Genomic DNA, 72,089 nt, shown 5'->3' with positions numbered 1-72,089 from the left:
TTTTTCATATCACATTAAAATTATTTGAAAACTTGCTGCCATAAAATTTATTTAGAATTAAATAAATATTCAAAGTCTACGGTCCTAATTATTTGCTTTCAAAAAAAAAAATTCGTTTTTATTAGTCTTCTGTAGATCACGTTTAAAGTACACTATTTAAATCATTGAAACTCTAATATATGCGTGCTTATAAAATAAAAACAAGGAAATTTCTTCTCTACATAAAAATGAAGGAAGAAAATATTTCAACTTTTTTTTTATATTCTATACAACTAAAAATACACACATCCTGCATTTAAGTTTTACAGCATTACAAACAAAAATCATCAAATAAAAGAACTTGGGAACCCTCCACTTACTACTGATATTTATGCATATATTTAATATGCATAATGACTCTCTATGTTACAAATTGTAACAGTGAATAAAAACAACAATAAAATACAACAAAAAGGAAGAAAATGCAAAAATAACTACAGGACGCGAAAATTATTATTAAAAGAGCATACTATCCGGAGGAGCTTTTAAAGCACCCACAAAAATACTAATATTCGTATTAGAGACAGAGACAAGCACATAAAAATTCATATTTGCCTAAAAGTATGTAATATGCTTGTATGTTTATAGGTGTTCCGATTCAAAAAAATAAATATTCGTGTATGTATGAATTGTATTATTTTTTTCTTCGTACATAATTTTGTACATTTGAATACAGTAACGGTATTTACGAATATGATATCGAATATAGAATTCCGAAGCCGTATATATCAATTTAAGAAAGAAAGAAACTAAAAAAAAAAATTGTTTTCTTGTTCTTACTTTATTTCTATTCCATGCATCTCATTTTCAATTCTCAATTTCTCTTCGCCGTCATTTCTCCATGGTATTTATTCGGTTTTCGTTGTAAAATTACTGTTTTATGTTTTTTCTTCTCTTTTTATTGTTTTTCTTTATCCTTGTTTTGTTTTTAAAGTTGTTTGTTGGTTCAATTTTGTTGTTTTGTTTATGTTTTGAATTTTTTTTTCTTTGCTTTCATGTCTTCATTTTTTAATTTTTTTTTTTTTGATTTTTCTTGTTTTATTTTCATTGTAGTGCAATAATATTGGCTTAAAAAAGAAACTGGCTGACTACAAATTTATTCATGTTCTTTTTTTTTTGTTAAGCTCAAAAATTTTGTTTGTGATTGCAATATAAAACGGGTTGTTTACAGTTATTTCAGATAATCATACAGCTGATAGTTTGCAATTTTTAAGAGCTGAAAACATAACGATCTCATTTCCTCGGATGAAAACATCCAAGGAAAGAAGGGAAGTAGGACAAAAAACCAAAACTTTAACAATTTAAAAATAAATATTTTTTACAAAGCCAGTCTTTAATAGAAATTATATTGACAAGTCCAGTTATTGCATACTAACAGGAGTTGATTTATTTTATGGATTTTTCTGTTGCAAAGGATCAAAGCGTTGCGACTTGTGTATCAAGTAAAATGTATAACGTAGGACGAGAACAGGGTAAACATCTGATGACCGGATAAATTTCAAACTCCCGTTTGTAGCTCGTCTATAGATAACAAGAAAAAAATTAAAAAATTAAAAATTTAACAAGAAATAAATTTCTAAAATACATAAATTTTCTATGCAAAATTTTAATAAAATTGTCACTAATCACCCTGTGAATGATATTACATTAAAATTGAATAAATCATTTTATATTAAATATTCACATATATATAGCTATATATGTCTCTTTCTAACATCCTATAAAAAGTTAAAAGGTAAAGTTAGTTATGAACACAAAGCACAACACAAAAACAACACATAGGGAACAAAAGAAACCGGAAGAAAACATTGAAAATTTCTTTTTAAAGATTGTTGTTTTACGTGGTTTTTGTATCCCCGTCTCAACATTATCATTACACATTTTTACAAAACCTTTTCAAATTCCATGATCTTAAGGGAAGATTTTTTTTCCTTTTCCGTTTTTTGTTGATTTTGTTTTTAGGTCTTCTTTATTGATATTATTGTTTTTAGATTTTTTTTATAAAATAGAATTTTCATTTCATTCTTTACTATGGTTTTTTAACATTTTCCATCTCTTTCGTTTATGCTTCTGTTTAACTGTCAATCAGTTATAATTCAACTTCTATATGTCTTCATATATGTAGTACTCGTAATGCAAGTGTATAGTAATAAAATATTTTAGAATTAGGAAAAATTTCCCGAAAAATATATAGGGCACCATTGGAAATTATGAAACAGGAAAATGCGAGTATATTTATTTATTTTCAATTTTTCTTTAGAGTATCAGGTGAAATTTAATACGAAAAGAATTTTTAAAGTATAATAAAGGGAAAAATATTATGATTTCCTAGGTATATAAAATAAAAAGTAGAAAGCTTTAAATATAGGAAATTGAAGATAGAAAATTGTACATCACATTTTATTTTAATAGAAACTTTTGAAAAAAATATTTTTTTTTTATTTTACTTTCCCTACTTAAGTTTGAATTTATGTTCATGGATTTTAAATGAATATGATATTTTTCTTTGTTTTGGAAAAACTTAATGAAGTGGTTTAGAATGACAAGAGAAAAAATATAATATTAGAAAATTATTGTAACTATTTTGTAAATAATTACTATTTTAAGACAAAAATATAATGAACCTGAAATTATAAACTGTTTGACATATTTTTTTTATAAAAAGTGTTAACATTCTTCCACAAATTTAGGGTGAAAACTTTCGATTTCCGGTTTTTGAAATATTATTTCAAAAAATACCGAGGGATATTTAGAAATATCTTGGATATTTTCGATAAATTCGATTTAATTATGTTAGTGTATTTGTCTAATTGAGCGCTCTACTATCCCGCTCGACAATAAGTTGAAACTTTTAGGGAATTATACTTAGTTGAAATTGTTCAAACGTGCTCTTCTTTTTATGCTCCTTGTAGGCCGGATCTATTAAAATAGACATAAATTAAAATCGAATTTTATTGCTGTTCTATTTAAGGTGATACATACGTATACATATTTGTTGGTTAGTTGTTCATCTTACAGCTAAAACTTTACAACTCACAATTCGTTTTGCATGCATTTCTAATAGAAAAGTGCGTATAATTGGAAATCAATTAAACTTTTGGAAGTACATGTGACTAATGGTCAGATAGTATAATTTGTTGCTGTTAACACAATAGTTTCCACAAAACTTCATAAATTAATTGAACATAACTTTAGATTTCTTCAAGCTACAATGCTAAATTTCATGCAAAAGAATTATTCTATATTCTTGATTTGAATGGATTCTTTCAATAACCGTTTATCACACAATTCTTGAAAACATCCGTTATACATATGTATGTTATGTACATAAGTAAAAAAGACATACTTACCTACTTAAGTATATGTATGAACATATGTACATATTATTGTTTTTTAATTTATAATTTACACTATGGCAAATGTGTACTCACGATAAATATGTATGTACATTTTAAAATAAGTGAAAACATTTTTGTCATCTTCATAAATGGTTAAATTTAAGTTTTCCCATCCTCAGATTATTTGTTGCTATTAAATGTGCCTACTTCATTTTAAAATTTATAACTTCACCTCAGACATATTATAATCCACTAATTTATTTATGTAATTTTGTGAAAAGAAAATAAAAATTGAATTTTTTATTTAGTTTTTTAAATATTTTCCTCTCGTATTTTAAAAAGTTTCGAATATTAAAATCAAAAATGATGAAAAATAATTCTAAAATTTCATTCATTATTGACAGTTGTCATAATCATCATTATTAATGCAACACAACACAGCGCAGTAGGGAATCGTCGTCACATATGGTTCTCTCTATTATTCAACAAAAAATACTGGCCGTCTGTAAATGATTAAAAATTGGTTTTTTCCGTTTTCTTTTGATTTTGTTTGTTTTTTCCATTTTGTATAATAAATTACAATATAATTAAGTGATGTATCTTATTTCAGTCTCTAAAAACAAATTGTTCGTTTATTCAAAAGTTAAAATCTTAAAAAATTTAAAAAAAAATAGGATTGTAAAGCAACACCTGGCTATGTACAAAAGCATGTATTTAATTTATGTTTTATAGTTACTAAATTTAGCACGATTTGTTTTAAAAATATTGTCTATTTATTGAACGCCACACATGAAACAAATATTCGTAAATTTCAACCTGGCAATGACACAAAATTTGAAGCTGCTATCACATATCACTGTTTAAATTTAAAGCAGAACAAGACTGATTTTTCCCTGGAGTAATGTCACAGTTCACGCATAGTTCCGCTGGCGCTTTTGTTTTTGACAGTATCTGTTTTCATATGTGTTTCGCATTGTATGTAAAATACTGAACAAAATATTTTTCCGTTCTCCTGTTGTTTCCGCTTTAAGGTTTATCGGCAAGAGGAATGAAACGTATGTCATTGTTAATGTAAAAGTCGTTGTTAAAGAAACTTGACATAACAAAAATATCATTTAGTATTTCTGTTAGACATCATATTTAGTCGCACTTACGAGTTTTTTGTTGCTTATTATTTATTATGTGTTAGAATTATTGTGCTCTTGGCAGCTGATCAAGTTAACCTACTTTTCAATATTTTACCACTTTTTCGAGATATTTATTTTTGATATTCTGTATCTGTACCTATTATATTTACAATGATAAAAATTATATTTTATTTTAAATTTAAACATATCGAATATGAATTTACCTTAATTTTTTTTGAAAAATTTATTCCAATATTTCAAAAGTACTTATCCAAATGACTTATGTTCATACATACATATGTACATATAGATATAAAAGGAATATCTTAAAATATGAAAAATTAAAAATTTAAAATACGTCAAAAATAAATTTTTTATAAAATTTTAATACTCTTCCAGAAAACCAAAAAAAACAAAAAATACTTCATCAGTGTCAAATTTTTAGTACTTAAATTTTGATGCATTTAAAACGCGTGATGACAATTTATTAAATTTCAAAAAAGAAAACGTATTTAAGAAAAAATACCTATACATTTTTATAATATTTTGTGTTCAATATCCCCGTTTCTTCATTCAAATTTCCATATAAACAACGAAATTCGATAGTTTCGTTGAATCCGTTTTCTTTTTTTATTTTTTTTTTATTTTGTCATTTGTGTCTTTAAAAATTACTCTTTTACCCTTCAATTGTTTTGACTGATAGACAGATAAATACAAAAAAATTTCTCCAATAAGACAAGAGAATTTACGAATTTTTTTTTATTTATTTTTTGGTTTATCTTTGAAAATTTATAAGGTATCATAATCATCGTCATAATCATTTTGAAACTTCACACTCTTACAATCACAAATAGAGTTGCTAGGGAAGAGAAAATAGATCCAAATTAGGAAAAATGACAAGCTGCTATAAAGACAATATTTCAATAGATTCTTATATGGTCACGGCAAAGCGTACTTCTTGGTTTAATGAAAAGTAACAACACTTTTTTTTGTTGTGAAATGAGTAAAAAGAAGTTATCTAAAAATTTCAGTATCAAGAATTTTTAATTTACGAAAATGTTACCAAATCAAATTAGAAGTTACCAAACAAAAATTTGCTTCACGTTTGCTAGAAAATTATCAAAATGGCAACCCTCGGAAATGATCGCAATTCGCAAATTATGTTTGACTTTGACACCTTGACGTAATTTGCAATTATGTTTTTGAAATTTCAATATTTCTAAAAAGAGAACTTCATTTTCGATTTCGTGAAATTTAAACTTGAAGGGTAACACTTTGAAGTACCTAAAATAAGATAGAAAGCCACGATATAAAGCCTTCAAGTATAACAATTTTGTACTGATATTTCTTCAATCTACATAATAAATGCTGTTGCAGAATCGAAGGAAACCGATAGAAATCAGCATCGGAGAGTAACTCTAATTAACTGGTTTAATTCCAAAAAACAATTTGATTAGAAAGACTAGAGAAATGGAAGGACTATTTTTGCTAATAGATCACAAGTTGAAGAACATTTGAACATTTAAAAAAATTCGACATGGTGTTTTAAAAGATTTGAAGTTATAATTTCAACCCTATCTGGAAAGCGCAGTATTATTAAAATGTATTCGAATATTTCTCAACAGAGCAAAATAATTCTTCTGATTCGAACAAATCCAGAATGCTGATTAATTGTACAGACACTGCGATGAAAAACTAAGAGGCAAAATTTCATATAAGGAATCAGACCACGATTATATTTTGATAAGTAATTACAAGTTTGTGGTCGCTGCTTTTAGGTATGTATTAAGGTTTTGTGTTGTTATATTTATAGTAGGTATTAATAAGAAAACAGTTTTAGAAAGTACTAAAGGTTTAAGAAATCGAATTTTGAACCGATCGCATTATAATACGTTCGTTATATAAATTTTTTTTTTTTTTAATCCAGTAGGTATTTAGAATTTTGCCACGAAATATCCATTTTTTACATACATATCACATTTTAACGTATCTAATCTAATATATACATCTAATATTGCAATACCAGATATAAACTATTATAGAAAAATATAAGGGCTAAAGTAATTGTTATTATTTTTATGCTATTATTCTTATTTTCTACATAGAATTGGTAACCTGTTGTTTTATGAGTTGATTATAATGTCGCCTCTTCATTATATTTCAAAACATTTAGCATTGAAATGATGACACCAACATTGTTTGTGGTCTTCGGAAATATTTAAAACTAAATTTTAAAAACAATTTACTTAGATATTTTTTTATTGTGTATTTCTCAAAGATCTTTGAAATCTAATATTAAGTGTGTTTGGTTCTTTTCTTGTAAAGGAGGGAATATTATAAATTATAATGGAAAATATAACAATGAAAAAATATTTTAAATGAATTTTTTTTAAAAAATATTCTGATTTAGATTTTTCTTTTTTCAAATGGAATACAAGAGTGAATAAGAAAAATGGAGGAACATTTTTTGTGTGTATTTTTTGTTGCTTTTACTTAGAATTTTTTATGATAATGAAAAATTGAGTAATTTTTCAACTATAAGTTTTGAATGAACTATTGTACTTGACCTAAATAAAGGTGATGCTATACTGCATTAATTAAGGATTTCTAACAAAAGAATATAATATTGTGGAGGAGGTAGAAAAATTTTTATGGTAAAATTATGAATTGGTATGCGGATGTTGGTTAAAATCAAAATATTTGAAATAATATTTGGTTTTTCATTTTTTATTTCAACTTGTTAGGTAGTAGAAATTGTAAAACTAAAAATATTGTTCATGTTACAATAAAAATTATGACCTTGTAATAATAAATTGATATTGTTTAGGGCTACGATAATGAAAGAGGATTCCGTATAAATTTGAAATTTCTTAAACGAAATTATTATTATGATTATTGTCATGAAAGAGCCCTTTTAATTTTTTTAATATTTTTTTAATAATTGTGACCATGTACATCTCATAATAAGCCCATTGATTAAATTCATTTGACTTATAATTGCGTCCAAGGAATTTTTACAAAATAAGCTTTTATACTAATCTTAATAATTTTATATATGTGTAGTAATTTGGAAGATTTTTTTTAGATAGATTACTTCACTAGGGATATATACATACTTTCTTCGTAACTTTTTGCTCTTGTTACCATAAGTAAAGATTTTGCACAGTTGACGTCATCTTTTGCTTAACACCAAAAATCTAAGTTTTTTCAACAGTCTCCACTGTAAATTTTTTTTAGAGGTAATAATTGTTAATGCTATACGAACATTTATTTCTAGTAAAGATCGAGGCTTAACTTAATTTTTTTTAAATTAATTATTAATAAGTTTTAAACAAGTTTCATTAATAGCATTTTATTATACACATTCTTAAAAGTTTTATTAAATATTATCTTGGTTTTTTTAATATTAATTACAAATGTTTACACATTTGAATTAAAAATCTAAACGATAATAATGATCTTACAATATATTGTGTATTAATAATTAAATATGTGTAATTTAATGGTAAATGATTTCATTCTTATATTGAAATATTTGTCTAACCTAATTTTTTAATTAATTAGATAATATTACCTTTTTAATGTACAATAATAATGATGATATCAAAATATTTAAATATATACCCAGAACAACAATCTCATTAATATGTTAACCCTTATAGTATTTAGTACAATAAAAGATAGAATGATAAACAACTCAATTTATTTCGATGCCTGTAGAACAACAACAATATGAACCAAAGGAATATAGCAAAAATCCCTAAAAGTGGAAAATAAATATTATATATGGTATTCAAGGATCTTTTATAATACAGAAAATAACAATGATACACAAGCTTCTCTTATTTGCTCCTCTTGTAAAAACCTCTTCTATAACCACACAATAACCTCTTAGGTACTTAAATTCTATATTATATTCAGGCATCAATTTTCTAATAAATATATACATAATGTAAATAGCATAAAATTTCAACTGATTAAAACACCTGTGAGAACAAATCAATAAAATGTTCGTGTGAACATAACTATGTATGTATATACATGTATGACATTTAAACAAATATAATATTATTTGTTTTTGTCTACCTACATAAATATATAGGTTACAATAAAATATAAGTAAAAGGTTCATAAGTACATAGGTACCTGATTTGAATACAATTTAAATAAGAAGGAAAGAAAAATGTTGCAGAAATAAGGGAAAATCGCATACCGTCAAGTAAAATTTGTCACATTCTTACTAGTCTTTTTAACAAATTTTTTTACTCTTTTTATACCTGTATCTCTGAGATCTATTTCCCTTACATACAATCGAATTTTTCGCATTAAATTTGGTATGTATATAAAAATTTTCCATATTACTTAGGTGCCTAAACACGAAAATTTTGTCATAATGTAAGAAAAAATCTCTTAAATTACAATTTTTTTTTATTTTTCACCTGTGCCAAAGAATCATCATTTAGTATATTTGAATAGCTTGCAATTTTTAAAGCTCTTATAGATGCGTACGGAATTTTTAATATGATAGATAAAAAAATTTAGAAAAGAAAGAGGTGTAAATTCTATTACTATGTAAACTGGTTATGTAGAATGGTGTGTATGTGCTTGTATATTGAAATGATTTAAGTATAATATTAGTTCGAAAATTTCGCTATCGCACAACATCATATCGATGTATGTGTATCTTTTAGGTACATATATTGTTCTATATCCAAAGCTGTTAATAGAATAAATTCTGCAGAATTTATAAAAAATAAAAGAACAATGTTTTGTTATATACATACAACGATAGTATTAAATTATTTACTTAAAAATGTTGAGGGTTTTTAATGAAATGAGTCTGTGCAAGAGCAATTGGGTGTATTAAAAACAAATTAAAGTTTATAAGAGAAAATTGTTTAAAAAATATTAAACTCGAACATATAATTGAAAAATCCGTTTACAAAGCTCAAAGGACAACACCTAAATTGTATTTGAAATCAATTTTTTTTAAGGAATCTTCCTATGGTCATCTTGCAATCACATAAATACTCATTATGCCCAAGTAAGGGTAGCTTGTTTCCCTGGGATAGAAATATTGATTCTTCTTTCTTTTGCTTACCGCCTGGGTTGAAAAATAATCGCAGCCTAAGCTCATTCAGAGTCAGCGGTTCATGAAAAATGCTCTCAAATTAGCTATGTAGTATTAAATGAGCATAATATGCAATTGATTGTCTTCTTAGCCGCCCGTTACTAGTACTTATAGGTTAATTGCCGAGCTTAAGACTCTTTAACTGGAACTCACTTTATAAATTATTGCGGCTGTTTTGCGTTTATTCAATAAGAGAGATATTGTTTCTATTCACCACATACTACAAATATAGAAATGTAGCAGCCTTATCCTTTTTCTCTGTGAATCTATTTAACTTTGAAAGTATCCTCAGAAAAAAAAATAGTTAGCAATTCGTTTACATGATGCGCCCAATAAAATTTTATTTTTTGCTGCCTATTTTATTTTTGTTTTTTAAGACGTTGTTTATATTTTTCTTAAGTATGTTTGGTATAAAAGTTAAAAAAAAAACAACTTAGTATTTCTTGAATATCAGAACGTTTATTGAATATTAAAGAATTCATTTGGAAATTCTTAATGAGAATATTTACTTAGACAAAAGAAATTTATTATTCTGCCCTGACATTCCATATAATATTAAATTTCTCTATGTTATACTAATCTTTAACTGTATAACATGAAAGTTAATTATATAATTAAATAAATTAATCTTATAATAAGAAATTGTGTTTTTTCTACAAATCTTATTCACCTGTCGTAATTTATTGTACAAAATAATGTTGAGCAATTCAGAAAAAGAGGGAGAGATTAAACATATGTACTTGGAAAAGTTCGTATATTAAAGTTTAAACTCCGGTTGGTTATCCTTTAAAAATTAATTATAAATTAAAGATTTATGGCATTATCGTATTTCATATATTAATTTCAAATCATTTGAAACAATTTATTCCCTTTGAAATTTGAATTCAATTTATATTTTATTATTGTATGAGCGTTAATAAAAAGAATTTTACAATTCATTTGTTGTTAAATTTTAAGTGTATAAAATTACATAAAGTTAAAAAGAAATATAATGATTAAAATAAATTACATGAATTGTTTGTTCTTTTTTCATACAATAATACTATTGTGTCTCGTCATTTGAACACGGACACGTTGCCTTATAGTCTGTTTAATTATTATGACAATTTTCGGTTTTGATTGGTTATACTTTTCATTTCAAGAAATTAAGAAATGATAAAATTTTACGTTTAAAATTTACAATTGAACTGATTTAAATCCAAATTAAATTTTTATTTTTTTAATCCAATTAAATTGAATTACAATCTTTTCAATTAAATTTGTACATACGCACAATTACAACAGTTAGAGTGTTTCGAAAATTATTTATATTTATAAAATATCAACAAATTTTCTTAAAATTTTACAAATGCGGGCTGTTTTTGTCAATATGACCAAAACTATCAAGATAATTTCTTAAAATTTTCAAATTTCCTTTCTAATTGTCGACAGTATCATTTTTTGGGACGTTCTATTTAAATTCAGCTAGAATTTAAAATAGTCGTTCAAAAAAGACTGTCAACTAAAATTGAAATTGAAATTATAATGCAAAAACAAAAGGGAAATGCGGTCGGTTATGGGCTGACATTATCATTTTTCTTTCTTTGTTCTTGAAACATTTTTGTTTCAAGAACAAAAAAAAAATTTCAAAAAAAAAACGAATTTTAATCAATTATATGATTGAAATTATATGAAAAATAAATTAAAGCAAAATATGTTTATGATATGGTTTTTACCGTAAAAACTAAAACTCTTACTTACACAATATCATTTTCTTTCATTATCTATAGATTTTAGAAAAGAAAACTGTTATCTAAGTTTGATTTTATACTTTCATTTATAAAAAAAAAATTATACAGATAATTATTAGTATAACAAAAAATGCAAAGAAAACGCATATTTAGCATTTCAATTAAAAAATTTGTAGCTTAAAAAATGCTGACTTACATTGCTTTACGGACTACGTTAAGTATGTAAAAAGATACGAAAATAAATCATATGCATATTTTTTAATTGTTCTGACTACCATTGAGATCTCTTAATTACATTTCTAATTATATTTTTTTTAAATATATTTTGTTTAAATTTTTTTTTTCAAAAATAGAGATTTGAAAACAAAAGTAGAGATTTGAAAACAATAGAAATTTGAACAAAATAGATTCGAAACCAAAATTTGCTATTAATTTAGCTCTAAGGTTTTTAAAAATTAGTTGCAAGATAATATAGTTAAATTATTGAATAAAAATAAATATTGATGTGCATATGTATATATTGTGTGTACATGTATATTAAACACATACGGGTTTAAGTGGTTATAAGTAAATTCAAAATTAAGATATTACAACCGGCGACTAAAATAATGTATAAAATCTTTTTTTTTTGTGTGTTTATTTTTAACAAATTTATTTTGATTTCTTTTAAACAAGTGTCAGAATGTTTATACGTAATAAGTTTACAATTTAACTATTAATTTCTTAAAAATTATTTACCCAATCAGCAAAACATAAGAATTTGAACAGTTCTGACAAATTTTTATTTTGAATTTTTATGAAATATTTCTGTAACCATGAAATTGACACTGAAATAATGTGCACATGAAAAGAAAACAACTACATATATTGACATTCAGTAATGTTAAATTATTACACGTAATATTCATTATAATTTTTGTCTTAATTTTTATATAAATTCAATATTAAACTATTAAAACATTAGTTTAAGTTTGTATATCAAAAATATACAACATGAAAATAACGATATTATTATTTTTGTTATCCATTTTGACAACCTGTCTATCTGGACCGCTAGACATAACAAGATATAAAAAACAAATTACACCAATTCCTTGTTCACCGCAACCTGTTCCACCGGTAATAACACCACCATGCTGTAATGATTTGGATTTAAAAGCTTTAGTGTGGCAACAAATTTACGAACTAAGAAAAATTGAAAGTGCCATAACTAATAAGCCACCATGTGTTTTACCTTGCCCACCACCACCAGTTGAGCCAGCAACTCCCGAACCAACAACACCAACAACTCCAGAGTGTCCGCCAACAACACCAACAACTCCTGAACCAACCCCACCAACCACACCCGAACCAACAACTCCTGAGCCAACCACACCAGCAACGCCGGCATGTCCGCCAACAACGCCTGAACCAACTACACCAACAACACCAACAACTCCCGAGCCAACCACACCAGCAACGCCGGCATGTCCGCCAACAACGCCTGAACCAACTACACCAACAACACCAACTACGCCCGAACCCACAACACCAACAACTCCTGAACCAGCCACACCAACAACTCCACAATGCCCGCCAACAACGCCAGCTACCCCTGAACCATCAACTCCGGAGCCAACCACACCAACTACACCCGAACCAACAACGCCAGAGCCAACCACACCAACAACGCCGGCAACGCCCGAACCAGCTACACCAGCAACGCCAACAACTCCTGAACCAACCACACCCGAACCAACAACGCCAGAGCCAACCACACCAACAACGCCCGAACCAGCTACACCAACAACTCCTGAACCAACCACACCAACAACTCCTGAACCAACCACACCAACAACTCCTGAACCAACCACACCCGAACCAACAACTCCTGAACCAACCACACCAACTACACCCGAACCAACAACTCCTGAGCCAACAACACCAACTACACCCGAACCAACAACTCCTGAACCAACCACACCAACTACACCCGAACCAACAACTCCTGAGCCAACAACACCAACTACACCCGAACCAGCAACACCTGAACCAACCACACCAACTCCCGAACCAACAACACCAACTACACCCGAACCGACACCCCCAACTACACCCGAGCCAACAACTCCAGAACCAACGACACCAACTACACCGGAACCAACAACTCCAGTATGTCCGCCAACAACACCCGAGCCGACAACACCAACTCCTGAACCAACAACACCAACTACCCCCGAACCAACACCGCCAACTACACCCGAACCAACAACTCCAGAACCAACCACACCAACTACACCGCAACCAACAACTCCAGTGTGTCCGCCAACAACCCCCGAGCCCACAACACCAACTCCCGAACCAACAACACCAACTACACCCGAACCAACAACTCCAGAACCAACCACACCAACTACACCAGAACCAACAACTCCAGTGTGTCCGCCAACAACACCCGAGCCGACAACACCAACTCCTGAACCAACAACACCAACTACCCCCGAACCAACACCGCCAACTACACCAGAACCAACAACTCCAGAACCAACTACACCGGAACCAACAACTCCAGTGTGTCCGCCAACCACACCCGAGCCGACAACACCAACTCCTGAACCAACAACACCAACTACGCCCGAACCAACCACACCAACTACACCGGAACCAACAACACCAACTCCCGAACCAACAACACCAACTACACCCGAACCAACCACACCAACTACACCGGAACCAACAACTCCAGTGTGTCCGCCAACAACACCCGAGCCCACAACACCAACTCCCGAACCAACAACACCAACTACACCCGAACCGACACCGCCAACTACACCCGAACCAACAACTCCAGAGCCAACCACACCAACTACACCGGAACCAACAACTCCAGTGTGTCCGCCAACAACACCCGAGCCTACAACACCTACCCCCGAACCAACAACACCAACTACACCCGAACCAACACCGCCAACTACACCCGAACCAACAACTCCAGAACCAACCACACCAACTACACCGGAACCAACAACTCCAGTGTGTCCGCCAACCACACCCGAGCCCACAACACCAACTCCTGAACCAACAACTCCAACTACCCCCGAGCCAACACCACCAACTACTCCAGAACCAACCACACCAACTACACCGGAACCAACAACTCCAGTGTGTCCGCCAACCACACCCGAGCCCACAACACCAACCCCCGAACCAACTACACCCGAACCAACAACTCCTGAACCAACCACACCCACTACACCGGAACCAACAACTCCAGTGTGTCCGCCAACCACACCCGAGCCGACAACACCAACTCCTGAACCAACAACACCAACTCCCGAACCAACAACTCCAGAACCAACCACACCGGAACCAACAACTCCAGTGTGTCCGCCAACAACACCCGAGCCCACAACACCAACTCCCGAACCAACAACACCAACTCCCGAACCAACAACACCAACTACACCCGAACCAACACCGCCAACTACACCCGAACCAACAACTCCAGAACCAACCACACCAACTACACCGGAACCAACAACTCCAGTGTGTCCGCCAACAACACCCGAGCCCACAACACCAACTCCCGAACCAACAACACCAACTACACCCGAACCAACACCACCAACTACACCCGAACCAACAACTCCAGAACCAACCACACCAACTACACCAGAACCAACAACTCCAGTGTGTCCGCCAACCACACCCGAGCCGACAACACCAACTCCTGAACCAACAACACCAACTACCCCCGAACCAACACCGCCAACTACACCAGAACCTACCACACCAACTACACCGGAACCAACAACCCCAGTGTGTCCGCCAACAACACCCGAGCCCACAACACCAACTCCCGAACCAACAACACCAACTCCCGAACCAACAACACCAACTCCCGAACCAACAACACCAACTACACCCGAACCAACAACTCCAGTGTGTCCGCCAACAACACCCGAGCCCACAACACCAACTCCCGAACCAACAACACCAACTACACCCGAACCAACACCGCCAACTACACCCGAACCAACTACACCAACTACGCCGGAACCAACAACTCCAGTGTGTCCGCCAACAACACCCGAGCCCACATCACCAACTCCCGAACCAACAACACCAACTCCCGAACCAACAACACCAACTACACCCGAACCAACCACACCAACAACTCCAGTGTGTCCGCCAGCAACCCCCGAACCAACTACGCCAACAACTCCTGAACCACCAACACCGACAACTCCCGAACCAACTGCACCAACAACGCCTGAGCCAACTCCAGATTGTCCTCCAACAACGCCGGCAACGCCAGAACCAACGCCAACAACGCCAGAACCAACGCCAACAACGCCGACAACACCAACAACACCAACTACTCCTACACCTCCAGGATGCTAATTCTTTGGTTGAATTGAAACATAAAATTTTGAACGCATTTAAAATTATTTTAAAATATTTTTTTTATTATATTGATAAGGTTGTGGGCAAAGAGAATCTAAGTTACAAAAAATTTTCTAGCCATTTAGGTTTTGTTATTAGCTCTATTTATTTAATTGTTGAATTTGGTTTTATGAAATCTCATAGATAAGTTATTTTTTGTTCATTTCTGGTGCATTGTTTGTTGAAATTTCATTATATCTTTTATCATTAACATTTAACTACATATTATATTACATACGAGTATAAGAACATAAACTTGGTTATAATTTCTTTATTAAAGATTGTTAACATAGCATTAAGTTTATTTTAAGCCCTTTCGTTTTATAATATTAAAGTTAATATCACACATAGACTTTATTTAAATAATTTTAAAGCATTTTTGAATTTGTAAGTATTTTAGCAAAACTAAGAATTTTGGAAGAAAGTATCGAACAGTATATAGTATACCTTCAGTAGAAAATTTCAATTATATATATTTTATATTTTAACAAGTAAAAACGTTTCAGTCGGTAAAAACCGATTGAATTATACCCTACACCTTTCGTTATTGTATAACAATTACTCGTACCTGCGAAACCATTTTATAGAAAGTTCACAGATATATCTCAAACTTCACGGAGAACCCGAATCTGTGAAGCAATTCCACTAAAACTTCACAAATTTATCTGATAAATAATTGTATACAACTGCCAAGTTTCATGAATCTGACTTTATTATTTTTCCAAATATTTAAAATAAGCTTTTGGACTTGTATGGGCGCTACTCGAGTCTGTCAAGCAATTCCACCAAAACTTCAGAAATATGTCTAACCTATAATTGGACACATGACTGCCAAGTTGCATGAATCTAACTTTGTTATTTTTGTGAATATAAAAAATTTTCTTTAGGAGTTGTATGGCAGCCACCCGAACAGGTGCAACTATCTCATTATAATTTTTAGAGCATGTGTAGAATATAATTGGACACATGTATACAAAATTTTATATTTACACCTTTATTAGTTTTTGAAATATTTAAAATAAACTCTTTGAGTTGCATGACATAAGTATGGGATACCCGATATGGAAAAGCGGGTGGTCGGAGGAACTATTAATTAAATAAAACACACTATTTTACTTTCGACAACTACCCTAAGATTTGTAAATGATATTAAACGTAATAATATATTAAAAACAATTTTTTTCTTATTTGTAGACATTCAATATGTCAATGGAAGGGAAGTCCCATTTCTCGAAGACGAGATTTCAGAAAACACAAATGCAAAGATCATCAGAAAAGCATCAGAGTCATGTGATATTTAGATGGCGGATATAAGATTCTCCACTGTACCAATCATTTTGCGAGTTCTATGCGCTAAAATTTATAAAACATGTTTTTGTTTTGCTTACTGGTAAAAAGGTTGAGATGTACAAAAAAATTTTTTTAGATGTAGTTAAAAATAAATTTAAAATGTGATGGAAGTCGGATTATATTAGTCAATTTCGAGAGCAACAACATTAAAATGTTGCTCGCATTGCTGCCTCTATTCCTTGTTCTTTTAAGTCCGTATATATAATTACAAAATAGTTTTCATTGTATACATAATTGTAAGGTTTGAAGATATAATTGCAAATATATATATACATATGGATATTATGCATATATTTTTTATAATGTAAACTCGTTCTTTTTTTATGCTTTTTCTTTCTTTTGTATAAGTAATCTTTTTTACTTTCTTCATTATTTAAATTATTATTAATATTGGAACTGCAAAATTATATTTTAAATATCTATTTAAGTTAGTATTTAAAATGTTACTTAAATAATACCGTTTAAATTTTTATGAACTTCGACAATTAATTTCACAAACCGATACTCCAGCTCCACCTGGTCTTTCTGAGGAAGATGAAAATAATCTGATCTATATACTGATACCTCGCTAGGCTACATTATTTCTTTTAAAGTAACATTTTTACAAAAATTCATAAATTTGAATTTACATTTTTCAACCAGCTTTTAATTGAAGATATAAGACATTTTTTGTTTAAATATTACCCATCAAAATAATCCAAAGATAACACTGAAATTAAATGTAAAAACAAATTAGAAAATATATCAGCGTTTCAAGAATAACGTTTCTGGTTTCTTTTTGAAACATTTTACAAGAAATATTCATAACATAACAAAAAGGTTAATAATTACAAAATCTAGTACTAGTAGCATAACCTAAGGAAACCACACTATTTTTAAAATCACAATATTTAAAACTCAATTTTATTTACTAATATCTCAGTTTTGTTTACTATAGAATATAGAAATATGAGAACGTCCTGTTAAACGTGTTGCAGACTAAGTTTCATAAATTTTGAACAAAAGTAAAAAATTTATTTTTTAACAATAAATTCGAAAGTTGGAATTTTTTTTCTAGAATTTCTTACGAGACTTAAAACTACATATGTATTTATATTTATAGTTTTAAGTCTTAAGTTACAAAAAGAGAGAATTTATTAATTTATTATGATTGAGTCGAAAATCAAACAAACCTGTTCAATTACATACTCCAATATAATCAAACTATTATGATTTTTCAAGTGAATTTATTTGGTATATTTGAGAACTCAATATATTAAAATAAAGTATCAAAAATATTATCATTGAGTTTTTGTAATCGAATGAATCTGTAGTTAATTACTAATTAGCAAGACAAAAAAAAATGTGTTTAAAACAGAAACAAAAAATATTACAAGCAAATATACTTTTAAAAGCTTATATAAAAATAATAATGCTATATGAACTCCAAATCCCTCACGTTTTATTAAAATTTATAACAACCTTATTATGGGACTCAATTTAAAATTCTGTTTTTTAGTTATCACGTAATAAGACCTATGCTATGTCAGTCACATCGTTATTGTCAAGTCTCCCCCTCTATATTGATACACACATTAAAACTTCATTAATATATATATATGAATACTATATTTTGTATGTAATGCATGTATGTATATATGAATCTGTGTTGTAAAAATACTTGTGTAAATGTTCCTGTAGTATGCACTAAGTGCCTGACCTATTTAATAACTTGTGAAATGCTTTTGAAAAATTTTAACGATTCATTCGATATTTTTTCTTTGCAATTTTGTTTTTTTTTTTCCTTTGTTATCTTTATTTAAAAAAATAAGAATAATAAAAACAATAAAAAAAATTAAAACCTGCAAAGACAATGAGAAAAAGCTTCAAACAATTTTTAATTTTTTTTTTAATTTTTTTCATTTTCATATCATTTCACTTCATATCATTCGCATTTTAAAAGGAAGCATATAGGTGTGCCAGGAGACTTAATATATAAAATAAGTGGCAGGCTTGTTATCAGTTGAAAATTTATTTTTATATTTTGTTTTTAATAGCATGAGCTTTTTCTATATATGCAAATCTAGTTAGTGGGCCAATCCATTTAGTGAATGCAATTAAAGATAGTCATTAAAAGTGCCTTGCAGACTTAAGTCTTATGATTAATCAAAAACCTTTGAAGAATAGAATTTTTTATTGTAATTTTACAGTTTTATAATTATGAGTTTTATAATGCATATTACTAAGCTTAGCTAGCATATTGTGCAATGTGTAAAACACTTGAAAATTAGTGTTTTACTACATATTTCTCTTTTATATTTTTGTTATTCAGACAATGGTTCATTTGACATTCACGACATTAATCTATTCTACTAAGTGTAACGTTTTGTGACCAAATGAGGATATAAAAATATTTCAATTAACTAAAATAATTAATTTTTTTCATTAGTTTGTAATGTAATATGTATGTATATAAAAGCAAAACGACAAAAACATACGAAATTACTGCATACTCTAGAATTGCCTGAAGTGTTTGATTACAGGGATTTATTTTCAATAAATTAATATACGAAATATTTTTGAATTAAAGATTTTTTTTTGCAAAATCACATGAATGTCTATTTTGGATTGTCCTTTTTTATATGAAATGTATTGACATGTATGAATATTTGTATAAATCAAATAAAATCAAATATACACACGTATCCATAATCTATTCTTATACTACAAAACTTACTTTTAAAAATACATACATATATAGGCGATTGTAGATGCACTTATAAAATAAAAAAAGAATAAAGAAATTCATAAAGTGTTAAGTGTGTAGGTTATGTGCAAAATTATAAAAAAAAAATATATATATAGAAAATAAAAATTAAAAGTGGAAGAATTTTACATTCCCCATTCTGATAATTCAAAATATTAAAGTAGGTTCTCCATTAATGGGAAATGATAATAATGAAAAAACAACGATAAAAAGAGAATAACAGTTACACTTTATTTTTTTTTATTATATTAACGTATTTCATATAAATACATATGTACATACATATATAGTGGATAATACCTATAGCTCCATTGTTAAAGATACATATTATAAAAGTGCTGAATATGCGAAATATTTATTTAGTGTTCTGCTATAAATATATACGTATAATGTATATGTCCATGGATATGTACATACAATAAATTTCTTAATAAAAATTCAGATAATATTAAAATTACGGGGTATAATCTAAAATTTCTAATTATGTAGGTATTCAAACAAATTTGACTCTGAATGCAAGTCAGGTAAACTTAACAGCATTCAATTAAGTATTAAAATATTTAACAATAAATCAAAAACAATTCGCTGACGTTTCAAGAGTGCCTTCTTTGCTTTAAATTTTTCAAGGCACTTCTTCTTTGTTTGAAAATATTTAAATCAAGATTACAACACATTGTAATCTTGAATTAAATATATTAAGTCAGATGACAACTATAATTCATTTTTCTAAATTTTGAATTTACCCTATACTAACATAAAAAAAAGCGAATAAAATCAAAAATTATTGAAAATTAGAAAAAATGTACTCATGTAACTAGCAACAAAATTTTAACTACGGGCAAAATAAAGGCCTGATCCGACCCTGTGACTAACACTAACTTAATTTTAAAGTATTTGATTTAGAAATATTTTAAGTTTTATTCTACAACGAAAATAATATTACTTGATCATACTTGATAATTGTATTTAAAATATTGTTTTTAAACTTATAGAACTTGAAAAGCTCTGTATTTAATTTGTGTACATAAGCTTTTAAAGAATTTAAAAAAAAAATCAACGGTTTTATTAAAAACTAAACTTTGAAAATAAGCTTAAATGTACGTTTAAGCTTATAGTACGTTTGTTTATTTTATTATTAATTAAAATTATTTTATTAAAGTGTATTTTAATAAAAAATAGCATGTACGCATGTAGAAATGAATTTTTACTTTAATATGAATAATATTGCATACTTTTAGGATGAAAACAATACTTTTGTCAGTACAAACATGTTGTAATAATTAAAATCACAGTTTTTTACAATTATTTTTTTTTTATGTTTATTTTCTCTAATTCAAATGGAGTAGAACATCCATGTGCTAATACCTAAATGAGATGCTCTTGTCAATATTATTTTATCATAGGTACAATCTATAAATATTATGTGTTCATATGTTCATATTACATTGTATGTAACTATATGTAGATGGCAATATATCATTATTAAGTGCGTACATTTTTATATTAGAAAATATAAGAAAATAAATTTTTATTGAGTGATCCTATCAAAATTTTTATTCGCTGTTAAAACTGTTTTATAATCAAAGTGTGCTATAACAAAAAGAGACAAAAAATAGCGAAAGCGAAAATTATATCAACTGTTAAAAGTATGTTTTTTATTAAGTATGTATACATATTATACGTACATAACATAAAAATCCAAATATACGTACATGTAACACATAAAAATAAAAAGTAAAAAAAATAATTTTTATCACAAAATATTGAAACTTCTCTATGTTAAATAGGTTAACAAACTCTTAAAGCTCAATATTTTGCTGTAATATGTACAAAATACGTAGAGGTATGTGCATGTTTTACATAAGCATAATATATTATAAAGATCTATTGAACTATAGGATTCTAATAAGCACAACACAATAAATGTGCCCGTAATATATAATATATTCCAAGTGTAGGTACATTTATAAGTAATTTGAGGTAACAAAATATTGCTTTAATATTTACATTCATAATAATGTAGTTATATACTAACTGAAAAAATACATAACCGCCATATTGTCGTCATAAATGCCATTAGCTTTATTGTTGTTTTAAATTTTCGAAATAATAACCATAAAAATGAAATAAAATTATAGGAGAAATATAAAATTTTTTCTTTCTTTTTCCTAGACATTTTACACCATAACAGATGGATGGATCCGAATCATTTTTTATGTAGATACATTCAAAAATAATAATGTAATCATAAAATAAGAATGAATAACATTTTTATACACGTTAAAAATTATAGTCCTTTTCTGATACTTTCTATGTATGCATACACTCACACAGTAAAAATACAGAGTACCTATATAAAAGCGGGAAGAAAATTAAGAACGGTAAAAATTTTGCTATTTTTTTTGTATTCCTTTTAATTTTCATATTCGATTTGATGGATTTAATATTATTATGTAACAGAATTAAAACAGTAAAAGTTTAATGACATTTTAAAGAATTACGTAACTAGAAAAATGTATAATGTTTTGTATTTTGTGTTATATAAATGTTTTGATATTGGCGGGATCTTTGTAGATTTACGGATAATTTAACATCTTAGATCAAAACTATGTACAAATTTCAACGAATTGAATTTAAAAAAACGAATTGTACATTTAAAATGCTAAAATCAGTTTTGAAATTGAAAATTATTATAAAAGCTTGCAATTTTATAACCCTACACAGCTATAGTTCAAATTGGAGGGACGAGAAGGAGGGGAATATATTGGGCGTAAATTTTTATTTTTGCTACGAATTTTTTTTTAAAGGAATACAAAAATGAAAAAACTTACAGATGAATGAGGGATTTGAATAAACACATAATGTCCAAAAATTTTAGCGAATGAATTTCAAATACGATCTATATATACATGCAGATCCTTTTATTACTACATAATCAGTCATATTATAGCTTGTATAAACGTAATACATCCTTAAAAATCCTACATACTACAAACTTTTAGGAAAACACATCATTTGAACCGTAAGTTTATATCAAATTAAATACAATGTTTGCTTATTTTGCCCTGATTTCGTCTGCTTTATAAAAATTTCTTCGATAAATTTAAATGAAATAAAATTTTTCGATAAATTTAAAAAAGTTTTTCGAAAAAATTTGCTGTATAACCAATTATTTTAATGTTCCTACTTGTACTTGAATATATTACTTTAATTTTCCAATAAATATGATGCAATAGAGTATATCCTATTTTATTAACAATTTAACAAAAGTATTATCTATACGTTACATATACATTGATGTAACCTTAAATAAAAAATATTTAAATAGGTCAATTTAATATCATAAATATCACCTTCAAATATGATTCGAAGAGCATCACAATATTACAAAAAACAACATTGAACTTAAAAATAAATTAAATTGGACATTAAAATCAGCATTGTTGTTAATTACATTGAAATTGTAAATAATTGGTGTCGTATTTAACATAAAAAGAGGCATTTATTTTCGATTGTTTCTTTTGTTTAACATACTAATTACATAATAATTCCTTTAATCCTTTTATTTTAAAATTTATCCTTTAGTATTTTTAGCTTCATTATATTTCATTATAATTTATGTACATATACATATACGAGTAAAATAATAATAACTTTAAAAATTTATTTGAAAATCTACACCCCATACCAAAAATTTATTTTTACAACAATAAAGATGAATGTAATTTAACTACTAGCAATTACTCATAATTATAGCTACCGATGTTTATCTTAATAATAACACACATAATGTTGTTGATAATGATTTTATCATTATTAAAATAATGAAAAAAAAAATCAAAAGAGGTTTCCTTTAAAATAGCTTTAGGATTTAGGATCAAAAATATATAATAAAATCAAAAGTAAAAAGTAATTATTGTGAAATAAAATTATTTTTAATACCATACCGAATTGATTCAGTGACGATGCTTACTGTGACGTGCCAGCCACTGTTGTTCGTATAAGAAGCAAGCGATTTTTGAAAGTTTGAATTAGTTGGACGATTGATATACTATCTTTAAATGACAAATTATATTGTGGAATTCGCAAGTTACATACTAATTACAAATTGTACAGCGAAAGTTGGAAAATCATCTCTTAAATCGAATTAATGAATATGCTAATCAAAGTATTTGGTTATTAATAATTTTTTCTTCACTAGTAGTTTTCATTTCCTTAAACGGTTATTGGAAAATAGTATGAATTATAATGTGAATTTAGCTTCAGATATGATTGTCGGCATTTTTGTTTTGGTAAGAATTCCGCCATATTTTCCAATTAATCATAATAATGCATTCCTGTACCATTTCAATGTTCACAATTTTTCCGACACATCCCTAAATGTAAGATAAAATTTATGAAAGAAAATTATTTTAATTTTTTTGTTTTGTTATTATTTAATCTTTTGTGTTGAAAAGGCGCCCAAAATCTGATCATTTTATTTATATAAATTTTTATTCTATGTATAATTTATAAAAGGATCTAATATTTAAAGTATCTTCTTTCTCATTATTGATATTATTTCTTATTATTATAATTTGAGGATACCAGTCAAAATACTATACTACTTTTACATTATATATTAAAGCAAAATACATAGTAAAATTTAAATAATATATTATATAGGAAATTTTACAAAGAAAATAGTGAAAGAAAAAGGATGCATAAATCTGTACAATTCATTTTTAAAAGAATTTACATAAAACAAAAATTTGGTGTTACTTTTATGGAATGAGAATAGACGTAAGGATTAAAAAAGGATAAAAAATATTTTTAGATTTTTAACCTGTTTTTCAATTTTTTTTTTTTGTTTTCTGATTTATTTTTATATGCTACTGCATATGAATTAGTAAAAAATTTAAGAGAATGAGAAATGAGATTTAATGGAGGCTTTTTGATTTGCATATATGTACATAGATGATGAAAAAAAAGTGAGATTTAAGCTTCCCACCTGTCTGTCCTCTTTTTAACAGACAATAATAATAATAAAAATTGGGAATTTTAATATGTATGAATGAATAAATAAAAAAGGATAACAAAGCATAGTCGAATTCCCATTGTTACAGTTGTGGTCCTTATTAAAAGTATTGATTCTCTATCGCAATATCAAGAATTTGACTACAAAATTAGGTATTACAAATATAAAAAATTGAAAAATTTTACTTAAACCTTAAATGAATACTACAGCCAAATAATTTGATAACACTGCTCTCAATGCGCTTAAAGCTTGATTAAACCGAAAATCTATTATTATGACAAGACAATCAAAACTTTTTAAGCTATGTTAAGGGAAACATCATCTATAATTTGTGTTAATTGCCAAATAATACCGTAACCAGAAAACTCTTACAAATATTTTATGAATGCAGCCTAATTTCAACTGTAGTCAACTAAAAAGAAAAATGTTTTATTTGTAAAGTATGCAAATTTTTCGCAAATTATTAAATTTTTAATTATACTTAAGTTTCCTTATTTTAGTCTAAATTTTATAGTAATCCGTAGCATTCGTTGTTTTGTAGAAATCAAGCAAGTTGTTTGTAGTTTTCAGTGGAAACTAATTAGCAATTTGCACTTAGTACATTTAATTGTGCTGAAATATCATTTAATTGTGATCATTTAAATAATTTTAAAAAGTACTGTATATCCATTCATTCGTCACGTTTTGTACATAAATATATATTAAGCAAATTTTCTAAAGTATATCTAGGTAATATTTTTTAAGTAAATGATTGTTTAGCGTTTAATAAAACATTCCTTTAAAAAAAAAAGGTTTCCTTTTCAACTCGATATCCAAAAAACAAGTGTTAAAATCTCATATTCTATTTTATATTCTAACTCATTAGATTTTAGTAATATGCTAATAAATTGGTCATAACTTTAGTTCAGGTCGATTTTAACATAAGTATGTATAAATTAAATGTTTTACATTAAAAGTTAAACATTTTAGGTGTGTGTGTACAGAATAATAAGTAAATTAAGAACTTTTATAATTAATTCTTTATGAAGCTTTACATATTTTATTCTTTCTAATTTTGCTTTGAACTTAAAGGGCAGGTACATGTATGATGGTTCATCAGAGTATGCATAGTTTGACATTACATATGCATTTAAAAAAAATCACTTGTAATTGAACTAGTCCGTTTTTTACTTTTTGTTTCTAACTTCATTTTCATTTTACCAAAATTCAAGAAATTTTAATTTATTAACCTTTTACGCTTTTAAAAAACAAAATGGACACGATGAACCATTATTTTTAATTTCATCATTGATTTTTTATCGTTAAATTTTAATACCATCTAGTGTTTCTGAAGAAGTGGGTTCCTGTAAAAAAAATTATATTAGTACTTAAGGGGTTAATATAAATTTTTTCTTTTAAAATAATAAAATGATTGCAAATAAAAAATCTTATTTTAAAAGCAGATATGTAAGTAGCTGTACAAAATTTTCATAAAACGAAAACAAATTAATATTAGCTTGTTTTGGACCGACATTTACACAAGCCACCATATTGCATGTATAATTCTAAATATTCACATGTATTACATAATTCTTCAAAGGATTTAAATTTCTGTTCGGTTTTAATTTCTAAAGTACGCGTCTTTACATAAAATTTAAGACTTAGATAATATTTTTATGCTACTAAAGAATATGAATTTAAAAAAAAAACTCTTTTATAAAATATTCACAGTGATTTTAATTTAAAAATTCTATTGTAAAATTTATCATAGAATCGTATACGCTTCGCGTAAACGCTTAACAGTGTATAATGACAGCAAAAATCATATAAAACTGAATAAAATTTTGAAAAAAAAAAGTTTTCAAATAAGATAAACATTTAAATTGTCGTTTTATAAACGGGCAAATATTTATTCAGCCATGAAGAAAATTGAAAACAAAAAAAAAAGAAAATAAACTTTTTTTTTAAGGATTGAGGGAAATAAAAAAAAATTTCCAGTGAAAATTTATTTTAGATTGCCAAAATTCATTTTTTCCTTTTGTTTTCTTGTTTTGCGTTTGCTGAATTTTATTTACTTTGGATCATAATAGATTACAGTTGGTATTGATATTTATAAGAAAAATAAGTTAAAATTTTGATTTATATTAAAACATTGGCGAATTATGAATTTACGCCACGACGTACGCGTCGTTAATTACAATCGGCGATTATTATTTTAATCATTTTTATGCGACAAAAAGAATGATGAAGAAAACATTTTCATTTTGAAATTTTAAATTTTCACCTTTATTGAAGTAATTTTCAAAATCTATCACATAATTGTGATTTAACAACTGAAACCAAAATCACCTTGAGGAAATACATTGCATAATGAAATTTAATCATGAATTTTTACATTGAACGACATTGAAAATCTACAAATTTACACATAAGAAGCACAAATCTATTTCTTCCAAGTTAATCAATAATGATTTTCAATTTCAAAAAGAATTTAAAATTGAAAAATGATTTTAGAATACCAGTTTCAATTTTTCTGTATATAGAAAAGCTTTCAAAATCTCATTATCTCGTTAAATCTTGTTTACAATAGACAGTAAAATAGAAATAAAATAACAAAAAAAAAATTGAGGAATTTTTTACCAGATTTGGTAACAATAGAGATTTGCGATTTTTTATTTCCATTGTACATTTTGTGTATCTACATACGAGTATATAATGTCGTATGTGTATATATTTTTCTTATCTGAAGCCACTAAATAAAAAAAAATGCGAGTGTCAAAATGAAATTTCTGACCCACTTTTATTTTAACATTAATTTTTACTATAAAAATCAGAAAAATTCTATATAACGGAAACAAACTGTACTACATGTATTGAAACATTTGTTAGCATATTTACAAGGAACTTAATTTTAAAAAAGCCTAACAAGACAGCTTCAATGGAGACAATAGAATACAATTTGGTTTTTTAATAAGAAAATGGCTATTCCAAAAATAAATTAAATAAGCTTTAAATTTAAATTCCTTAATCCAAGATTAAGTATGTAATTTAATTTCGGTAATTATTTTATATCAATTACATTGCAAGTAGATATGCGGTTACTTCCTTTAGTGTGTCAGCTTTTGTAAACGGTATGCGTACGTACTATACAAAACTAGATTTCTAAACTGATATTTGACTTTGATGTGAAAAATTAAACTTCTAGTATAAAATATTTATTTAATTCAAATTTCTATTAAATTAAAATAAATTCTTATAAGGTAGTTTGTATTATATATTCAGTATGTTTGTTCTTTAAAAGAGCATATAACGAGTTAGTTGCCAAAAATTTGATTAAGATCAGGACCTACGTGCACCAATAATTTTTTTTTGCTCTTATTTTTCAACTATTTTATTACCATAATTCATTAGAGTTCTGATTCTTAGCACAAATTTTAAAATTTTTAACTAGATTTCGTTGAATGAAGCTTCGGTTATCAAAAGCATTTGGGTGCTCTTTTAAAATTATGAAAATTTGATCTGTTTGTAAAAGTATGAAGAGTGGACGCGACCAACTATATTTTTTATTTTATGTATATTGTATATTTATATACTTACGAATATGTACATAAATTTTATATTTTTTATCATCGTTTTGTCGAAAGGAATCTGCTGATGGTGTTACTATATACTACTGACAAAACATGATGAATTAATTCTTGTATTTATTCTTTCTATTTCTTGCTGTTAAATTTATTGTTTTCCCTTCTTGGACTATCTAATGCTTTTTTTTTCGTATATTTGACAGATTTTTACCATAAAAGTAGCAAATAGAAAATAATGCTTTTTTTTATTTTATTTCGTTTAAAAAAAAATTTGAATTAAATTGAAATAAATCTTAAAATGAGAAATTATTCTCCATACTATTGTTAAATAAATGCGTTTTATATTTAAATTTTAAATTTAAAAGGAAATTTCACCAAACGTTTTCAAATGTTCTGGTTGTTTAGTGGCTTAAATGGAAATTTTAAAATGGTGGTATCATATGGACAGAAAATGAAATAAAAAATGATGATGTTGTTTTGCAAAAAAATAAGGCAAAATAAAAAATAACTTTATTTTTAAATGGAAATTCCCCCATTTTTATACCCTTACTATAAAAATTCACTATAGTCCATTTTCTGATGGATAATCGGGTTGAGGTTTTCTTTTTTAAAGGAGAAGGAAATGAATTTTTGTTTTAATGCATATTAAGGATAATACTTTTTTTTGGTTTTCTGAATATAAAAAAAAAAACCAATATGAAATGATGTGACAATATGATGAGAAAATAAATAAAAATGAAAAAAGGCAAGCATAAAGCATAGATAACGAGTATAAAGCAGCAAAGAGCCCAAAGAAATTACTATGAAGTACATAATAACGTATTGGAAAACGTGTGCCAATTTCAATTCAATTTAGATAGTTAACCGATAAAGAAATTTAAATAGAATTTGATAATATCTAGATATTATTTTTGTGGTATCACAACTGGCCCAAATAGCCTAAGTGTATTCTGGCATGGCCTCGTCAAAGTAACCTAACCTAGATAGTACTTTATAATTTTTGTATTCTAGCTTGTATGATGTTGTTATAATTTTTTTTTAAATTATTAATTTTTACAAAATTTTTATGAAAACTAATTTTAAGTAAATATTTTACTACTGTTTTTATATCTGCATATAATGTGGACCTGATATGCGTCAAGTATTGAAATTTACTTGAAAATTGTACGTATTATGTATATTGTATAGTATTATGATAAGAAACAAATGCATTGCACAGACGCTTCTTACTTAATGGAGCACGTGTGCTGACAAAAACATACACAATGTATGCATGCGATTCATTAGATCATTCATGAAAAATAAATTCACATGATTTTCACTTGTTAAAAGAAATTTATGAATAATTAATATTACATGGGTGAATTGGCATTAATTAGGTTTCTGAAAATACATTTGGGTAAGTTTTCTGGACTTTGTAATATTCAAAATATTTAATTAAAAAATATCTGATAATTATACCTTTTATTTCAACTGATTTGATTATTCCTATTAATAAATTGTACATTAATTAAGTTTTTGCTACCTATTTAACTTATTATAAACAGGCATATCTGAATTTATTTCACGTGTACATTCAGATTTGACCACATATGATTGTTATTTTAACTTGATAAAAAATATGTACCTACCATCTTGAATATGAAAAACTTCGTTTTTTATTTTATGGATAGTAATGTAGATATGTATGTTGTATACCCTCTAATATTTATATTAAATTTCATTAAAGCATATAATAGCCCTTACATGTTCATTAAAGTTGTGCCAAATAACGCAAATTAGCTATTTTTCTCGTCAAAATTATTCACTACTCTATTAGATCTTTTCCCTTCCTCTTTGCTTTAATTGCTTTTTCCTTCAATCCATTCCAGCTTTTTGGTTAAATTTTACATTATATAAATCCTGCATAGTTTGCTTTTATTTGCATGAAATTTTTACTTTTTCCTGCAATTTGTAATTCTTTTCATAGAGAAAAAAATCCAGTCCATATTTTGAACTTAAGTTTTTTCTATATTACAAAACAAAATTTTAATCTAAACTTTAAAAGAGGGCGGTCTTTTCTTTATATTGTTAACTTTCAAGTTTCAACAGTGCTGCCGTCAAAGAAATAAAAAAGTCGCTAAATTACACCTCGAAATTTTCTATATTCATGTCAATTTTAGATCAGAAAATCGGCCAGAACCCACTAAAAACATCCAATTCTATATTCCTCTTTTTTTTTTGTTCTTTTAAAATTTAAATGTCACTTAATTTCCACATTGTCCTTCAGAAAATATAAGAAAATTAATAAGTTTAAGAAATTATATGCATAAATAAATCAAAACAAAGTAACAGCAGAAAACAAAATCAGTACAAAATTACATTTGTGCTAATTTTTAGTAATATTTCAAAAACGAAACCGAAATCTCCTAATTGCAAAACTACTAATACAGTTTGTGTGAAAAAGAATGAAACGTATTGAAAAAAACTAAAACAAAAAAGGGCCACAAGCACTACTTATGTGGAAAAAAGGAAAAATGATACAAAATTTTAAAAATTATAAATTCAAGCACCAGTTACATACAATTCAGTTTGTGTTACGACCGATTTACACTATTCTTCTTTTGCGATTTTCTAAAATAATCATGTATGCATGCATTTGCGTATTAAAAATTAAAAATATTTTGACAAAATTAAAGCGAAAGAACCATAAAAAATAAAGATAAATAAATTTTTGACAATCACAACCATATGTCGCATGCATTGAAAAGTAATCCTGTCAAAGTAAGCAAAATCGTACTGAGAATTAAAATCGATTACAAATTATATAGCTCTATATAATTCTATAAATTATGTTATATAAAATTTTCCTTTGATTTCATTCCTTAGAGCGTTTTTTATTTTATTACCGAGGACAAAAGCGGAGCAGCGAACGGTTCAGTATTTTGCATATAATTTCACATACACATGGAAACAGATGATATCAAAAAAATCGCCAGAAGTAAAATAGGATTTTAATCTATGTTACCGTCTTTCCTATAAGAATTTTGACATTTCCAGAGGGAAATCGCTTTTGTTCTGTTTTCAATTTATATCTACTTCAAAGACGCCACACCAGGCGTCGTTTTGATCGAAAAAGCGGCTTCTAAAAGCTTTCTTTTTTTGTGGTAAAACTTAAACTGTTTGAAATATTTTTAAAATAGAAATAAAATTCATAAATATATAGAGAAATAAATGAACTTGTTCCAAAAAAATTTAAGCAATCGTTTTTCACTTTTCAATAAAAAAAAAATAAATTTCTTTTAAAAACTTATATTTGAGAAAAAATAAAGATATTAATGTGAATTTACAAGTTAAAGTAAAAGTAATGGGATCCTATGAAAATAATTCAATTGCTGAAAATTTCTCCAAATCTGTGCTTTCTGATTCATCAGTAATTTTTTCGTACGTTTTTGAAAATATTTCAAAGCTAAGTGGAAAGAAAAAATCACCCTCGTGCCATATTAACAATTTACCATGGAATATATTAATAATGGCAAATATTAAAAATACATCAATAATGTCCAAAAAGTATTTGTCTATATATTTACAATGTGATCCAGATGATGTTCCGAAAAATTGGTCATGTCAAGCGTCTGCCGACATTAGCATTATGCCAGTAAAATTAGGTGCAGAACCAATAACCAAATCTATTACAAACTTATTTACAGCGAAAGTTAATGATTGGGGTTTCACTGATTTTGAAAGTTTTGAATATTTATTGAATCCAGAGAATGGTTATTGCACAAATGATTCAATTATGATACAGATGCATGCAAATGTTGATATCCCACATGGTGTGTTTTGGGATTCAAAAAAATATACAGGTAAATATTTTCACTAAATTTTTAAATATAAGTAAAAATTGTATTAAAAAATTAGGCGTATTAGTACCAAACGCTCATAATTATATTGGTATGTTTGCAATTATACCATCAACATAAATTAAAACGGCTCATTAAAACAAATAACAGCATTTGATAATATGCATATATGCATATGTATGTATTTATTTGATTATGAAGTTCTGTAAAAATATGATATTAATGTCGTGATTTTATTATAATTTTGAAGCATTACACCTAAGTGAGTTTAAAAAACAAATATTAAGTTCTTTTGCTGATTTGTTTGCCTACCTAACCTCGTTATGTAATTTGTATACATATGTATTTTCTTTTCCTGATTAAGGTTTTGTTGGCCTAACTAATCAAGGTGCAACATGCTATATGAATTCATTATTACAAACAATATTTTTTACAAATGAACTACGACGTGCCATATACTGTATGCCAACTGAAGCTGATGATGCAAAGAAATCTGTTGCATTTGCATTACAACGTTTATTTTACGATTTGCAGTTCTCCGATAAATCAGTTGAAACTAAGCTTTTAACAAGTAGCTTTGGTTGGAACACAATGGATTCATTTACACAACATGATGTGCAGGAATTCTTGCGTATTCTATTGGCAAAAATTGAAAAGAAAATGCAAGGTACCAGTTTAGCTTCAGTTGTACCGAACTTATTTTCTGGTAAGATGTGTTCATACATCAGATGTAAAAATATTGATTTTAACAGTTCAAAAGATGAAACCTTCTATGATATTCAGTTAAGAGTTAAAGATAAAAAAAATATCTATGAATCATTTCAAGATTATATAGCACCAGAAATACTAGATGGTGAAAACAAATATTTTGCGGATAATTATGGTTTACAGGAAGCTGAAAAGGGACTTATTTTTAAGTCGTTACCACCAGTATTACACTTACATTTAATGAGATTTCAGTATGATCCATTAAGCGATAGTTGCATTAAATTTAATGATTATTTTGAATTTTATGAAACTATAGATCTTTCAGAATATTTAGTTACAGAAGATTCCCCAAATGATGAAGAACATAAAGTAGCCAAATATAAATTGCATGCGATTTTGGTTCATTCTGGTGATAATCACGGTGGTCATTATGTTGTTTATATAAATGTAGATGCAAAAGATAAATGGTACAAATTTGACGATGAAGTGGTGTCAATTGTTACATCAAAGGAGGCGATCGAACAAAATTATGGTATCAAGCAAGAAGATAAAGCTAAAACAAACAATACTAAAATATATAGCAGTGCTTATATGTTGTCATACATAAAAATACCAGACATACCCGAAATTTTAAAAGAAATAAATGAGACTGATATTAATATGGAATTTTTAGAGCATCTTAATGAAGTAAAACGGATTGAAAATATTGAACATTCCACAAACAATCAAAATAGAATTCAGATAAATGTTATTGATGAAGATAACTTTGATATTGAGAATACACGCAATTTCTTAACAAGCAGCAAAATTAGTTACGTAACATTTCGAGTTGATGTCAAAAAAACGATACGTGATCTAATAAATTTGATATCAAGTACATTTAAAATAAAAAAAACGCGATTTCGCTTATGGTCTTTATTAAAATTATTTGATAACGTAAAACTAATTTATTTAGATAATCATCAAAATTTAGATCGACCTTTGCAATCGTTGACCGAATTACGTAATCCATGGTATTTGCTAATGCAGTTCTCAAATACTTTGAATTTATACCCAATAGAACATTTTGACCCAAAGCTACAAATCTTTGTTATTTATAAATTATTTCAAAATGACAAAAATCAATTAATTTTTTTAAGTATATCATACCGCAAATTTCAAGATAAGATATCTGATATTGTTGAAGAAATGAAATTAATTTTGAAAGAACAATACAATGTAGAAGATGGATGTGAGTTTAAAGTTTATGATGAAAATTCTGGACAAATACTGGACTATACAGATTCTTTAGGTATATTATAAATTTCTTTAATTTGGTATAAACATATATAAATTTAAAGTAATACGATTTTGTTTAAGTTGTTTGCATACAAACAATTTGGTTCTTGCTTTGTTTTACCTATATTTAAGATAAAATCGAACTTACAAAACTCGTATGCGATTACATTGCGTTCTTGTAAACATTTTTCAATTTTAAATGTATATGCATAATAATAATACATAGCTATTTTATGCTTTTAGATATTTGTTTTAAATTAAAGAGAAACGAAACTAACTTTTTGACTCTAATTTTTGAAAAATGTTCACGTAATAATGACATCTCTATTAGTCCATCATATCAACATTTTATATTAGATCGACATAATGAAATTGAAGTTTCGTTTATTAATAAATCTACAACTGCAACTCCAATAATGACACTTAAATTGCCAGAAAATAATAATCTAGAACAAATGGCCTATGAATTTTGTAAAAATATCAATGTTGAAACTGATAGAATTCAATTTTTTAAGACAAATTGTGTGTACTCACCGCCTTTGAAAATTGATAACTCTACATTACTTCGGGATATATTTAGGGCAAGATCTTCTGCAAAATTATTCTATGAAATATGGTCAATGAATATTAATCAAATGAAAAATAAGTTGAAATTTCCTCTACAATTTTTATCATCAAATTTACGTGACGAAAAAAAATTAATACTTTACATCGATAAAAATGGTTCTATATCAGATGTTATACAAGCTGCCAAAAATGAAATTAATATAACTGAAAATGAAATAAATTATCGGTTAGTAAAGATTGAAAACAATGTTATAATTCAAAAGCTTCACGATGATGTTAAATTATCGAATTTGGATCAGTTTTGGGAGAGTGATTTTCAATTAACCATAAAAGATTGTTATCGTATTGAAGAAGTAGAAAAATATGACACAACATTATACAATAATATTGATATAAAGGATGTTGATACTCGTATTACTCCCAAAAGTGATAAATTTATTTTGATTCCTGTAATGCATTTTTATAAAATAGTGAAAAATAGTTTTGGTGTACCATTTTTTGTAATGGCAAAATTAAATCAAAGTTTTGAAGAAATTTGTGATGAAATTCGGAAAAAACTTTGCGTGTCAGAAACTGAATGGTCAGATAAATATAAAATATGTATTGTAAATTATCGAATTTCAACCAGTGTTACTTATTTAAATAATAATAATTCAAAACAATCTGGCGCACTTCAATATTTTCGAGAAAATAGTGATGGGTTTTTTACATTTCATATTGGATTGGACCACAAAAATAAAACTAAAAAAAAATCTAAAGAGTATTTTGAAAAATCCTTAACAATTTATGACTAAAACAATCATTATTATAGAAATTCATGAAGATTAAGAAACTCATGAGGATTAAAACCATGTATTTAAATGTAATATTTAAAATAATGATATACTTTAGAATGTCTTATAAATGTTTGGTGTATTTGAACTTTTAAGCATGTTACCAAACTCAGATTATAAGTAAAGTAGATACATATTCACAAATTTTTGAAATTACATTTTTCACAAATGTGTTGCATGGGAAAAGGTTGCACGTTCAATAAACTTTAACATTTCAAATATAAATTTTTTTTATTAACATTCTTTATAGATTCTTTAAATGTTTTATTTATTTTCAATGTCCATTAACCTCTATTAAACAATTTTAGAATTTTAGTTCAATATCCGGCTAATTGTATTTAATCCTTTATCATTGGCATTAATTTACAATATCATTTTCAACATTGAAAAATAAATTAAAGTTTCATCATTTTACTTTATTTTTAATTTATTTAGCGGTTTTTAAGAGGATTAAAAGAAAACCTAAAGAAAATAAAAATAATTAAATGTCATTTCTATATTTCTATACAAATAGGCTATATTTAAGCAGATTAATACAGGCAAAAAAGGATTTTATTGTTCAAGGATAAGAAAAATATTCGAAACAAATTTTTTATGTGGATCAATTGAAAGTTTTTATTTAATTATAAAAAACGAAGTTAAAGTAGAAGATTTTAAGTTTTTCATTTCTGGCAATTCATAAGAAAGTATTTTAATTTTTCTCAGAAAACTTCTTTTTGTATAATATTAAAACATAAAAGTATTTATTTCTTCATACCATTTATTAAATTTGATTTAATGAGTAAAAAATGGAAACAAACTAAATTTAGTTTCAACAATTCCCTTGTACAATTTGCAACTGATGCAAATCATTTGTAATTTTAAATGTAGTTAATTCAATATTAAAAAGCAATATTATTAAGATCAAACATTGTTATTGATCAATTTCATTTTTCATAATAATAATCTCAAGTCAATAATAATCTCAAGTTTCAATTTTTTAAAAACAGAAAAAATAATTTTTGTAAGTTGAAAAGCTTTGGCTTCAAAATATTCTATTAATATAATTTTTTTAGATGGTATAATCTTTCTTTATCAATAAGAAAAATATAAAAAACACACACTGGAGAATATTAAATTTCATGGCAAAAAAAAAAATATATTTTTGAAAAATATCAAATTTACTATTGTAGTGCTTTACAAATAAGAAAAAAATTTTTTTTTAGTAAAAATAGATCGTTACAGACCGCAGAAATTCATAATTAGATTTCAAAACGTGATCAAGTTTTATTTTCACAATTTTTATAAACTCAATTCACATGTTTGAATGGAACACTGGGGCAACAAAATGTGAAATAAAATTAAAAACATTTTATTTACAATATTATTATAGACATATATGTATGTACATGTTTAACTTTTTTTTTAATTTGAATATGAAATTTGAAGAAAAATTAGAAAGAAAACAAAGTTTGTATACATACATATATGAAGTAAATTTTATAAAATTTTAAATAAGTAGAATAAATTCAAAAGGTTAAGTTAATATTAATTTTAATTATAATAGATTTCATTTGGTTATTTGATGTTTTACTGGTTTTTAATATTTTTCAATATTTTTTTAAATATCTAAGTTGCGATATTTAATTAAGAAAGTTAGTCATGCATTCAAATAAAAATCCTCAATTTTAATTCAATTTAGATTTCTGATAGAACAGTAATAAAATAGAAAGAGCTCCAGAAACAGCATTGAGTCCCACTAAATGAAGTTAAGTTAGTGCTGCTATATTTATAATATGTAAATGTTTATTATATTAATAAAGATAACTTGGATTTTTTTGAATTTATGATTAAAATATGAATAATTAAATAACTAATGAGGCGAAATTAATGTGCAATTCTAAAATTTTTCAAGCAAAAAACTGAATGTACCATTTTGAAAATTTTAATGTAAAAAAGTAAAAGTTTTTTACATATATAAAAAAATGTTTGTAATTTTCAATTTCCGTTCAATATTTATCGCATAGTTTCTAAATGACACAGAAAATATTTGTCTCAAAACAATAAAAAAAAATTTTTTTAAGTAAAAATTATTTTACAAAAAAGTTTATATTTTTTATACGAATTTTTTATCTTTAACTTTTATGCTCATTTCCTTATATCTGTGTACTTCCAATTATATTGTCATTAAAGGAAATATCAAAAGCAAAGAACAACAACCAAAAACATTTTGACATGTTGCTAGTATTTAGAAACCTTACAAAGAACATAATTTTTTCCATATTTTGCCCTTTTTTTTTTCCTTTTATGCATTTGCAAAATGATATGAGGTGGATGTAATTCCACCACAAATATTGGGAAGCATATGGAAGAGTCTACAATTTCCGATTAATTTTGTTTTTTCTCTTTGCTCCCGTTTTTAATTTCCCATTTTTTTTTTACTTTATATAGTATATACGGTTTTTACTTTGTTCTGTATGTACGGTAAGTTCCACCTTCGATAATCAACCAAAAACAAAAAAATGAACAAATTCTTTTCTACCTGATTTACCTTGACAAAATGTATCATTTAATTTTATTTTTAAGAATTTTTTTGTTGGAATACAAATATGTAGTAAAACATCACCTACAATAATAAGAACAACTGTCACTTATCGGTTCATAGGCCTTTTTTTTTGTATTTTTTGTTTTAGTTTTTAATAATATAGAACCATACATACTTATATAAATAGAAATGAAGTGGAATTTGAGAATTTATCAATATATTATAATAATGTAGTATATGAGTAGATATTCTACCTTGTATAAGTAGAAAACAAATTATGTATAGTATACGCTAAGTACCGTATTCGCTGTAGCACAATAATGCATGTACATTGTATATGAAAAAAACAAACTGATCATGAAATTCGATATTCTTCAACATTTGTCTTCAAAATGTCTCAGAATTTTATTTTTTTTAATATACACATAAAGTAGTGGTATATGTGTTTTTTGTTTAAAAATGGAATTTAGTTATTTAAAGCATTATTTGCTAGATAAGTTTATAAATTTATATTTTAATAAATTGCGTTTCCACAAGTTTAGTATTGAGTTCGAGAGAATCTAAAAGTATGCAATTTATCTAAATACGTAAAATGCCTAAATTTAAATTAAGAATAAATTTTATGAATTTTTTTTATTAATACTGTTATTTGATTTTTAGGTACATTGTGAATTTTTTAATGAGGATTGAGAAGTTTGTTCTTAATGAGGATTGAAGCTTAAGAACTAATTAGAGACAACAGAACTTTAATAATTTTAACACAGTTCGTTCATAGGGTAAAAAATGAAATAAAATGTGTAAGTTTTACCGTCTTTTTTTTCAAAAATGTGAAAACAAATTAAATAATTTTCAAAAATGTTCAAGACTTAGTGAATTCGTTTTGGAAGGTTACAAGTTTAGTCGATATTTTTAAAATTTTTGCACGATATATTGAGATAAAATGGGACATCAACTAAAAAGTCCATTCTGATTGACAAAATGAGTATTCCAAAGAAGTGATGCAAAAGATAACCATAATGATAAAAATAAAATCGCAGAACAAGATTGCAATTGAAATTTTAAAATTTTACACTTACCTTGTACATTATGTATATTTGCTATACAATAAGTATTTCGAATTTTGTGTTGTCGAAATAAAATAACATTGAATTCACAATTAACTCAAAAATATTAACTTAAAAATTTTTACCTTGCATTTTATCATTTATGGTTCCTGTTAGAGGATTTCTTTACAATATTAAATATAATATTCAAAAGAATTTTTTTTTTTTGAATATTTTTTCAATACATGAATAAGGTATTGTGTCATAAGGAGGAAATTGTTTTTTTTTTTTTTGTCTTCTTTGTTATTATTATTCTTTTTTTAGTACTCCTTTTTGTAAAAATATCTACTCCTTGAAAGAATTATATTTTAGAATATTCTTTTAATTTTTTTATATAACGAAGATTTTTAAAAAGGAACCGTAGAAATATTATTATATATGTATATTGTAAGAAAAATAATATCCTTTAAAAATGTTAACATACTTTATACTTCCATTTAAACTTACTACATATACAATGGTGGTTTTTAAAGAAATCTTCTACTGTTCTATTCAAAATTTTAAAAATTTTTGAATAAAATTGTCCTTGTAGAATTGAAGTTAAGCAAAGCAACGAAAATCAAAAGGGTTCTCTGCACTATTGTTATTAATAATTGAGTAAAGAAAGATTTGTCAACGCAGAAATTTTTATTTTCTCAGCAAAAAGAAGTAAGGTATAATATGTGTACAAAGGACATTTGAAAAGAAAACCTCATAAACTTTGTTCGCTTCTAAAATTACTTTTATATATTTTTTTTAATTTCTTTTTTAATTTTATTTCATATTTTTCTTTTCCCCATTTATTTTCCATAAATATCAAATTACGTCGCGTGAAATTCCTTATGTTTTTTTTTATATTCTTCACCTTGTTAAAAAAGGAGTCTTTTTTGATAGGAGAAACACAAAAAAAAAACAAAAATGAAGAAGGATAAAAGAATTAATAAAGAGTTTGTAAATACATTCATATTTTTTTTTTAATTTTATTATAATAAAAATGATTCACATTTTTGCTTTCTTATGGTTTATTACGTACATATTTCTATTCCGACAAAGGACATTTACAATAAATCCTTTTTCTCTTTTTCCTGGTGTGTAATTTATTAGTATAAAATATAATTTAAATATCAAGGTTACATTTTCTCATATATATATACTTAAATGTATACAAATTTATAATTTTGGTGTAATAATGAAATAAAAGCAAAGGTGAATCATTAAAATGTTGAAAAAAGTTCTTAAATTATTCTTAAGATTTATTTCAACTTGTTTTTTTTTTATATTAAAATAGTCCGGAAATCACAATAAAAAATTATATATTTTTAATAAAAATTCTTTTTCCTCATTATTCTATAAAATTAATTAATATTTTGTAATCGGACCAAGATTTATTAAGGGTTTTTTTATGGTGTTTAAATTTGATGAGTCAACTTGTTATAAATTTACTTTTAATTCAATTTATGCTTGTAAAATAAGAATTTAAAATTTTTATTAATATATTTCTATTACATAATTTTCTAGTTTCTTAATTATATTTTATTTTAGGCTGGCTGTTAAGAAATGCTGTGTAAAATTACAATATTTTTTTTTTAAGATGATGAGAACAATAGGTTTAGCCAATGGATTAATATAATAGTCACTAAGTTAATGTTAACTTAAATATTTCATGGAATTAAATTGGAATTGGATCGGAGCACCAAGGGTAGAATCTAAAGAAAATAGAGATGCTATTGTAATAGTTTATTTGTTTAGCCTCTTCTTTGATTGAAATAGAAATCCAGATTAATTTTAGCATTCTGAATGGAATTATTATTGCTACTTTGAACTGACTATATGGACACATTTAAATATAATGTGGAGTTGTGGTTAATTATTATCTCGGATTGAAAAATAAAGTCAAAAAGAATATTAAAGGTGGATTATTAAAATTTTGAATACATAATTTGCTTAACAGCAATCTTAATGAAAAAAAAACTATATATTTATGTAATTTCAAAAAACGTGAGCAATGATAACATTATAACTATCTGTTCTCAGTAATAATTTAGATGTATTTTCTTAAATTAAAATACTTGTTCAGTTCCCATTGACTTAAATAAAACCTGATAATAGTATTGAAATTGAATTTCATATCTCTAAAACTCAATCATGAATATAAGAGTTATTCTTTATAAATATTTGAATTAATTGATTAATTAATAATACATTTCTGCAGTAGGTTCATACTATATAATTAAACTGAAGAAATCGAAGGAATTGAATTTCTCTTGAAACAATTATAAGCTTTACAACTATATATAATGTAAACATCTTTAAGTTATATTTTAATATTTTGTTGTTTAATATATTAATCGTCTATATTATTTCATTATCATTATATTTATATGTTCATAAATCCTGAATGGTGCAAAATTTGTTATTTATAAATTATTTTTGTAATAAGTATTACTTCTAATATTGTTATAAACCATCATTAAGAGAAAAAGTTTTTGGTTAGTTAAATGGTTACGACTTAATTTAGTAGTTTAATTGGTATTTAATTATTTATTACAATAAATTTAATTATATGTATATGGTACATTTTTGCGATGTACATATATTTACATTGTATTCAAATAATATGGAATTAAATTTATTAAAATTTAAATTTAATTTTTGAAATTTTAAATAATTGTTATTTTTCTAATTTCATATTATTTTCATTTTAGTAATCAAATAGACTTCCATGCAATTTATTGAACACAATAAGTCAAGAATCTTATTATTGAACAAAATAAGCCAATATTGTTGTCCACAAATTTCGGCAGGAAATTTAATTCAAGTCATAAAATTTAAAAAAAATTAAAAGAAAACAGATTAATATGGCTTCAATTAAATTTTACAACTTTGAAAGCCTTTACTTTTATTTATTATAAGTACATATTTCATATTCATTTCGAATGAGTTATACGCAATGTACATACAGTTTTTAATGACTAATCTTTTGTTTAATTTCGAAATGCCATTGAAACATTTTCCTTTAGTGATTCATAAGGAAATTTAATATAAAAAAAAAAGAGTCACTGTAAGGGATTAAGATAAATTTATTTTAATTGATGATTCATAAATTTATGAGCATCTAAGTAGGTAACCCTAATAATATGTATAATTAACATCTAAACGTTTACTATATAGTAAATTCAATGTGGCTTATTTGTTTTATGAATGAACTTTGATATTTCTAATTCTATATAGTTGAGCGAATCTCAAATACAGAAACCTTGTCATTAATGAATGAAAGTTAACTATAACATAATAACGCTGCGATTGTAAAACATTTTTATTTATTACACATCTTTATTATATTTGGTAGTAAAGGAAAATTTAAAATTTAATTTTGTTATCTTAGGCTCATATATTTTGTTTTGGATTAAAAATTGTTTGAGCTAATTAAAATGTACAATCATTCAAATATGCTATAATTAGTATCATAATTCTAATTTATTTTAATCCCATGTACATAAGTAGATATTTTTGCAAGAGAAAACTAAATATACTATTAAATCACTTCGTCAGCAAATCGTTATTAATTTCAAAGATGATTAAATTCTTTTTTGAAATTTATAGTTTAGCTTGACTTTCCTTTTATATACACGTATCATAATACACAGTATAGATTTTACCGAACATCTTTCAAAATTTGTAACTAATTAAATTTTCTTAAATTTATCCAATTTCAGTGCAACTTACAATAAAAAATGCGTATCTACCTACCTGATTTTTCTAATATCATTTGTATTTGGTATATAAGAGAAGGAAAGCTGTGGATTTTAAAGGTACGAGTGGAAGTCATAACATTATGAGCCATCATAGTAATAATGCTGGTAAACTAATGATAACAAGACAAGGAAATTTAATATGATAGCAAGTAATAAGTAATTATACATACAGTAATAAGCAATCAAATGACATTACGATATCTAGACGATGCAGAACAGGCAGAATCAGTTTAACAGGGAGTAATCCAGAGAAGGTAAATTATATTAAAAAACGCTCCGGGCCCTAGGTTTTATTCACATTTAATAAATTTATATGCATTTTCTGTAATCAATATTTTTCAACACAATCATTTTCACTTTCTTCATATTATGCTGCTTGTATAGAACATATTACTCACATTTATGTTAATAGATATTGACATGATGTGGATGAGTTATGAATATGTAAATCAGTATACTTTGTTATGGTACTAATGTGATTACTACATTAATTAGTATTATGTTTCAGTATAACAAAAATTAGAATTTGTCTAATAGCTATAATAAATTCTTGACAAACACATAAGTAATTATCAATTATTTTCATATTATGGTTTTTGTTTATAAGATCAAGTGTATAATTAAGTGTTATCAATGAATGGTTTACACTTGACCTATAACTTTTACTGATATACAGAGTAGTTGAAATTTTTATGCTAATTTTTAAAAATTATGTTATTTTTTAAATTTAGTTTTAAAAATATGGCATTAAAAGTTTTTAATTTACTTTTTGCAAGTTTCTTTCAGAAACTTAATTTGTAAACAAGAGTTGGTTTATGGAGAGAATTTTTAGTTCCTTGAATTCCCCATATTACGACCCAATTGTAACTAACCATTCAAATCTATGTCAAAAATTTCAACTTACGCATATGTTTTTTCCAGAATCGTAAATATTTTTACATTTATTCTGGAAATTCGAAATAATACAAAATAGACGAACCCACTTTTTCTTAAAAATAACAGTAACCACATTAAAATTCTCTTTGAATTTTTTAATGAAATAATCGATCTTAAATTGGATTTTCTATAAATACAATAATTTCCAACCAATATAGGCACTGTTATTGTTTTTATTTTATTGATTGATTACTTATAAAAAAATACCATAAACAATGTTGGAAACCGTTAATGAATTTACCTATTTGGACTTTTGATGAATTTTCGTATAAGTATATTCCAAACCATAAAATATTCTATAAATACATTCAAATCACGTGTTAAGAAGCATTTTATAAACCTACAACTGGAATACAAAAAAAAAATGGCATGTTGACTATTATGTATTTTTAAAATACAATCCAAGGTATTCCCCCAAAAATTTCATATTCATAAAACCTAATAATTAGGTAACCAAACAAAAGAGAAAATATTTCTGTTTAAATTTTTATTTTTTGCCTACGCCAGCTTTAATTTTTAAATAATAAGCAACTTTTTCATTGCTGAAAGTTTATTATTAATGTAGATTTGTATAAACATATCACATACGTATTATTATTATCAAGTATACAACTTAAATTTTTTAAACCTCAGCTAAAAACCCTAAAGGTATACAAGTTCAGATATGAATTAAAAAAAGAAATGTTGATATTTAAAGTGCAACGTGAGCTATTACTCGTACATAGTTCTTACACTATGAATACAATGAATGTTAATAATTGTAGAAAATAGTGTACATATGTATGTACATGCTACCTTTGTGTATATTTAAAATTGTGATTTTAATTATTTATATCATTGTTGCCATATAGACTTAATGTGACAATGGGATTTTAGTTAACCTTCAGTTTGTGAGCTGGGTCTCGAACTAAATACCATTAGCCTATTTAAAAGGTGTGACTCAAGTTAAACGCTGTGGGACTAGTTGAATTCTGTTCTTCTAAAGCTTGATGATTTTCACTAATATAATACATGTAGTAAAAAGTTTGATAACTAATAGTTAAAAAAGTTTAATAACTAATTTTACAAAACAAAACTTAAAATATTCATTATTCTAAAACATAAGGCAATTTTCAGCCACATTTATAAGGTATTAGATTTCGATTCTTGAAACTCAAGTTAATACCAACCGGAAACTATTACGTGCGAAATAAGTCTGAAATACAAATTTTTCAACTTGTAAAAATTGTATTTAATAATGTAGATCACTTTATTTTGTGTAAATTAAAAATTTAATTTTAGTTTATTTAAATATTTAAAGCATACCTACATGAGTACATATACATACATTTTATTATAATGTCTATAAATATATTAAACCGGTGAAATTGGAACGTGGGCGGTTTTACATAATATGTATACAAGTTAAACCAGGCCAAACCACATGCTATAAATAAAATAGTAATAATTAAAGTGTTATCATTTGTAATAAGTACAATTGACATCGTACTTTGTCAACTATTTTAAATTATTTGAATTTTTAATAAATCGGCTAGTTGTTGATATACGCACATGGTACTTTGAAATTTTACCACAATAAGTTCTATTTCAATGAAAAATTTCTAGGAAATTTTAAAACCTATAAATTGATATTTTTATTGTCATTGTTTTATTCTATTGAGTGATATACTATTGTCAACGTTACTCAACGTTATTGTTAAAAGAATTCGGGAAAAATGTTGAATTTCTGACGCACATACACGTGGTTGTACACTTTGAATACATTACTTATCAAATTTGTATGCAAAATATCTGTGGTCCGAACTAATTGTGGAATTAGAATTTGATATGTTAGGTAGAAAGGTCGTTGAAATAATTCGGGTCAAGAATTTGTAATAAACTGACATACAAAAGTATTGCGATATTAAACTATATATACTATGTATTTAAATGTATTTTTTTAAAAACATTTCAATTATGTATTTTGCAAAATGAGTAGTAATTTAACTTTTACCATTTCTTTTTAGTGAATAAATAAACTCAGAGTCTAATAATATCAGAGTCATGCTTTCAAGCTGGTATCTCCAATGCCTTCAAGCTGATATTCAACACTTTCAAGTTGGTATCTGAAATTTATATTTGGACTAGTAAAGTCTTTTGAACTTGTCACCGTAGGTCACTTAACATGTAGCTATGATTATTATATTCTCATTATAATCAGACTTGGAGTTATATTTAATCGAATTTATTTTATTTATATTTAATCTACATTTATTTGAAATTTTCAATACAGTAGAGTTAACTTTGACCCATTCTACGGATGCAATAATTGATTAATTTGCGTCATGGAAGTTTTTCTTTGTATATTTTTGACAATTAATATATATAATAGATTGTATAAGATGCTGTAATTTTAGTATACTTTTATGTAATATTCTTTCTCTTTAATGACTGACATCATCTTAAAAATTCAAAAAACACTTAAATATTTTTAAATGATATTTTTATTTATTAAATAATATTAACCAAATTTATACTATAAATAGGCATTTAATATAGAATGTGATTAAAGAAAAATTACATTAATGCATATATGTATAACAAATTATATTTCCATTATTATTAATAATTTTTCTCTTTATATAAATTAGGAACAAATTTTAATAATAGCATATTAAATGTTTTTTTTTACATAAGTAATTTTTAATTCATATTTTTCATTTTCTAATTGTAATTATAATTTTATTAATTTTACAAAATAATTACAAAAACTAAAATGCACAAATGAAGAAATGATTGTGTAAGTCTTTGAAAAATTAATTAATATTTCAACAAAATCACAGTTATATACTTAATTAAATAACGTTTTATTCATATTATATCTAAATTTTAAATTTAATTATTTTCTATACAGTCTATTCATATGTATACATACATAGTAATTTATAACAACTTAAGTTTTTGAATTTTTTTAACTAATTAATTTATATATTTTTGTTTTTTCATGATTATTTATAATATTTACTTTATCCATAACTAAAGTTTTGTTTTAATTTCTGTTTAATATTGTGGAACTTTCATATTTATGTATTTTCATATTTTTTACTACTTCTTCAATCTAAATTCTTAATATGTTTGTTCTGATCAAAATGTAGTATATATTATTGTGTATGCCAGATACCAAATAAAAGAGATGTGTTCTAGATTTTAAAAAATTTTATATAAATTTTAAGAAAAAAATTCTTTTTGGATGCGTCGGTATTGGCTATAAACTCTTTTGCTTTAGAAAACATTTTACAAAACATTTTTAACCAAAAAAAACTTGTCAATTTAATAAATATTTTCATTTGATTTAAAATTTTAAAAAATCAATTCTTAAATTTACTTAGAATGAATTAATTACATATAACAAGTAGTTTATTTTACATATTTAATGTAATAATTTATAACATTCTGTATACAAGATATAATAATAATTATTCGATTATATTTATTAATAATAATTGTAGATAATTACTATATAAACTTAATGTTTTATTAATATAAAGTTGTATAAACAGTCATTTTTATTCGTTTGGCACATTTGTTTTTTGTATTTTCGATATTTTTAAGTAACATTTTTAAGTAAAAATCAGTTCCATATAACAAAATTATGTTGGTCATATGTGAAGGCCACTAAATCAAAGAACATTTTTTACGTATTTTTGTACTCAATCATTAAGTATTTGCTGCATTTCATATACGCAATTATTTTTTTCTCAGTTGTAATACAGAAAATTCACTTGAAATTGTTCAATATTTGAAATTTCTCATTAGAATTCGTGATTTAGTTATTCTGTAATGCGACTTTACAATTTTTTAACCATTACTTTTACAGAAATTTTAATTTTTATTTGTATTTTGTAGTGGTGTTATTTCTTCATTTTGTAATTTTTCATTAATATCTTCTTCATCACCTGATGATTCATCAGCTTCAATATTATCATTGTTTTCCTCTGCTATTGACGATATTGATGGTGATGGTGACGGTGATGACAATTGTGATGAAGATGGTGATGGTGATGACGATAGTGATGGTGATGGTGTTGTTCTTGTTGATGATGTTGATGTTTGCTGATCAATAGAATTCCGATGCATTACATTATAAGATAATAAATGAAAATTACTATAATTCTCGTCGGAATTTTCTAATATTAAATTATCTCTTATCTCATTAGTATTATTATTATTATTATTATTTTGTGTATGATTAACAGTTGTATCAATGCTATTTCTATTTACTAAAGTTTTTAATTCAATAACTGATGGTGATTTTTCAATACTAGATGATGATAATGATTTTCTAATTGAAGATTCATTATTATTATTTAAATTATTTAATGTAGAATCATTTGATTTTTCATTTCTTGTAAATATGCTAAATACTGATGGATATGTTTTTGATGTTATACATCTACTATTAAAATTATTAAATTTCTCTTGTATTACACTATTTGGTGATTTATTTAACATATCAATTGCTGCCTCATATGTTGGTAAACCAGATACCAATGTATATTGTGGTAACGGATCATCATCATCATCAAAAGTAAATTTAACCGATTCAACATCTTGATTTTGTTGTACAGATTGACGATCTGAAATTATATTAAAACAAAAAATCATTGAAATTTCTTATTAAAAAAGTTTTAAAAATTTAAATTTTAAAAATTATATGAATATAGTTCTAGTATAAAGTGTTAAATTTTAACTACTAAAACTAGTTAAATTAATTATTTTAGTAACACACAGAAATTAGCTTTACCATATTCAAACCCATTTCTCAAGTACAATTTGAAGAAAACAAAAACATTTTTGTACAACGGGTAGAGAAATTTATATTAAAAATTGTCGAACACAAAATTCTTTAGATTAAAATGATAAGATAAAATGTTGATGAACTTTTAGTTTATATCAAATTGAAAATGTAAGCACATTTCATTTTTTCTATTTTTTAGTACAATAGTACTTATTATTTAATTAAAATGAATTGTTAAAGTTTTTAGTTTATAATTTAAAAAATTTGTAAAATTTTCTATTTTTCCTAACACATTCTTTTTTAGTTTCTATTTCCCAATATTTATTAAACATTACAGAAATAATAAATTTTCACAATTATAAGTTTTTAAAAAATATTTTGCGTTCTAATAATAAAATAATTGAATGATTCACCAAAAAAATTTAAAGATTTTGATAAATGTAGAAATAATATAAATCAAAGCAAATCAAGGCCGAAGAAGTTTTAAAATTAGATAAAATCCCTTCCACTACAATTCTTCAAAGTAAAAAATATTATTTCCCACCCATGATGCACCATACAATCTTTATTTAAAATTTTCATATTCCTTCTGACATTTTAAATGCTTAGTTGAATATTTTTGTTTTTTTCTTTATTTTTCTTTTGGAATATATTTAAAATTTAAACAAATTAATTTCATAGGAAACCTTAAAATCCAATATAATCAATGAAAATATCTTTCTCTTATAATAAAATTTTCACAAAATATCTTTTCAATCTTTAGTGTTGTGTTCTTTATTATTGAAATTTGGTTTGAATGGTTGTATACAAAACCTGTACAAATTGAAAAACTATTGGAACCAATAATATATTTGGCTTCTCAAAATATTTTTTTATATATTCACTTTACAATAATTTTAATCTTTCAAGTGTTTTTTTTTTTGTTTTAAGTTCTCCTCTTTAAGGTACATATATATATGAATGCGATTGAAAAGTGGACATAATAAAGAGAGTAAAGAACTTCATGTGAGTCTGTAAACAAGGGAAAAAATAAAAACAAAAATGCAAACCAAAGTACTAATCGTCTGGATTTCTGGATACATTGGGAATTAAAATGAGAGCCTCTTAGAGTGAATTTAAGAAAAAAAAAATATCCTAAATACATCTGTGTGATTGAGTGGATCATTCACCATATTTTTTGTTTTTCTTAAAGAAGTTGCATACAGATGAAAGTTCAATTAATTAAGAATTGAAGTAAAGAGTACATTTGCAAATTTAAAACATACTCAAGTTGAATCAAGTAAAATACTTTTAGTATAAAACGTGTTAAATTTCCGACACAATAGGGAACAGTGGCAAGTTAGCACTCTGATCACAAGGAAATCCAGAATAATTTTAAAAAAGGAACATCTGAAATTTGATTGTTCGAGTTTTTCACATTTTAATAACATGTTATTAATTCTTAGTTCAAATAATCTATATTAGAGGAAAAGCGATCTTTTTTCAAAATCTATTTTTACAAGATTTAAATATTGCTTATGCGTACTTTTAATGTGAACTAAATTTAGATTTATTCCAAACGAATTTGGCCCACCCTATAAACATTTACATCGTATAAGTATGTATATGTATTATTACAACTGATAAATTCAAAATCTAAGAACTTAATGCACCTGATGCGTATCACTTCAAAGTGTTTTTCTTTATTCTCAAAACAAAAAAACAAAGGAAAAAATAATTATCAAAAAAACTTCAAAAAAAAAAAAAACAAAATTTTGTTTTCAGTTCTCCCTATGTGTGTAGATTTTACCATTAAAAAAGTGAAAATTGATAAGATTGAAACCTTTTTTTCGGGATGATCTGAGAGTAAATTAAAGAAATGTTTCTTTAGCTCAAAATGATTATTTTTTTTTTTTCTGATAAATTGAAACTTCCTTTATTCGATTTTGGGTTTTTAAGTACATATGTACATACTTATTGAAAAACACAAAAATCAACAAAAATTTGTTGCAATTATCACATAAAAAAGCAATTTACTTATTTTATGCGTATTTCGTAAAAGAAATCGGTCTCCTTATAGTAAAAAATGTTTTGATAATTTTTCGGTGACGACATTAAAAAATTGATAAGACGCATTCGTTAATTTACAAAAGGAACGTAGTAATTTTGGGCAGTGATATTGAAACAAAACAAATTAGATAATTATATCCGTTCTATAATGGTCTATAGTGGTACGTTATGAGTCATAAAATTCATTTCCGGACTTCATAAGAAGTTTCTTTTTAATAAATCTTAAACGGAGGCATAACAAGTATAAGATTTAAAGTAATTTGTCAGTATAGTGTAATATATTAAATATTTGAATATGAAAATTTTGAACAGTAGAGCAATTGTAGCAGTAACTCTAGCTCCTATCGTTAGTAATTTTTGGTTCATTACTACTGTAATTACGGAATTCAAAGTGATATTTTTAATCAAAGGCTGTTCCAATCAAGTTGTTAGTCTGTTATTATATTTTAATAATCTATTTAATTCTATGCTTGTAATAAAACTTTCAAATTTTAAAGTTTCTTCTAGTACTATTTCAAGAATTATTGGAAGCAAATTAATATTAATTCCAAATTACTATGGCAATTGCTATGATTATAATGATTTAATTGTATTTTAAGATTCTAGTATAAGCACTGTTAATACTGGAAATAAAACGAATTTTGCTTATTTTGTTAAAAAAAAAACACAGAAAATACTTCTTTGTTGTAAATAAGGTACATGTATTATTAAAAACATGTGTAATATTGTGTTAAATAAGCTTATGTTAGAATTTGAATATTTAATGTCATGTTAATTGATGCGCTACTACATATAATTGTCTAATGTGTTAGCAACTTATTCAGTAGTAATAATAATTCGAATTTCAATGGTTAGTGATCAAAAGCCAATTGTGTTGCACTTTTGTTCATATATTTTTCATAAAACATACAGAAATATTGTCTTGTAGCATGAGCGCAGTAATAGATTTTTTAATTCAGCCAAAGAAAAAAAACCAAAATTATGAACCCATTGCATAAAAGACCTGATAATAAGTTCGTGTTTTGTAATTTTTCTTAAAATGCTTTGCAATTCTTTAATTTTCAATCTGTTCTGTATTGTTTCTTTTTGGAATTTATTTCAATTAAATCCATTACAGAGAAAATAATATATTTCTTTTAAAACAACAAAAAATTTAAAAATACTTAATCAATATAAGGTATAGAGATAACGATATGTGAAATCTTATCAGTTACTATTAATTTAATTAGTTTAGTACCGGCATATCAAAATCATTATGTTCGCGAAATAAAATTAATAAACAATAAAAAAAAAAATCTTAATCCAATAATTTAGTTCATTCGATAACATTAAGATTTTTACGTTTTTACTGATTATAAAAAAAGTAGAATTAAATGTAGAAAAATATGAGTAAGAAAACCTTCTATATTCTTTATGCTATTTTAAAAAGCGAGGTTCCCTTTTATTATTCACGTAAACAATAAAGCATAAAATTTTAATTTTTAATTTGATTTTTGCATAGAAATATCCCTGATATTTCTTGTTCTTTACGTTATACTTCAAGTCATGAAGGTGTCAATTTCACGCTTCATGCCTTTGCTTTCTAGACTCTAGTAGATAGTACAAAAAAACATAACATTGTCATTGTTATATTAATTGCAATTTGATTTGATTTATTTTAGTTTTTGACTTTATTTTGGGGGGTAACTTTAATGATAACCTTTATTTTTTTTTCAATTCTATTATCAGTTAGTACAAGTACATATATAAAGATAAATGTCGTCTATAAGAGTGTTAATCATTTAATTAATGATTATAAGATTACAGTTTTATTGTTTTCAAATTATCATTCATATTTTCGTTTTTCTTGACCTAGACGCTTGCTATTTATTTAAATACTTATTGAGTTAAATTTGCGTTATATTTTAATATTAATATTTTTAAAAAGACATATTTATTAATTAATAATAAGAATTGATATTTTTTACTTATTTACTATTGAAACTATTAAAATAGAGAATATGTACAAGTAGAATATCATAATTGTTTTCCAGTAATGTAATTAAAATAATGTGTTGTCTTTGCTTGATTTTATTTTAAGTAACCAAACTATGGTCATGACTTGTATCACAAGAGACCAGTGTGTTTCTTTTTATATCTTATGATTTTCAAAATATAAATATCAAATGTCTGTACATATCTCAGGTCTATTCTTAAATGTACGCGGCATGTGACATATTTTATATGAACATTTTTAAAAGTACCGTGGGGCAACTGCAATTGATTAGAATTTTAAATTTTAAGGATAGGTCTGACTTATTTGAACTAAGAAGTATTTTCAATTGCATGGAAGACCATTATAGACTACATAACAACGTTTAGTTCAAAATTATCAATTCAAATGTTTAGGTAATTTACAATTATTTTATTAAATAAACAATTATAGTTGAATAACATTTAAATTGCATTATTTTTTCGTTCATACGTTCTATTTTTAAAATACAATTAAATTAAATATTTTTTACTATTATTTTTTTTGTTTTTTCTTTTTTTTTTAATTTACTTGCGGCATAAAATTAGAAAACACTAGTTTATTATAAACGCCAATATAAAAAAAAACTTAATTATAATGCGTAAACTTACGCACATAAATATATTTTGATAAGAAATGAAAACTGATATTGTGTGCGTGTTAATAGAATGCTGGTTTTTAATTTCCATTGTTTTAAATAATGTATGTATTTATTTCAAATTTTAGGCACGTGTCATTATATCTTAAAAAACTTATATTAAGGCCATTATATCTAACAGAAAAATATAAGAATATCTGTGTAAAGTTAGAATCATTAGTTTAGAGTTATTTTTCGAGAATTTTGAAGATTTTAATCACATAAAGGCGAATTTGTAAGTTTGTAGTCAACATTTTCATTAAACAAATTAATTAATTTTCTCGCTTCGTTTAGAAATTCGGCTGTAAGATTTTGTCTATGTTATAGACTTGAATACATAGAATTAAAACGTTGATCTAAGATATTGCATTAGTGCCACAAATATTTATACTGGAAACGTAGTGATAAATTCTGATTAACTTTTTTCACGTCTATATTTAAAGGGGCAAAACTTCTATAATGAAATAAATATTGAAATAAATAAAATAATTTTTTTTTTTGTTATGTTTTCATTATTTTTTTAAAAAAAAACATTTATAAAACTATTTAATAATTTGCATTTCCTTACATGGTAAGGTATGGTTTCCATTATAATAATGTTATAAATTTCTATTATTATAGCATTTTCCATTTAGATTTATGTAATTTATTTTATAATAGCATTTAATTGATATTATGAAACATTAACATTATAAATCGTTTTATTTTGCTTCAATAGTTCAAGTCTGCAATATTATAAATTTCATATAAGTATCTATTTATAAGAAGATTATAAATTATATACTTATATGGATAACATTTCACTTAATTAAATTTCTTTTTAAAAACAAATTAAATAGCAATTAAAATTAAATTAAAATTATTTAATAATTACAATTGTTTTTTATACCCGTACGAACGTATGTTCGAAGGGTATACTAAATTTGCCTTACCGTTTGTAACGCTAAGAAATAACGGTGTTAGATATAGACTCAAGTGTATGTTTTTGATCAGCGTCAAATTCTGAGCTGATTTAACTTTGTCTGTCCGTCCGTCCGTCCGTCCGTCCGTCCGAACGATAACTCAAAAACTAATTGAGCTAAGTTGACCAAATTTTCACAAATGATTAATTGTAGTAAGTGCCAGAACCCTATTTAAATTGGACATGATCGGGGTGCCGGTTCGGGTAACTGCCATACAACTTCAAAATTTATTTGGCTATATCTCAGAAAATATAAAAGTTATGGTATTGAAATTTCACACAAACGAATATATTAGTAGGGCCAATATGCCCCATAAAAGTCGTTAAAATTACTTGGCTCCTTCTGGTACCTGCCATACAACTTCAAAAGTTATTTGACTATATTTCAGAAACTATTAAAGCTAAGGTATTGAAATTTCACACAAGCGAATATATTAGTAGGGCCAATGTGACTCATAAAAGTCGTTGAAATTACTTGGCCATTTCTGGTACCTGCCATACAACTTCAAAAGTTATTTGACTATATCTCAGAAACTATAAAAGCTGTGATATTGAGATTTCACACAAGTGACAATGTTAGTAGGGCCGATGGGCTTGATAAAATTCGCTAAAATTTCTTGGCTCTTTCTGGTAGCTGCCATACAACATCAATAGTAGTTTGGCACAACCAGTATTTTGAATAACTCATAGTACTGAAATTTTGCATAAATTAATATGGTAATACGGCAACTTAAAGTCATACTCTGTCCCATAGTTAGTTATGGCACATTAGTTATTCGCACATAGGATAACAAATTCGTACGGGTATCACAGAGTTGACAAGGTCAACTCTATTTTTTTTCTCGTTTTTTTTTAATAATAAAAAGTAACTGGTTTGCCTGTATAAAATTTAACGTGTAAAATTTTTAATATATTCATATATATAATTGTAATTGAGTGGGTAACTATAGTTTTAGTTTTTTTGATTTTTTGTTGTTATTGACTTATTTTAAACACTTATTTTATTATTTTACTTTAAATTTTTTTGAGGCAATTGGATTACGTTTACGAAAAATGAGAAAACCACTTATGGACTTCAAAATTTAATGGAAAATCGTAGCGTTGGAAATTTAATTGGAATTTTATTAATCATGTAAAGAGCAAAAATGTTAAGGAAAGTAATGACAAGTTCGCAATATGAAATATTTTTATATTGTATTAGGACAACAAACCCAAAGATATTGCAAAAATGTTTATGAAAATCCTGTTGTACAAAGTAATATTGTCAGAAGATCTTGCAAAATTCATATCAATAACAAGGTTTCAATGTAATAGAGTATTTACTCGAGTATTTGAATGAGTTTACCAAAAGAATTCATTCCAGAAATAAATTAACTAAAAATTATACTTCAAAGAGAATGGAGCCAAATCATTACGTATTTACTGTTTAAAATTATGTTTATACACAAATTATTTAATTATAATTGAGTAAATATTCTGTGAGCCATTGCATGCTCAACTTTAAATTATTTTTAAGTGTTCTGTAAAATTTTTATTATTTTTAATTTTAATTTTTCCAAAATTTACTTAGATCAATCACCGGTTAAGAACATATTAACATAATGCATATATTACAAGTACGCTATTAAATAAAAATTAAGGATAAAACACAAAAAAATATTCATAAAATAAATATAGACTAAAATTACAAATAAAATGTTATCAACCCAAATTTTTCATCTGAAAATTTTTGTTAAATTGATAGCATTACGTTTTAATTTTATTTTTTAAATTACAATGAAAAATTTTTGTGTTTTTGTTAAATAACCTGATTTTATATCGGTCGAAGAGCTTGATTTTGTGGTTTCTTGTACGTAGACATATAAGTAGATTAACCGTACAATGATATATTTTGTATTTATTATGATCGTAAATAATGTTGAATTAAGATTTTATATTATTGCATTTACAATCATATCAAATATCTTAAACGATTTACCTTAGTACATTTATATAAATATGCACAAAATAATTAAAGTAAGAATTCTTTATACGCATTGCATATAAAAATTTTTTTTTAATTCTTGAGTAAAGTCTAAACAAAAATGAAAATAATAAATAACCTGATATTCATGAGAAAATTTTTAGTCAATAAATCCATTTAATTGTCATATACATAATCCATGACTTGAATTTCAGTAATTTTCCCTAAATTACCACATTTAGTAATAATTTTAAATAAAAATTTGGTTTATTGTTTTACATACTTAAGTAGGTATTTAATACTTTAATGATAATTCAATTTAAATTGGACAATTAATTTGTAAATACATATGTAATATAAATGAGAAAGAACATATTTTAAAAAATGTTTTGATACAACCGTAAAATAAAATACATCTAAGCTGTATTTGCGGCTATCACTGTTTTTATCATCGGTGAAAGATAGTTTTTGTGTTTCAATTACTTTTCTTTTCATTCACTTTATTGTGACGACAATAACAGGGTCTTATAAATTAAAAATGAATGTTTTTGCTTGATTTCGAAAAACGTTTTCTATTTTATTTTTCGTTTAAATTCGCTTTTTTAATGAATTATGGTCTATGATACGTTAAAGACGGACGTCATTTATTATTGTATTTATAAATTTTATTGATAATTTTCCTTTCATTGTATGTATTATAAATTATTAAATTTTTTACTTAGTTTTTTTTATTTCATCTTAAATATAAAAATGTTTTTAAACACAAAATCTTAATTCAAACTGATAAGAGAAAATATAAATTTGTTATCAATTGAAAATTTCGCACAAATTTTAGTATATTGATGTTTTTAAATTTTAATTACCTACAATTTATTATTAAAGATTTTTTTTTTATTTAAAGGCAATTTATAACAAAAAATATAGTGCTATCGGTATGCGATCACGTTAATAAACATTATTATTATGAATAGCGCACGTTGCGTTTAAATCTCGTTGCACTGTGTAGAAACAATGCTGAATATATTGTTTATTATTGTTAGAAGAATCCATAAAATTTATTAGAATTAGAGTAGATGTAGATAACCCGATCAAAAACTTTGTATATTTAAAAAAGTACAGTTAAATGAGCAAAATTATTTAGTTCTTAATATAGAATTGTTTATAAAACGTGTAATAAATTTTAAAAATTGCAATAGATAACAGTTTTACAATATAGAAAGTTTTTGCATTCTGTTGCTTAGAATAAACAATTTTTTTTTATAATTATGTAAGAAGCAATTTTAATTACTTTACTATTAAATATTTTAAATATAAAATATCTTTAATATAATTATATTAATTAAACGAAGATAATAATAAGTATTAAATTATAAGATTATATCAGAGAAAATCAATTAATTGTCCTAAAATAATCAATAATTGATCACTTATGGAATCAATTAATATAAATATATGCATACAAATTAAATATTATGCAAGTCTTTTAACAATACAAAGCTATAATTTAATAGTTTTTTATTTATTAGTTATTAAAAACGGGGATAAATTATTGTTTTTGAATAATTTTAGCAGTCACCTTAAAACTTTGTTCAATAATCTATTTTATCTTGTAGTATGTTTTGTAATATTATAAAACTTTAGAATTATGTAATTAATCCGGTCACAATATCTTGTAATTTTTTTTATTATGATATCCGGTCTAATATATCTTACAAGTTCTATTTTAGAATGTTAAATTTATGATTCATTAGAATAGGGAAAGGAATTAGCTATGAAGTAATGGAATGATAAAATATTGAAATTGAACTTAGAAATATTTTGTATTAAATATTTAAAATTAAAACTGATATTAAATTTTAAATTATTTAAAATATGGGCTATTTTAAGTATGTACATCCTTTGCAGAAAAAAATATCTAAATCGTAATAAAAATTATTTTTTAATAATATAAGACTTATTTGGGGGGCAATTTAAATTAATATGCAATTAATTTCAAATTTCATTTTTGCAGAGTCATTTAAGTATAGTTCCAATAATAAAGCGCGCCAAACATTTATAACTGTTAATAGTTTGCATCGTTAAATTAATTAAAGCAAATAAAGTATGCTTAAAAATTTCAGATTAAAATTTAAAATAGAAAATCTTTTAAATTATTTTAATCACGATTTTATTTTTTTTTTAAATAAAAATAGTCTAAATTATTTCCTATTTACTCATCTTTTTCTTTTTTCATTTTTAAAATATTATAGAAGAACTGTTAGTCTTCATATGCGATTAATAATACAAGTTCAATGTTAAATTATAAATTTATTAATTTACTATATACTTAATTAATTCCTGATTACTCGGTTTTTGTCATTTAAATCAAATTTTTAATATTTTAAAATAAACTTGTTATGATTTTTATATATTGTTAGTGGTACTAAAATACGCATGTAAATGTAAAATATTTTTTAATTATATTATTTAATATAGAATTATTACTTTTATTTATTGTACATATTTGCATTATTCAATCAATTTAATAAATTGTTTTTAATTATACTACTGAAAATTATAAGTTAGTATAAAGTATTTTGCATTAAATTATAATACTTTGTAATGTATTACGGAATATTTGCCGGTATAATTGAAATATTCATATTTTATGATTCATTGTTTTCTTAATGATAATTTTAATTACTTATCATAATCTTTATCAATCTTCATCTTGTATTTGTAAACCTAAATTAAGACTTTTTATACATTATGTGTATAAAACTTTTAATGGATTTTTGTTACATTTTTGTAATTGTTGTTGAAAATTATATGAGAATGTACTCTTATTCATTTAGTTAACATATTTTGTTAATGAAAAATAGATTTACTTTTAATATCTTGTCACTAATATTTAAATCCTATAAAACCCTAACAGTTTGTTTGAACCAGAAAATAAGAAGCCTTCACTATCTTAGAATAATTTTAAGTCAGAGTTCTCTTCTTTAGGGAGAATTGTTACATTTTCGGATTATCGAAATGTAACAATTCGAATATAACAAATATAACAATTATAATATATTAAACTTGGTCTCGGCTTAATAAGTATTGTGTTGTTTGTGTGATGCAACTCTACATGTATATGTTATTATGTCGTACATTGTATTGTGTCGTAGCATGTCGTTATAATTAGATTTATGGTATCGGATATTAACTTTTACTATTTCAAGTATGAGTCACACTAAAGACTTGATTTGGTTTTTTTTTCCTAATGTTTAGAAATTTTGATAATGCGGTATTATTGAATTGTTATGCAAAATATTTAGTCATAAAATTGAACAATACTATTTTTGGAAAAACCAAATCAACTTTTAATAAAAATAGAGCGAAATTCTTTAATAGCCAAATTTTGTAATTTTTTAAGTAAATCACAGAATACAAATTAAATTATGTTTAATTTAAGTAAAAGAAATATATTAATTATAGTATATTAATAATTAAAAACTTACAATTCATTTTCCATATCCTAAATTGATGATATAAAAAGCATGAACATATACAAAATATCATTGATATTATAATTAATGTTAATACAATTCCAATCCATATTTCATTCATAAATTTATCATATTCAATTTGACGTTGCCATGCTTCATCAGAAAATGTTGATGCATTTAATACTACTGAATTTGCTAAATAATCATTTGGTAAAATTATATTATTACTACCATATGTTGATGTTATTGGATAAATATTACTATTATTACTAATATTATTAATATTATTTAAATTGTTATTATTATTTTGATTCATAATTGAAGCTGATAGTAAACTTTTATTAATTAATGTATCTGTTATACTATTATATGACTGTTGTTGTTGTTGTTGATGTTGTTGATGTTGTTGCATTGGACTACTAAATACACTACTACGTCCCGTAAATAATGTTCCACTTGCTAGTTTTTTTAAAAAATTATTTGTTGAAAAAAAACTTGTATCAACATTTGAATTAATATTATTTGTTGATGATGGTGTATTTGTATTATCAAATTGAGGTGGTTGTTCTATTAAACTTGGATAATAATTATTATGATGAACTGAATGTGTGAATTCTAACGCGTTAAAATTCATTTTATTTTATTTAATTTGAAAAATAGAAAAAATATTTTCTCTTTAAATATTTATTTAGTTTATATTTTAGAATAATTGTTAATTATTAAATTTTTCAATTGTTTTTTTTTTTTCTAGGTTTATTTTCCACTTTAATTGTTTGAAAATAACAAAAATTCTGAAAAATTAAAATTATTCGAACAATAATTTTTAATTTATCAATAAATGTATGTAATGTATGTATTTTATAAATTTATGTAACTCTCGAAATTTTCCACACTTAATTTATAAAAACAGCAAAAAAACCGCTTTCACTTTGTCCAAAATTCAAAAATTAAAAAAAAATAACAAAAACAAAAATCAAAACAATTATTACAAACGCATTAAAAGTAGTTTTCTCTTTTCTTCTTTTCCATTTAATTTCATATAACAGTAAAATCAAGTTACAAAAATATGCAGTAATTTATAACTGTTAAATATATATGCAATATAATAATAGAAACCGTTATTACAACACTTTCATTATTGAAATTTTCGTAACAATTTTCATTAATTTCTTTTTCTCTTTATTTAAAAAAAAAATAATTAAAAATTTTTATGTACCGTTAGACAAAAATGCAATTTTTTTTTATTTATCTTAGGATTTTCACTTTTTTTTTTATCTAATTAATTTTTCAGACGTGCAAAAAAAAACTCATCCTAATTAACTTAACGTTCACTAGAGACTAAACATAAAAAAAAAAAATCAATCTTATTATTGAAAAAAAAACTGCTTGTATTTTAAAAAAAAACCTCACTTAAGTTGAACATGTTACGCTGAATTAAAAAGAAAAGGAAAGAAAGAAAATAGAATTATAAAATAATGTAATTATAAAGGCAATGTATATGAAAGAAAGAATGAGAAAGAAATATAAACAAGAGTTTCTTAAACTTTAAAATAATTAAAATAAAAAAGAAAACAGAGAGAAAAGCAGTAAAAATAGAGAGAAATAAAAAGAAAGAGATTCTTTGTGCAATGCAATGAAATGGAAATGAAACAAAATTTTGTAAATATTGAAAAATTTGTAGTATTGAAGTTGGTTGCATTATAGTCGAGGTATAGTAATTGGCACATTTAATTTCTTCAGTATTTTTTACGGTCGTATTAAGTGAAAATATAAATGTGTTATAATGTATCCTATCGATAGATAAGAAAAATGTATATAAGCAGTGATCTAAAATTTTGATCACGAATCTCGAATGAATATTTACGAATCTCCAATGAAAATTAATCAATCAATTGAATTTTAAAATTTATAGGACCTCGTCCCCACGTTAGAATGTCGTCATTTCCAAATTTATTTAGAAGAAGCGAGTGTGCAATTTTATTTTGCAATATTTTTCAATACATTAAATTGATAATGGGCTCACAGTAATAGCATTCCCATTTTAAGATATTAAGAAAACATTCAAATGAAGTTTAACAAAAAAAAAAAAAGAAAATTTAATTTATAAGGAAGCACAATTCTCTAATTGCAAAATCATTCAAAATTCGCTTTCATGAATCAATATTTATTTTAAACGGTATTTCTAAAAATATCGCTTGCATTTAGTGCCGAAGGATTTGTCACAAATGCTATTTACCTAATATCATACGAAAACTATACTGATTAACATAAGTCTCTTGAACTACAAACTTTCATTTTTGATTTATTTTGTAACCGATATCTTACATATTGAATGTGAGGTATAATACAAAAGAATTACGGGTACAGAAGAAAATATAATTAAAAAATTGCCAGATAATAATATGTACAATTGTTGTGCATATTATGAAGAGTGTGTTATAAAAATAAACTAGTTCTACACACATGAATCCCAGGCCTAAATGTAATTTACTTTTTCTTTGCCTTTGCCGGTAGTTGAATGACTTTTATAACTGCTGAATATGGTTTGAATTTTATATTTGAGAAGACTTATAAGAAAATATAAGTACATTTACTTATTTCGGTCGTATCATAAATGTAATTAAATAAAATGTATGTATGAGTGTATGCGTCTACTTTTATTTATTTACCTTCTACTAAATATTTTGGATTAGAAACTTAATAAAGTATTTAGTAATGTATAAGAGTAGCCTACAGAACATTTGTAATGTAAGAAGACAAAAAATGATCTCATTTAATATTTTTTCTCATTTGTCGTGGAAAATTTTTCAAATTATGTAGAACGAAATGTATGTATATTATGTACTCACAAAATTCAGTTAAGTAATTAATTTGAAGCAACCTTCAGTTGTATAACGTGAACATGTAAAAAATTTTGTTTGCCTACTTATTGTAAAATGTTTAAATTTAAATTGTCATTTGCATAGCCTTAAATGACAAAATTAAAATATATAGTCTGAAGTGTATTACATTCTATGTTTTAACAACAGCTTTTGATATTTTCACTACACTCCTAATCGCTTGTGTAGTTTTTTGTCTAAGTGCTCAAACTGTCATTATAAGTTAGTACGTATTTGATAATTTGTTAATTCATAAGATTCCGGGAGCTCCAATACATCTATAATAATGATTGTGCTTGGTCTGCCAATTCTGTTCTAATATCCATTAAAAAATTTGTATGCTCCGTGGCGGTAAAGCTCTAAATGAAGATTAGTTCTATGTGACAACCTTGGGTATACAACCATTTTGTCGTGCAAAGACAATTTGGGGAAGCTCCGAAGCTTCTTAGCACGCCACAACATTGTAAAAGAATCCGTCCCGATTACACAAGATACTTTGTATCTTATTCAATAATTTTAGTTAATTTGTATCAATATTTTATCTTTTACATCTTAATAGCATCTTAAATAATGTCTTAATTACATCTTAAATAACATTTTAATTATGACATTTAAAAACTATACAAATAACTTATAGGAATTACTTATTACGTTCAAGAGATTTCCTGCCTTAACAATTAAAATATTAATCTCCATAGTACATTGAAAACATGCTTTCAAATTATTAATAATTGACGAATCTGAATTAATAAATAAATTATTTATTGCATATTCTTGTTAATATTAAAATACTGTTGTAATACTTGCTACCACACTTAGCAGCGCCACTTTCTTATCGCATAATCCATGAATTAAGAAAGGTGTGGTAATTACAATAAAACTTAGCAAAAACAACCGGCATTTATTTTTTTACTAAACATCAAGTGCAAATACAGTAATCTCTCGCTTAAGATAATTTTTGGAAGTGAAAATTTGCGACTTTATACAAGAAAAATTATCTCTCCAATTTTGTGTTATTTATATAAAAAAAAATTACTTAGCAAGGTTTAAATGACTTTTAAAAATTAAAGGTTTTAGGGTAATCGAATTATTCCATATCGAAGTGACCATAAATTGAGAGGGATTACTGTATTATTGATATTAATAGCAAGTGTGAGATCTTTAAGTTAATAATATTTCGTTTAAATTAATTCAATATGAATAAAATGAGTTTTTTTAAAATGAAAAATTAATGATCTACATTTTATATTTGTTTATATATAATATATATATATATGTATAGTTTTTATATTATCGTATTTTAAAAAACTGTTATTTAGTTTTTATTGTGTTGTAATAAGTTTCGCGCCAAAAACTTACGAATCTTATTAGTTAGTTGTTTGCTTGATTTTGTCAGTGCAACCGGCCAATCATACTATAATTTAATCGCTGTTTTATTTCCGCCATCCGCTAACACCTGCAATCATTATTAATTTTCCAATTACAGCTTACATATTTAGGTCAGGTGATCATTTACGATTAAATTAAAAATTAAATTAAAAGTAATTTTAAATTAAGAGCATTTAAATCGATCACGAATTAAATAATGAATATGTATTAAATTTTAAAAACACTAAAATTTAATACAACTTTTCTAAGAATCATGTAGAATTTGAACGAGTTGTAAGGAGGTACAAGCTAATTAATCACGATATTAAGTAGATTACTATTCAGAAACGATATAACGAGTCGGGTTTATGAATATAATTTATAGAAATAACAAAGACAACAAAAAAAAATATTTATATATTATAAGGTGTTTATGAAACCCCATTAAGGGTCTCACGAAAATATGCATTATGTCATTCTCAATTCGAATTCATATAAAAGTTCTAATATTTTAGCTGATTTAGCGGCGTTTAATTGCAAAATGAACTTGATTTCTGTTTCTATTTTTTTTATTTTAATTTTATTGTTGACGGTCAATGTAAATTCTCAAGAAAGAAGAGATTGGAAATAAAAACTGTTAAAAAAAATTTCACTAAAATTTCCGTATTGCTGCTGTTTTGCTAAATTAATAGCGGGAAGAGATTTTGCTAATCATCATTTTTTTCTTTTTTTTTTTTAATTGATTTTTCGTTTGATTTTTCTTGAGTTTCAACAATCAAGTTTGCCTGGTATGTAAGATATAAGTTTTTTCTTTATTTGGACTTTCATTAACAAATAACTTGCATAATAATTAATAAAGTGTGTATTACGTAGATAAATAAATTCGAGAAAAAAAGTATTTTTAAGCTACTCATATTTTTGAATTTTAATGAAATTCAAATAAAAATAATAAAGGTGTGTTTCAAGTGCACATAATTTTAATATTAAACATTTATGCTTGAAAAGTTTGTATAAGGGTATGACATATTAATATACAAAAGCTTTTCATATCAGTAGAAGCATAGTTTTACACTATGAACTTGTTCAATAATTGAATAAGTTATTAAATATTGGATTTATAAAATTGAAAACACAGATATTATTTGAGAGAAACTTTCAATTAATGACGTTTTATTTTTATTATCATAAAAAGTAATAAAATTTATATTTGAAAGCTGTCCGGCAGTATATATGGAAATTTATGTTAATGTATTAGTTATGTTATGATATTGTATATAAATCATATGTTAAAATAATCGATAATTTTATAAAAATAGAAGAAAATTTATGTAAAAGTAATAATTAATTCCGTATGCTTATTTCCTCTTTTTTATATTAATCAAATGAATAAATCAAGAAAATAATGACGTAAGATATAGCGGGTTTATTATAGAAAGTGACATACGTAATGTAAACAAATACATATTATTATGTGCGTTGTCAAACTGCCATTAATGTTAAAAATAAATATAGTGATTATGTATGTACATATATTGTATAAAAACTTAATTAAAAACTAAAACTTTGTTTATTGCATAATGACACAACTATTGTAAAAGTTAAAAAACTAAAGAAAAAAGAATTATAAAATGAAATAATATTTTTTTTTTATTTGTAGATTCATGTGAATACAACTTAGAAATACGGGGCTGACGTATAGAGGAAGCCTAAATGATTTGTGCTTCAGAAATGAACTTTTATACATAAATGAAATTAGATGACTTGTATTTCGGTTATCTGAATAGGGGAGTACCTCCCAGGAGACAATTCAATATGAACTGAAAAATTTTTAAAGAAGTATATTATGGCGGTACACTTACCTTCATTTGGATTTCTAGATGAAGCGTTTAATTAAAATGCTTTTAAAAAGAAAGTGTTGCTGGATTGTGCAAGTGGATGTCATGAAGTTTTGTTATAGCAGCAGTAAAGGCGTATTATGGTCAACCCTAATATACCTACTTAATAAAAGTCAATATCGAAAGAGGGTTACTTGAATGTTGTGCAAACGCATTGAAAACTGATGAGGAATTTAATATGAAAATATTAGAAGATACTCTATATATCGTATCAGGCTACTCACTCACAAGTGATTTGCATATCGTTTTCCAAGCTCTGATCTATATACATTACAAAATTGTGGCAGACTTTACAGTAAAAAAACATTACAATTGAAGTCTCCCAAAGCCAGCGGTTAGCATCAATTTGGTTGTACGAATGACAAAGTTGCATTAATTAATAATGAGTGACAGTCACAAAGTGATATTAATAAGAGGATTTTTTTTAAAAGTCCCTTTTTCAATCATAAACACCTTAAGGTACATTTAATGCATACATACATATGTTTTTTAACTTTCTGAAATTAAATAATTTTTTTTTAAATTTGTTTTATAAGTATTCTTTAAGTTATGTAAGTTTTTATTGTAGTACATTATAATCAAGTATTTTGCTAATCTATTCTTATCTGTAATTTCAAAATTAAAACCCAAACAATTAAGGTTATGCTATTCTAAACATACAATCGATATTTTTTTGCTAATAAATAACATTGGTTTCATCTGGTAGAAACTGGACCGTACTTACCTTACTCAACAAATTATTAAATTTTAAATTTCATGTTATAAATGAATCATACAACTTATAAATGCGAATTTATTATGTTCTTAATTGAAATAAAAGTGAAAATCAAATTATTTCGTTAAAAATCGTGTAAATTAGTACTGCACCATAAGTACAATAATTTGAGTAGTTCATTTTTAATTCTTGTTTCAACATATTTTTCTATTAATATAATAATACTAAAATGAAATTGCCGGGATTTTTTGTAAAATACTGTATTCACACAACCCTATTATTTGAAAATCTAACTCAAAATTAATTTTAATTTTAAATGAAAAGACGAAATTCTTCAAAAATGTTGATTGTAGAAGAGCATTTTAATTGAAGGGCAAAAAACAAATATTTTATTTATTAAAAGTAAAATATTTAATTATTTTTATTTAATTTTTTATAGTAAATTTATTCATTGTACTATCGAATATTTCAAAATTATCCAAACATAGATTTATTGAAAGATTGTTTTTGCATATAAAATAAGTTAAAACTACGCGTTTAAAATTTAAAATTACTTTTAATTAATCATAAATATTTAAACAAAAAAAATTTATTTAAGATTTAAATTGATTTGAAGTATTGACAATTTTAAAACTCTTCAATAAAACAAAACAATGATATGTAAAGTGCGCATTTTGCATAATATGAAAAAGCAAAAAGACAAATTATTTTGCATTCATTAATTTATACAGTGTTGTCTTGTGTCAAGAGATTGGTTGTTTTCTAAGAATTTTGAGTATATAGGAATAATAATATTATATTGGATAACTTGAGCTGTTTAGTTTATATGCAATTCCTTTTTAACATTACAATTCAGAAATCATCAAAATAAAGTATAGGTACTGAGAATGTCATTTGAGTATGAGTAAAAACTTTGAATAATAAAAATGATATACAAAACCAAGTAAATATTTGCATAGCTCACTTATAATGTGACATTTATATATTTTTATGTATTAGAAAATTTAAAGGTATAATTATATGTGATGGAATTTCTTTAAAACTTTAATCAACACGAGTGTGAGAAAATTTAAATATTGCTATATGTTGTGCTTAGATACACAATCTACAATAAACCTGTAATGGGGTACGCGTACTTAGATTTATAAGAAAATATAATTTATTAAAAATTCTAAAATTCTAAAGATAATAAATATTAGATAACTTAACATTTAGCAATTAGGCTAGCAAACTATTCATTTGCTCTTATGACAATCTTATATGTTTTAAATAGATATAATAAATATGTTTAAATAGCAGGGTCTTAATCTAAATTCGTCTAATAAAAATTGATTTTGACGGAAATTTTATATTCTATAAAAGAATGGCACAGTCTTTCGATATTTAATTGAAATCATTTGTCTTACATGAAATTAAATTTGTGTTAAATTTACTATTCACCTAATCGTTTTATTAAATAAATTAATAATTATATGTATTATAAATATCACAAAAATGTGATGGAAATTTTAATGCAGCAATGCAGATGCGAATGCTTAATAAAATGAATGTGATTATATGTGTATATCTAATAAGACTCGGGAATATGACTCAAACTATTTTTATTTAGCTTTTTTTTTTTGTGTAATTGTACACATTGAATTTACCTGATGTAAATTTACACAATAATTGATTTATGTGTGAATGCAATAATTGGTTGTATTTACCTTTCAATTTCATATATTCCCATTATTGTTAACAGGATTAATAATAGGTATATATGAAATGAACTCATGCCTTAAAACTCATGCCTTGTTTTAAGGCATGAGTTTTCAAATACTTTTCTATAAGAATTCTAAATTGCGACTATTCTTTACTTTTTATGATAAGGATTTTAGAGTCTTTTTGTTAATAATATACTATTCACATCAAAAATCCTTGCAATTAGAGTCTTTTGTTTTGCATTATATAATTTTAGCAATAGTCCAAGTGATCATCATAATAATAAAGAAATCATGTACAATATACTTTAGGCATAAAAGAAAGTTTAAAAGTCTGAACTAGGAACTCTTTGGAAAATTTTCATATTTAACATTTATTTCTTTTTTTTTTTACAATAGGTCTTCCAAAAATTGTGACCTGTTCGTGCAACTCAGTTTCATAAATCTTCTTACTTTATGTACTATACGGTAATGGTAATAATTTACAATTGAACACAAAGGTTCTTTAAAAAATATAAATTTAAAAGGAAGAAAAAAACTTCCATAATTTGGTGTCGTTATTTTGAGAGTCGTAAAAGAACAATAGATTTGGTTTTTGTTTTTTTCTGTACAACAAAATGAAATGGAAACGGAGGAGTGCTTGCTTTTTGATCACTCAATTTGTCCTGTATATTCTTTTTTTTTTGAATAATTCCTAGTGTGAAGACCTCCTATAGATTGTCGTTTATTAATAAGTTCTTTCAAAAATTGCAAAAAATAAAAAAAAATGCGATTTTCAGGATTTTATCTAAAAAGCTCAATAAATTTTAGGAATGATAAAAATGAAGTAAATATTATGAATACAATGGAGAAGATTCAGGCTTTAGATTTTAAATTATGAATGATTTAGTGCAAATATTTTCAGTTTCAAAATATTACTTACTGTACAGTTTCCTAAAAGCTTGAGTACAATTTAATTTTTTTTCTTTTTAGAATATAATTTACTTGCTGTAATTACTTCAAAACCAACAACAGATCAGCAAAATTAGAGTGAAATCTCTCTCATTCCGAATGCTGGATTTTATTGGATGAAGCTTAAGCCACAAAATTATAACGACGTGACTTGAAATGGTTCTTTACAATCTTGTTTTCAACAGAACTTGTTTGCAATTGTTGAATTCAAACGTGAATTATTGTTGATTTTCAATAGGTGAATGTTTTTAAAATAAGTAATTGATATTGTCACATGCGAAAGTATAGAACAAAGTTGAGCATAGCAGCATGGATGTTCAGTATGATAATTATATTTGGAACAGAGATTTTGTCGGGTGAACATTCCGTCTTAGACAGTTAAAGAATGGTGATATTTGAATATCATTATGGTCGGAAATATAAATTTGTTAACTTGGATCTACGTGTATGCCGACTTTTTTCGGAAATCTAATTAAGTACAGCACAGAAGTATCCAGACAGGCTGAGAAATGTAATTGCATAAGGGACAACATGCTCATGAAGGTATTACAAATCAGGATTCATACTTATTTTACTGTATTTTGTTTAAAGAAAATAGATTATAGGCCTTTTGTTTAAAAGCGTAAATTAGATTGCACTATAAAGGTAAATAATATACCAAAATAGCTTGAAAATAACTAAAATGTCACATATTGATTCATCAATTTGAAATTCCATTACAAATTATTATTACTTATAATTCATTACACCTTATCCTTGAAGAAAAAAAATTTATTTCCATTATAAACATTGTTTTTCCCAATGCCATTTATACGAGATTTGTACTATAATAACTATTTGAAAAATTTCGCAGCATGAAAAGCCTTAGTGTTTAATAGACTGTTTTTTTTTGCAACACGGTAATAAAGCATAAAGGTGAAATATTACTAAAATTAAAAATACTCTACTAGATTTTATTGCAATATTCAAACCTTCTATATTGTTGAAAAAACACTAAATTGACTAAAATGTTTTATTGTTTCGGTCAGTTTAGTTTCTTTTTACATGATTTTTTTAAATAAACTGAATGATATGAAGTGATTTTATTGAAAAATTCCATGTTGCTATTATTCTTAAGATCGCAATGCTTTCAAACTGCACTAATATTTATTATTATTCTTAAAATTAATAAAAGTAAAAAATTGTAAAAATAGCGAAATTCTAAAATTTTATTCAACAAGTAATTTTTTTATATTACGCTGTAAAATAAATGTCACGATAAAACAAATTTCTGAATTATCGTGTCATTATTACAACCCTTTAAAGATATTTTCCATTCCACTATTCACGCTGCTATTCAATTTGATTTGACAAACAATGCACGAAAATAATTTTATATGCAATTTAAAAACTAATGCAAAATGATTTTGACGTCATTCTAAGTTGCTATAATGTTCATTAGCCGCTTAAACGCGCACATTTTAAGCAAATGTATAAAATATGAATTTAAATTATTTTAATGAAATTTTAATAGCAAACAAGAGCTAACAACTTTAAATTATGCTGTATTTGTAATTGTGCTTATTGAAAATGTTTATTTTAAATATTAACACGTTTTTATTGTAATATTTCTTAACCAGATCCCACTGTGAATATTTTTCAAGAATACTTCATTTGAATTTCATATTAATTCTTGTTATTTTTTACTATGCATACCTATATATATAAGAAATGAATTTGTTCACATGGAGCACATATACATATATGTATTTAGTAGATATTGTATTTGCAAGCACATAAAATAATATTCAAAATTATCCTTAAAAACACCCTATTATTTATATAAAATCCTACTGTATCTTCTGGAAAGAGTTTTACCTTCCTCCTATGAAGAATAAAAAAGGAAAGTAAAAGAAATTCAAAATCACAAAAGTAGGTTATAATAATGTGATCTATGATGAGACAGATATTTTATTGTCGTAAGGAATATTGATGAGGATATAAATAATGTTTGGGTAAAGGAATTCCAATTTTACGGTTGCAAATCAATTGAAATATAAGTACATATAGGGAGAGTATAACAATTCATGTACAGGAATGATCATAAAAAGGATAACAAGATATGTTTGTTTATGAAGTGGTTATATATACATATATGTAAATGTGTTTGAGAACAAGAAAAGGGAAGAAAATCGAATAACAAAATATGAAAATTAGAATTTTTGAATTTGAATTTAAATAAAATTTCTTAGAAATTGGTATATGACTAAAGGGAAATAATATAATTTTATTCATGAAATTTCTTTTATTATTCGAAAATTTCCTTATAATTACTTTTTATTATTAAAAACAAGATAAAGTAGAAATATTTTAACCTTATTTGCCACATACATTCATTTTGCCTATATCTAAATTTGCATATAAAGTTTTAATTTGAATATCAAAAATAAGTTTAGTTCTACAGCAAAATTGACAAATTGGGGTGCTTTAAACTTCGTTAAAAATAAGATTTCAAAATTAAAGCGTTAGTTAATCGAATTCTAATCGAACTCTTCTTTAATTTTATCCGTTACGCCAAACTAATTTGCGTGCTGGTGTGCTCTCCTCATGAATGTATGAATTTATTGATTTTTAGCTACACAAAACGCCTCGCTGCCCGTAGCGTCGTCAACACGAGGAAGACGAAATAGTTTGTATAGAGAAAATAAGGCTAAAAATATAATTCGTCTTTTCGTTGTAC

General features: G+C 25.4%; 3 protein-coding genes across 3 annotated transcripts; 2 read left to right on the top strand and 1 right to left on the bottom strand.

The window, feature by feature from the left end:
* The first annotated feature begins 12,358 nt into the window (after positions 1–12,358).
* LOC129613607 (mucin-2-like) lies at positions 12,359–15,844 on the top strand. Its single transcript, XM_055527738.1, has one exon. The coding sequence runs from the start codon at positions 12,359–12,361 to the stop codon at positions 15,746–15,748; it is 3,390 nt and encodes a 1,129-aa protein (XP_055383713.1). The 3' UTR covers positions 15,749–15,844.
* A 15,968-nt stretch (positions 15,845–31,812) lies between these two features.
* LOC129613606 (ubiquitin carboxyl-terminal hydrolase 7-like) lies at positions 31,813–35,682 on the top strand. The gene is made up of 10 exons (XM_055527737.1): positions 31,813–32,311; positions 32,367–32,399; positions 32,673–33,890; positions 33,972–34,029; positions 34,156–34,307; positions 34,427–34,449; positions 34,558–34,765; positions 35,030–35,272; positions 35,333–35,561; positions 35,673–35,682. The coding sequence occupies exons 1-10, from the start codon at positions 31,813–31,815 to the stop codon at positions 35,680–35,682; spliced, it is 2,673 nt and encodes an 890-aa protein (XP_055383712.1).
* An 11,074-nt stretch (positions 35,683–46,756) lies between these two features.
* On the bottom strand, positions 46,757–61,178 carry LOC129613464 (GATA zinc finger domain-containing protein 14). Its single transcript, XM_055527546.1, has 2 exons — positions 59,875–61,178; positions 46,757–48,607 (listed from the first exon to the last, which is right to left on the bottom strand). Exons 1-2 carry the CDS (start codon positions 60,494–60,496, stop codon positions 47,853–47,855), a joined length of 1,377 nt encoding a protein of 458 aa, XP_055383521.1. The 5' UTR covers positions 60,497–61,178; the 3' UTR covers positions 46,757–47,852.
* Between the last annotated feature and the right edge of the window lie 10,911 nt (positions 61,179–72,089).

This window comes from Condylostylus longicornis, unplaced genomic scaffold (assembly GCF_029603195.1).
Source record: "Condylostylus longicornis isolate FDR11 unplaced genomic scaffold, ASM2960319v2 ptg000084l, whole genome shotgun sequence".
Classification (NCBI taxonomy): Eukaryota; Metazoa; Arthropoda; class Insecta; order Diptera; family Dolichopodidae; genus Condylostylus; species Condylostylus longicornis.
This window is presented reverse-complemented; position numbering and strand designations above follow the sequence as displayed.

What these genes read in the sequence shown, in the direction of transcription:
- LOC129613607 (XM_055527738.1), top strand. Translation starts at nt 12,359, where the DNA reads ATGAAAATAACGATATTATTATTTTTGTTATCCATTTTGACAACCTGT.
- LOC129613606 (XM_055527737.1), top strand. Translation starts at nt 31,813, where the DNA reads ATGGGATCCTATGAAAATAATTCAATTGCTGAAAATTTCTCCAAATCT. An exon ending in AAACGCTCATAATTATATTG is followed by an intron (nt 32,400 to 32,672) that starts GTATGTTTGCAA and finishes TTCCTGATTAAG; the next exon opens with GTTTTGTTGGCCTAACTAAT. An exon ending in TATAAAGGATGTTGATACTC is followed by an intron (nt 35,273 to 35,332) that starts GTATTACTCCCA and finishes TTTATAAAATAG; the next exon opens with TGAAAAATAGTTTTGGTGTA.
- LOC129613464 (XM_055527546.1), bottom strand. Translation starts at nt 60,496, where the DNA reads ATGAATTTTAACGCGTTAGAATTCACACATTCAGTTCATCATAATAAT. An exon ending in TAGGATATGGAAAATGAATT is followed by an intron (nt 48,608 to 59,874) that starts GTAAGTTTTTAA and finishes ATATAATTTCAG; the next exon opens with ATCGTCAATCTGTACAACAA.